Source organism: Gossypium hirsutum, chromosome D11, assembly GCF_007990345.1.
Source record: "Gossypium hirsutum isolate 1008001.06 chromosome D11, Gossypium_hirsutum_v2.1, whole genome shotgun sequence".
Lineage (NCBI taxonomy): Eukaryota > Viridiplantae > Streptophyta > Magnoliopsida > Malvales > Malvaceae > Gossypium > Gossypium hirsutum.
The window spans coordinates 71,209,535-71,281,623 of NC_053447.1; the positions used below are offsets into that span (position 1 = coordinate 71,209,535).

General features: G+C 31.1%; 6 protein-coding genes and 1 long non-coding RNA gene across 9 annotated transcripts in view; 2 read left to right on the forward strand and 5 right to left on the reverse strand.

Annotated features, from left to right (window-relative positions):
* Nucleotides 1-1,711: 1,711 nt before the first annotated feature.
* LOC107934563 (uncharacterized protein At3g28850) lies at nt 1,712-2,929 on the reverse strand. Its single transcript, XM_016867024.2, has one exon. The coding sequence runs from the start codon at nt 2,633-2,635 to the stop codon at nt 1,943-1,945; it is 693 nt and encodes a 230-aa protein (XP_016722513.2). The 5' UTR covers nt 2,636-2,929; the 3' UTR covers nt 1,712-1,942.
* Nucleotides 2,930-9,257: 6,328 nt separating this feature from the next.
* Nucleotides 9,258-10,061, reverse strand: LOC107934584 (RING-H2 finger protein ATL70). Its single transcript, XM_016867045.2, has one exon. The coding sequence runs from the start codon at nt 9,992-9,994 to the stop codon at nt 9,482-9,484; it is 513 nt and encodes a 170-aa protein (XP_016722534.1). The 5' UTR covers nt 9,995-10,061; the 3' UTR covers nt 9,258-9,481.
* A 23,568-nt stretch (nt 10,062-33,629) lies between these two features.
* Nucleotides 33,630-35,467, forward strand: LOC121223533 (uncharacterized). The gene is made up of 3 exons (XR_005920847.1): nt 33,630-33,864; nt 34,645-35,046; nt 35,260-35,467. It is a non-coding gene; the product is annotated as an uncharacterized lncRNA (long non-coding RNA).
* A 2,027-nt stretch (nt 35,468-37,494) lies between these two features.
* On the reverse strand, nt 37,495-38,669 carry LOC107934589 (MADS-box transcription factor PHERES 1). The gene has a single exon (XM_016867057.2). The coding sequence runs from the start codon at nt 38,595-38,597 to the stop codon at nt 37,626-37,628; it is 972 nt and encodes a 323-aa protein (XP_016722546.1). The 5' UTR covers nt 38,598-38,669; the 3' UTR covers nt 37,495-37,625.
* A 13,555-nt stretch (nt 38,670-52,224) lies between these two features.
* Nucleotides 52,225-59,243, forward strand: LOC107934555 (nuclear transcription factor Y subunit A-10). 2 transcript variants are annotated; one of them, XM_016867011.2, is made up of 6 exons: nt 52,225-52,378; nt 52,906-53,189; nt 54,310-54,422; nt 56,040-56,114; nt 57,206-57,346; nt 58,475-59,243. In XM_016867011.2, exons 2-6 carry the CDS (start codon nt 52,934-52,936, stop codon nt 58,838-58,840), a joined length of 951 nt encoding a protein of 316 aa, XP_016722500.1. In that variant the 5' UTR covers nt 52,225-52,378; nt 52,906-52,933; the 3' UTR covers nt 58,841-59,243. The 2 variants fall into 2 exon arrangements, with proteins under 2 accessions (XP_016722500.1, XP_016722502.1); XM_016867013.2 differs by having other exon boundaries at nt 56,046-56,114.
* A 680-nt stretch (nt 59,244-59,923) lies between these two features.
* LOC107934599 (trafficking protein particle complex subunit 8) lies at nt 59,924-71,010 on the reverse strand. Its single transcript, XM_016867071.2, has 28 exons — nt 70,632-71,010; nt 70,378-70,472; nt 69,909-70,005; nt 69,618-69,722; nt 69,295-69,457; nt 68,431-68,551; nt 68,218-68,280; nt 68,066-68,146; nt 67,845-67,939; nt 67,602-67,752; nt 67,282-67,368; nt 66,365-66,484; nt 66,154-66,282; nt 65,977-66,074; nt 65,757-65,880; nt 65,459-65,566; nt 65,233-65,371; nt 64,479-64,580; nt 64,329-64,389; nt 64,123-64,189; nt 63,673-63,852; nt 63,460-63,570; nt 62,843-63,007; nt 62,587-62,745; nt 62,198-62,431; nt 61,495-61,665; nt 61,098-61,207; nt 59,924-60,636 (listed from the first exon to the last, which is right to left on the reverse strand). Exons 1-28 carry the CDS (start codon nt 70,792-70,794, stop codon nt 60,078-60,080), a joined length of 3,858 nt encoding a protein of 1,285 aa, XP_016722560.1. The 5' UTR covers nt 70,795-71,010; the 3' UTR covers nt 59,924-60,077.
* Nucleotides 71,011-72,035: 1,025 nt separating this feature from the next.
* Nucleotides 72,036-72,089, reverse strand: part of LOC107934604 (digalactosyldiacylglycerol synthase 1, chloroplastic) — a 5,929-nt gene continuing 5,875 nt past the window's right edge. For both annotated transcript variants that reach the window (XM_016867080.2, XM_016867079.2), the window contains exon 8: nt 72,036-72,089. This exon is cut by the window's right edge and continues 193 nt beyond it. The gene's annotated coding sequence lies outside the window, so the exon portion shown is untranslated.

A 72,089-nucleotide genomic window follows, 5' to 3' on the forward strand; every position in this document is an offset into this window, starting at 1 on the left:
TTTTGTAAGAGGTTATGAACTTGTTTTCAGAGTAAAATTTGCATGTCTTCATAACCTTGAGACTTTGTATTTGGAATTTGGATTAATTTGAATTATAATTTTTTTACAAACTTTTATGGTCTTAAGATATTGTGAAACTACTTTAAATCTAGTTGTTATCTATTTATTGAGTTTTAACTCGATTAGCATGTGCATTATTGTCAATACAAATGCATGGGTTCGAGTTTATGGGTTGAGAGGGACTGGATAGTTCTAAGCATTGTGTAAAAAAAAAAAGATCAAAACCTGTAACCTATAATGAAATTATTCAAAAAAATTTAGTTGCTATCTTGACAACTTAAACACTTTTAATTTTAAATTCGGATTAATTCAAATCCAAACCAAAAATCATAAAAAAAGTCCATCAAACTTAAGTCATAAAATACCCAATTTCATAAATTAAAATTCAATCAATCATTCAAGTAATTACTCTTAAAATACCATCCAATAAGTCTGAAATTCAAATAAAATTGTTGGAGAAAATTATTTTTAAGATGACACCATTTTCCTTGCATTTTTTTTTATTTTTTTAAATTCCTCTCAATGACTTTATCTAAGTCTTAAAGAAAGAGCCCATGTGCTTGCCTCCTTTTTCACTACAAATAATGATATCAATGTCATCTCTAGACCATGACATAACAGTCACTTTGTCAACCTCCAACTTTTAACATAACCTGTTCCATGCTTCTCCAAATTGGTATATTTCACATTACCAACCATTCATAAAATGTTTGATGTTTTCTGATATTTAGGTATTAAATTAATTAGGCTTCATTTGATAAATGATATATTTTTTTATCTAAAAAATTCTCTTAACACAATGGTTAAAACTAGACATAGTCTCTCCTCAATTTATGAATAAGAGGATATTACGTTTCAACATTTTTGAACTTACGTCCTTCTACATTGACAAAAATACCCATATCAATCGAGTTAAAACTCAATTGACTTTAAATTCGAATCTTAAATTAGATAAATTAAATAAACTAATTAAATTAAACTTTGGGTTTATGTTATTTTATTTTGGCTTTTTGTTTTTGAGAGTGAAGAAGTGAATGGAATTGAATCGTAACCATCTATTTTATTGTTTGACTCTTCTAGAAAGTGAAAAGAAAGTTGGGTCTTAACCCTATTGATTGATATCAACTTTTTTTTAAGCTTTACATCCTAAATTTGAGGAGAAACTTTAATTAATTTTTTGCTTTATTTGTTGATAATCATTAAAAGAAATTCAAAGCTGCAAAAAAAGGTAAAAGTAAAAAAGAGAGAGTAAAAAGCCACAAACAAACTTAAAATCTAATTAAAGTGAGAACAAGAATCAAACATATTAACTTGACTATAACACACACAAAAAAGGAAGAGATTTCCATGAAAAAGAATTATTAAAAACCCCAAAATTTTGAATTGAATTAATTATTTTATTAAACAATTTAGTTTAGTATTTATAATGATTAATTTATATAAATATATCATAACACCAAAAAAAAAAAGATTTTCATAAAATAAAAAGAGAATTAACCAAACCCAAAATCCAAAAAAAAAAAAACACATACACAATGTTCAACAAAGTTATGTTTTAAGTATTTCCAATCACAATTATACAAGTTTCAAAGTCATAGGACATGAATTTAAATATGAAAATATTCATGATGGATATATAAATATTGGGATATAACTTTAAAGGATCATTTAAATACATGAAAAATTTTAAAAAATACAGACCCGAATTTAGATATAAACATATATCTAACACTTATGTCTAAATTCGAATAACATAAATTGGAAAAAGAAATTCTTACTGATGCACAAAACACTAAATTAGATAATAAAAAACAGAGTTCATCACTTTGTTCATCCACAAAACACTAAATTAGGACCCTTCTAAATGGGACTTAGATTTCTTTCAGCAGCAAAATGGGCATTTGACCAATCCATTTTCATTACAATCATTGCATTTCTTAATGCAAAACTCATTATCTTCCTTATGATGATGATGATCATCATCTTTTTCTTCATAAACCTTGCGGCTGCCATTGCAACTAGTGCAAATCAAGAACCTCAAATTGGCACAAGAATTGCACGCATTATTGACGATGCCACCGTTCGATGGTACCTCTTCCAATAGCTTCTTTAGCTCGCCTCGTTCGTGTAGTCCGATGATTTCGTCGGCTCCACCGATGCACCGGCCTTTAACGAACACTTTTGGAGGTATAACTCGACCACCCAAGATTTCCCATAGCTCTTCCCTGTACCCCATATCCATTGAAACATCTCGCTCTTGGATTGTTATTTTGAAACTATTTAAAAGAAACCTTACATTGCTACAATCTTCAAATGTTTTACGAATACCTCTTAAGCTTGTTGTGTAGAAAATGACTGAATTTTCACCTCCTGGTGGACATTTCTCTTCGAAATCCGATAAAGATGGATGTTCTTCCGGGTCGAGGATGTCGGTTTCGGGTTCTTTGTGTTTTCGATCTTTAACGTACGGTGATTCCGGGACATTAAGGTGAAAGACTAAGCCTTTGATCTTTGTATTTGTAGGGTTGAATTTGAGTTTTTTTAGAAACCTTCTTCCTTGTTGCATGGCTTTCATTGCTTTGAAGGAGAGAAATGATAAGAGAGGTGATTGGGAAGAGAGAAAGTGAGGGAAAGTGAGATGGAAAATTTTAGGGTGTGATGAGATAAAGTGGTGAAGGAACTGGGAAAAAGGGGAAATGTGTTGGGATTGCTTTTGAAAGTTGTGTTGATTGAATCACTGAAACCAGTGGGGCATGGTTTCACCATTGGAATCCACTGACCCATGACCAACATTTTTGGTGCCTCATCATGGCATTCATGCATCATTCAGTCCCTAACCTGGCAATATGCATATTTTGTACTTTGTATTTCACCCATTGATAGTGTACAAGTCTATACATTGTCAGTAATATTTAAAGGAAAACATAAAGCAACGTTGAGTACTTGAAACTTTTTTCAATGACAACTTCTCAACTTTGTCATTGAGCTTTTTCTTTATCTATATTAATCTTAAAATTTGATAATTTTTTTAATTTTAATTCATGTGATGATGTAACACTCTAATAGAATGTCACAACCGCTTAAAAATTTATAATATTTTATAAAATTTATTTATAAAAACTATAACTTTCTCAAGTTAGAGTATCGCACTATCACATGAACTAAAACTAAGAAAAATAGTCAAGTTCAGAGATTAATAAGGTTGTTTGAATCGGATTGGACCAACAACTGACCAAAGTATAGTCCGGAGGGTGACTTTCAATTGGTTAGATCAAGAATTAGTATGGACTGGTTGAAACAGTTAAGAAATGGTTGATCAATAATTCTTAATATTTTTTAATCAAATTGCTTGGATTGGTTAGACAAACGAAATGGTGGTCTGACCAGTGTCTTTTTAAAAATATTGGGGATTAATATGGATAAATTCAAGAACAAAATTTTAAAAAGTTGTTAAGTCTAGAGCATAAAAGTTACCTTTAACCCTATTTAAAAACACTATCAATAAATTATATTTATTAGATTTTTTTTAATAGGTGGCATCTCACAGTTCACAGTATATAAACTTATACTAAACCAAATGATAATCATATGATCAAATTATTGTTTTAGCCCCTCTAATAAAATCAAAATTGAGATTTAATTTTTATATTTTAATTTGATTAATTTGATTCATCTAATTTTATAATATCATTAATTAATTTAAATATTTAATACTATTGATTATTTGTGTTGAAATGCTGATGTAATATTTTTTTAAATGTTCATGCCAAAGGATGTTCTTATGAAAAATCCATTTCACATTATAATCATTTATAATATTAATTATTTTGGATTAATTAGTGGTACTATAAAAATACAAGAATCAAATCCTAAATTTTAACATAATCCAAATACCAAAATTGTAATTTTACCTAATGAAATCTAAAGGTTATAAATAACAAAAATTGATGTTTTAATAATTTTATGGTACGAAAATGACAAACTTAAGGACAACAGTGTCCCTACTCCTATTAATATAATAACCATACCCTTGAAATATGGGATGCATGCTATTCTATTAAGCTTAATTAAAAATAAAAAGTTAGAGGTGTACATGGGTCAAGTAAGAATGTTGTTAGAGAGTTTTTTAATTTATTTTTTCTAAAATCCTATTAAAACCGATTTATAAGCCAAGACTATTATAACAAAAATAATTGTCATTGATACTTTAACTCTCGAATAAGTTTAGATGGAATCAATATCTGTATTACAAATTATTATTGAATCGATTGTTTAATTGATTAAATTGAAATCTCGGTTCAATAATCAATTTTTTTTAATAATATTGATAGATGTTGCTCGAGCTAAGGCATAGCTAGTGGGACAGGCATTGCATTGGCATTGGCTCCTTAGCGTTAGTCCTTTTCAGTTATAAAGTATTTAATTTGAGTCCCTTTTAAACAAATTTTTTATCATCAACTCCCAAACTTTTAATGTTTTACTTTTATTCTCCAATACCGAATTCCTTCATTGATAACAAGATGCTAAAATATTGAATTAGTGCCAATAAATCATTGATTGAAGATAGAATCGTGTCCTAGAAAGGAGTTGAACTTTGTTCCTCTTTTTTGCATGATAGTGAAACTTGATGGTCCAATATTTATTGACATATCACATGGTGGTATGGAAGCCAATGAATGAAGATGATTGGTTTGAAAAATTGAGCCTTGGCCAACTAATAAAAGAGGTGATTATGTTGTAAATGGTCATATGATATATAGCAAGCGTGCAATGGTTGCATGCTAGGTGTCACCCTCTATCACCATTCACATTTAATTTAATTTTATATTAGAGATGACAAAATTCGATCCGTGATATGAATTTTACATCAATTATTGATTATTCTACCCTACTTTGATTCTCTTTTTAAAATATTATATGTATATAAGTAGGAGAATTATCTTAGTTTGGGGAGATCTTTTAGATTATATAAGCGGATTTAGGTGTAAATGCCCCTTATAGAGTATAATAAAAAAAGTAAATTTATAAATAAATGCGAAATTTGTCACTCTCAACTGGTCGTGGAGTTTAAAAACACTCTACAAGTTGTGGATCAAATAATTACTCTTAAATGTATATGCTAAAACCATATAAAAAATTATTTAGTATACTGACTGTGAAAATTTTAACTCCTTAGCTCTCGAAGTGGGGAGTTAAAAATTTTCATCATTTCCGTATGAAATAGTTACCCAAATCATATATATATATATAAGGTACACTCTCAGTAGAATTTTTAGACTCCACAAGTAGGGCCAGGGGTTAACAAGTGTCCTATAGGGATTAAAAATAATATTTAAAAAAAAGAGACACTTGTCAATTTTTCAATAATGTTTTTGAAATATAAAAAGTATACTGCCAGTATACTAAATACTAACCCATATATATATAGTGTTAATATTTTATACATTAATATTGAATTATTTTTACTCTACAAGTATGCCTAAGTATTGTCACATGTCCTATTTTTCAATACTTAATTTTTTTATTTTTTATTACACCTAAAATGAGACATGTATTGTGTTCTGAATTTTGCTTATGGACAATGTATGAAATAATTTTTCGAATATTATATGGAATAATATTTAATATACTACCTGTAGGGGCGTAGTTAGGGGGTTGGTAGAGGCCCAAGCTCCCTTAAAATAGAAAAATTTCTATTTAGGCTCTTTAAAAATTTTAAAATTTTAAATTAGTAAAAATAAAATTGCACTTTGGTCTCCCTAAAAATAATAAAAATTGAATTTATTCTTTTAAAAATTATAAAGATATAAGCTATTAAAATGGTAAAATTGCATTTTTATTATCGTAAAAATTACAATTTAATTTCGCCCCCCTAAAAAAAGGTTCTAGCTTCGCCCTGACTATCGGTGAAGTTTTTAGACTCCATAAGTAAGGTGAAGGGATTGGCGAGTTTCCTATAAAGTTATAGTGAAATATTAAAAATATATTTAAAAAAAAACACATGGCAATATTTCAAAAATCCTCGTGGAATAAAAAAATACACTACCAATATACCAAATATTAACCCTTATTATATTTATACTAGAGAATTATATTTACTAAAATTATATTTACAAATAAAATACAATATATACATCTACAATTTTAAATTGAAAGTAGTTAGTATAAAATAGGGTGGAGCTTGTGTAGAGATGTTTTGTATATTACCAATATCAATGAAGATTTTTAGCATTCATATAAGAGTAAGGACCTTTTTATCTTAGCCCTTATTGTTGGGTGAAAATATCGTTCAAGTCCCTCTATTATAGAGATTGATTTAAATTAATTTTTTTACTGTTAAATGATTAATTTAGTCCTTATACCAATAAAAAAAATAAAATTAAATTTTAATAGAGCTAATAATTACTGTTTAAAAAATGAAATGAAATTATTACTTTTCATTTGCAAATCAACTCCAAATAAAATATTACATTTGCAGAACCATAAAGATTTTAAAAATATTAATTTTATTAAATAATAAATGTTAAATCTATTAAATTTTGGTCTTATTAGATTCTTTTTTATTAATACAATGACCAAAATTGATCCATTTAATATGCGAATTAATTTGAACTAATCCCTATAACAGAAGAACGTGCCAAGTACTTTCACCCTTATCGTTGGTAGTAATTAAGATTTAAATAAGATAAAATTTTGCTATTGGTCTTTTTACTTTACTTGATTAGTCATTGTCCTTTAATTTAGTTAATTTTAGTCTTACTTTTCAATTGATTAATTTCAATCCTTGTATTTTTTAAAATTTAAAATTTTAGTCCTCACCCAAACAGTAGTAGTTAAATTTGTTTGGTTGAATTCTATTATTGGTCTTGTACTATGCGTAATGTTGTAGATTTAGTTGATATTCTCCAATTGAATCATTCTTTTTCTTTCTATGGGCCACTTAGATCATTCTTAATCCCTATATTTTTTGAATTTTTAAATTTTGGCATTGACACAAATTATAGTTGTTAAATCAATTAGTTGTTTTTGTGTGTGTGTGTGAGTAATATATAGAGATAATAAGTTGTCATGGCATTACACACCGACATGGTATTACATATGTGCTAATTAACATGTTTGCTACACCAAAATTTTAAAATAGCATAATTTAACAACTAGAGGTGACGCCAGGGAGCTAGTAAGGGCCTTGGCCACCTAAAAATGAAAATTTTCAATTTAGCCCCTTTAGAAATAATAAAATTACAAGTTAATCCATGGCAAAATAACACATTGGTTCCCCCAAAGTTTTAAAAAGATTTTGTTTAGTCCCTTAAAAATGATGGAATTATAAATTAATACATGATGAAATTACATTTTGATCTCTTAAAAATTTGATAATTCAGTTCCAGTCCGCTAAATTTTTTTTTTGGCATCGCCCCTGTTAGTAACTGCCATTTAGTTAGAATTGAAATTTTAAAATTCAAAAAAGTATAAGGACTAAAACTGACTAAATTAAAGTACAAAAATTAAATCCACAACTTACACATAGTACATAGACTAATAACATAATTTAACCTTTAAACAACCATCATAACGTGCAACTACAATTATTACTTTACAAATATAATTCTTTTCCATCATCGATATTTATCGAAATTGATCAATAGAATGAAGCATGCACAAAGGTGAAAAATTGACAAATAAATAGCTCAAAACAAATAAAAAATTAAGGTAGTATTTCCTTATTGTGGAGTGAAATTCTTTCACTACATCACACCTAAAACAATCCCAGTTGACCTCATTGCTCATCAATCAAACAAATAAAAGCAAGCTTGAGACTTCACAACAAAAAGTCATTCAAAGAAAAAGAAATTAAAGCAAATGCATATGAAGATGATAGAGGACCAGTTTGCAATTGGCACCAATATTTATGAGGCTGGTCTCTTTTTTATTAAAAAAAAAAGACTTCGAGGGCAGAATTTTTTATATCAAAATACCCGTTTTACAATTTTATATAGTTTAATTAAATTTTTAATTTTTATAAATATTTTATAATAGGTATTTTGTTTAATTTTATGAAATTTAATATAATATTCAGTCTGATCATGTTGGAATCGGGGAGTTTTCGAATGTTAAATTTTATATAATATCAAGATTATGGTGTACAGAGTTGAGATAAGAGACGTAAAAGTTAAATCGAGGTTGATATGAGAAAAAAAATCCATCTCAGTTCATTACCATCCTTATCCTCAATAAGCTATATTACCTAGATTTAATTGGAGTGTCGAATATAATTATATGTTTGATATATATATTCAACTTTTTTCTTTTTCGTGTATTTGAATATATCTTAATTCCATGTTACCCACAAATTTTATTTTAGAGTTATTTGTGAAAATGATTGAGAAGGAGAGAAACTAGAAGTTTCATAAATGTTCTTCAATTGTATTCTTATTGGGCAGCAAGAAAATCAAGTTGGATCTAACTGATATCAAATACTACAACCCAACTCATATGCCCATTTGTATGTACCATTAAAAAGGGTTGTCCCCAAGCCTTTTTTTGTTTTTTTGTTTTTTCTCTTTTAATACCCTTTGATACTCTAAAGTCACGTTAAGTTTCAATTAAATTTGGAGTCGAACCAGGTTAGACCCCTAAATAGGAAATAAAACTCCCTTAATACTATTTTCTCCATCCATAATATTCGAACTCGAAACTTTATTTAAAGGCATAACCTTCTTACTACTCAACCCAACAAAGGTTAGCAATATTTTCTTTATTTTCGATTTTCTTGCAATTTGTTCATATATATATATGGTTTCTGAAAAGTCTAAACTTATGGAGAAACTAGAAAGTTTCTAAATGGTTTCAGTTTCTACTAATTGAATAGTTTCATTGCTATGAAACTCATAAACTTGATTAACAATTCAATTTGAAGTAATCTAAGTAACACAATGACTTTTCAATTGGGCTGGTTGGGTTGATTTGAATTTGGTCTGGATTGAGTCAATTTAGATCTTAAAATTTTGGGCTATTTTGATTAATTAATTTTAGGTTCGAATCATTTCAAGCTATATCAAATTCGGATTCGAATCATTCAAATTTTAGGATCAAGTTTTCATTTTGAACCATTATAGGATTGAACCGCTTCAAGTTCATGTCAATCCAAGCTTAAATTAGATATATTCTAATTTTGGACATTTTATGATCAAATAAAGTTGGATGGAATTTAAATTCAAATTTGTTGAATTCGAGTCAAAATGGATAGATTTATTTTTCATAAAAACGTTTGCTCTGTTTGTGTGACAATCCAAAATTCAGATGTGTAGGAGAACGGGAAATAACTTTTTTACCATCCTCATGTTAACAGCAATTTTACACTTCATGAATGGCAAAGAGAATTGAGGGAAAAAAAAGGTACAAAAAAACACTATTCTTCATGTCAATCACCGGGCCTGCTCGGCAATGGAGCAACGTGATCATCGGCAGGTGGCATCGACAACGGTGTTGGGATTGGAGACGTCCGACAAACGGGACACGTGGATTGCAACCGCAACCAATGGTCGACACACTCAAGATGAAATAAATGTCCACAATTAGGCAACATCCTAAGACTATCACTACCCTTATAATCATTCAAGCATATAGAACAACACGTATCCGTAGAACCTTTCTTCAATAGCTTAGCCTCGGAGTACGTCAATTTCGGGTAGCTTTTAATTGTTTCCTCATCAAGACCACCACCGTCATCAACAAAGAAGCTCTCGGGATCGATCATGTCGCTATTTGATGGCGGGGCTTGCGGTGATTGGAAAGCCTTGCTACAAACGTAGGAAGCCAATGCGGTCACGACGATAATCAAGAGGATTATGGCGGAAACTCCGATTGCATACCCAAATCTGCTCACCTCTTTGGAGTCGACGAATCCCGAGTCGGAATCTAATGAAGCGCTCATTTTTCATGGAATAGTGAAAGGAGAAGAAGGGAGGGGATTAATGGGGGATCAAAAGAGTGGTTTGGTCAGCCATGGAAGTGGTTTCATGTTGTAAGGAAGCTAAAAGAAAACATTGAGAATAGAAGGGTAAAATCGACAATTCATTAGAATTAATTTATGTTTTGGATTATGGTTTATTAATTTGTCTGAAAGTTTTTGTAAGTCAAAGGTTCTGATTCTAATTTTAAAATACATACATCACTTCATACATTTTTATATTTTACCGTTTATATTCAAGATTCGTGACTGTTCTTTTCACGCAATCTGTCTTACCAATACACCCAATACTGATTGATTAATTTTTAATTTTTTAATGATATATAATTGTATGATCCATTGATAGTATATAATTTTATGTATTATCAATATATTAAATGTAAACCCTCAATTTTATATGTTATTATTGAAAAAAATATATTATTTTTTTAATGCTAAGATTGTTTAATAGAAGACTTTGGATAAGGAAACTAAAATTTAATCGAAAAAGTGGTTAGCAGTTAGTTTTCAACTACCGTTCATTATTCTATTAATTCATTTAATTATGGAAATGATATAGTTGATTTTGATTTATTCAATTGATGACATGGCATCTAATTATTTGTTCTTGAATTTATGAATTTTGATTATCATAAACACAAATAATATGAGATAAGTTGCAAAGCTAAAATTGATAGGTTGATCAAAATTATGTTTTCAAGTGATTCAAAACTTTCAATCTTGGGTGCAGGAAATTCGACAATTCTTCTTCAGATAATTTCTTTACCAAAGTCGAATATGATTCTAAGTTAGTATAAAAGTAAACTTACATTTTTACTCTCTCAAATTTATTCTTTAATTTTGGTCCTTCAAGAAAATTTTATGGATTTTGATACTCATGATAACTTTTTAGTTTGGAGAAACAATTTTTTTCAATTCGTAATGATCTAGCTAGGGTCTCGATTAATTAACCATAGTTAAGAGCAAGTGAGATATGTCTCCAATATCACTTGAATTGGTGGATTCTCTTTAGATCGCTCATTCTTTTTGTTCAACAATAAGAAGACATGATCTAATTTATTGATGTGTATTAATTTATATAGACAAAACATCATATTCAAACTTGGTGGATCATTGTATTATAAGTTGTCGAGCAATTAATCCCATTGTTATATAAGTGAACAATTTAATATTGAAGAAAAGAGTTGAAATTGATAAATTAACATAACTTTTAAAATTAAAAAAATACTAACTTGTCATAAGGGGAAAACCTATTTTTTTTTAAGGGTGTCGAAATTGTATTATAAATTTTTTGTGAGGTTAAAGTGTAATTTTATTTTGTATTCACTTATGATTTCATCACTTTGAAAGGACTATATAGAAATCTTTTTATTTGGAGGGGGGGAGTACAATTTTACCACATAATAACTTTTAATTCTATCATTTACTAGGAGACTAAAAAACAAATTTTTCATTTGAGGAGGCCAAAGCTCTTGCCCGCCCCTCGAAATTCGCCGTTGCCTCCCATCCTTATATTGTTCCCAAAGGCACCAAATATAGTGCTGCTTCCGATAGTACTTCCACAAGGCAACCCATTTTCAATTGCACCACTACCAAAAGGCTTAAAACCCAATAGTTGCTGCCCCATATCGGTGGTGGCTCCTCTTAAATATCCATATAAAGGCACCCCCACGTCAGATTTGCCACCAAGTGTATGTCCTGGCAACAACCCTAGGTTGTCTTGAGCCACAATATCACCAATAGTATGTTCTGTTAACAATATTGGTAAATCATTGATCCAACATCAGTGGCTTGTGTTTGCCGCCAATTGTTTGAGTTGTCAGGTCTCCGTGAGGGAGTCAATGAAAGAACTCGATATGTTTCTGTATCTCTTCCATCTTCTCCTCCACCAACCATATTAGCCCATTAAGTTCACCATTGTTGAACTTATCAAACCCTTTCCCTTGCTCAAATTGATGCATCAAATGGTCCATTTCAACTTCATTGTTCCTCTTTTGTAGCTTCCTTAACTACTTTATCTGTCGTAATTTGATAGGTCAAATTAGGCTCTCTAATACACTTAAGTAGCTTACGCTTAAAAAGTTTACATGTCTTTTGTTAATTTTTAGTTCTAAGCATTAATAAACATTTTAAATTAATTTTTACACCATTTTGAGACCCAAATTGGCCAATCGTGCCAAGGGGAACCTAACAATGTAATTGAGTGGTTTAAGAAGTCGATGATGGCCCAAAATTGAAGAAATCACCTTTAGGAAGGGGGTATTGTGACACTGAGGCCATTGAAGTTGTGATACCCTTGACAGTGCTAAAATGAAAAGAATTTAGGCCAACTATAGTGATATATATTGTGATACCAAATAATAGGTATTGCAATGCCCTACTTGATGGGTGAAAAAACTACAAAGGCAATTTTATGTCCAGCAAGCTTAAGTCTATTTTTCACTTAAGGGCAAAATGATCAATGTTTAGCTAAATGCTAGTAGGCTATAAATACAACTTTATAAGCCTTTCATTTCAAATTTTGTTGGTTGGTAGTTTCCTTTATTTTTCCATAGTTTTAGGGTTAGATTTCTTTTCTTTTTCTTTCATTTTTAGATCAAATTTTCTCTGTTCATTTTAGATTAGATTTTATTTTTATTGCTTTATTTCTTCTTTATTGTTAAAGACTCTTGTAAATGAAGATGGATCAAATATTAGGGTGTCATTGGTTCCACATCTAAATAAACGTTTTGTACCTTTCTCTTTTTATTGTACATAACAATTGTTTGATAAAATGTCTATTTGGGTGGTAACCTTTATCATGTGCTAAATTGTTTGATGGTTGGTTGATTGGTTATTTGTTAGTTTAAGTTAATGTTTATGCTTGATTAATTGGTTGTTTGATTATATTGAAATGCTTAATACACTAAAATTGACGTGTCTAGTGAAAAAACTAGATAAATAAGACTGAGAGGAGAGTTTATGATTTGATAGTTCAATATAATTGTGCCAAATAATGAGACCGAAAGGAGATCTATATGCCTAGGTGAGACCGAGAGGAGATTTCTAGCTAAGAATGACAATCAATATAATTTATATAGGTTTATTACTTTAGTTAGCAATTAACAAATCAATCGACCATCCTTTGGGTTCGATAGTTTAAACAATTTTTTTTACACAATCGATAGTTTAAATTTAGTTTTTAAATAATTTTTTTTGGAATTTACACTAATAATTTCTGATTCGATGTGATTAGTAATTGTTTAATTTTTAATTAACTTGATAAACACATTTATCGACAATCCTTTGGCTTCGATCCTTGAAATGCTCTAGTGTTCCATTGAGAGTAAAAATATTACAACTGACACTGTCCGCTTCTAGTTAAAACCGTACATTTAAACTATTTTATAAATTTGTTTGTTTTTCTATGCACGAGTGCATGTGGTCATTGCTCTTTGGATTTAGTGATCCTTTCTTTGAGGTAGGTTTCCTAGTTTACCATCTTCTTCAACTGATCTAACTTGTGCGTCTTCCTGTACTCATCGAGTTTTTGTTGCACCTCGTTGTGTGACGACCATAAAATTAGCTCACTTTCATCAGGATAATAGATTACATGATAAGTATTACCACCATAAAGAATGGTCAACTCACTCATCTTTTTCATTAAACCTAACCTCCTTTTCTTGAGACAAGTTCTTTTAGCACTATCATTTGGTATCCTTGTAAGCATGACCTTTTTTCTTCTCATTGTTTTAGGATTCAACAAAAACCCAAATTTCAATGGAGGATATATGGAAGAAGATATTGTAGGGTTTGCTTTTAAATGGAGTGCGGATGAGTTGTTTAAATAGCGAAGGGAATGAAGGTTTTGGAGGGAATTTTTGGGTTAATTTTTGAGAATGATGCATGCACTTCACATATTAAGAAAGTCCACTTGTCAAGATTTTTTGAAATAAATGTGGGGATATTGTTGGCGAGATTTTACAAGGGGCGACATGTAAGAGAATCCATGTCTTTCAAAATTTTATTTAGGTCTCCAAACTTTTTAGCAAATTCTAATTACTTTTTTAATTTTTTTAAAAGTTTAGTTAAACCCTCTAAAATTGTACCCATTAATTTTTTTAAAATTTTTAAAATTTTGATTCCCCAATTTTTTTTATTTTTGGACCTCTAAGAAAATATTATGGTTTCACCCTTGTGACAAGAGATATTAGATCTTAAGTAGTTTACATGTATTTTATTTTATTTTTCTATTTTTAGTTCTAAACATTAATAAATATTTTTTTATTTTTTACACTATTTTGAGACACAAATTAACCAATCGTGCCATGGTGAACCTAAAAATGTGATTGAGTTGTGTACAGAGTTGAGGCTGACCTGAAACCAAAAAAATCACCTATAAGAAGGGGGTACTGCGGTATTGAGGCCATGGAAGTTGTGATACCCCTAACAATGCCGAACTAAAGAGAATCGATGCCATGTACAGTAATATCGCGATACTGATACCCCTAAGACTATCAGTCTCAAGACTGTTGTCGATATTGCGATATTGCTTTGTGACGGGTGAAAAAAATACAGGGGAAATTTTATGTCAAACAAGCTTAAGTTTATTTTTCACTTAAGGGCAAACTAATTAATGTTAGGTTAAATAATAGTAGGCTATAATTTAAATTTATAAGGACCTGAAACCAAAAAAATCACCTATAAGAAGGGGGTACTGCGGTATTTAGGCCATGGAAGTTGTGATACCCCTAACAATGCCGAACTAAAGAGAATCGATGCCATGTACAGTAATATCGCGATACTGATACCCCTAAGACTATCAGTCTCAAGACTGTTGTCGATATTGCGATATTGCTTTGTGACGGGTGAAAAAAATACAGGGGAAATTTTATGTCAAACAAGCTTAAGTTTATTTTTCACTTAAGGGCAAACTAATTAATGTTAGGTTAAATAATAGTAGGCTATAATTTAAATTTATAAGCCTCTCATTCAGATTTTGTTGGTTGGTAGTTTCCTTTAGTTTTCCATAGTTTTAGGGTTAGATTTCTTTTCTTTTCATTTTTAGGTTAGATTTTTTTCTTTTATTTTTATATTATATTATATTATATTATATTATATTATATTATATTATATTATATTATATTATATTATATTATATTATATCATATTTTGTTTTTTTTTGTTTCTTTTTTTTTGTTAAAGACTTTTGGAAATGAAGATGGATCAAACCTTTGGGTGTCATTGGTTCCACATCTAAATGAGCATTTCGTACCCTTCTCTTTATATTGTGCATATCAATTGTTCGATGAAAAGCCCATTTGGGTGCTAAGTTTTATCACGTGCTAAATTCTTTGATGGTTGGTTGATTCGTTAGTTGTTGGTATAAGTTAATGTTTATGCTTGATTAATTGGTTGTTTGAGTATATTGAAATGCTTAATAAACTAGAATTGATGCCTCTAGTGAAAAATCTAGATAAATGAGACCAAGAGAAGAGTTTATCATTAGATAGTTTGATATAATTGTGTCAAATAGTGAGACTGAAAGGAGATCCATATGCCTAGGTGATACCAAAAGGAGAGCTTATGAGGTATCTTTTAGTTTAAGATGAGACCAATAGGAGATTTCTAATTAAGAGTGACAATCACTATAATTGATATAAGTTTACAACCCTAGCTAGCAATTAACAAATCAACGAACCATCATTTATCATTTACATTGTCCAAAGCAATAGGGAAGAAAATTAGATTAGTTAGTTTAATCGATAGTTTAAATTTAGTTTTTAAATAAGTTTTTTTTGGAATTTGCACTAATAATTTTCGATTGGGTTCAATTAGTAATTGCATAATTTTTAATTAGCTTGATAAACACATTTGCAGACAATCTTTTAGGTTCAATTCTTGGAATGCTCTAGTGTTCCATTGAGAGTAAAAACATTACAACTGACACTGTCCGCTTCAAGTAATAACTGCACATTAAAACTATTATATGATTCTTTTTTGTTTTTCTCTGCATGCATGCATGTGGTCACTGCACTTTGGCTTTAATGATCCTTTCTTTGAGGTAGGTTTCCTTGTTTACCATCTAATTCAAATGGTCTAACTTGGGTGTCTTCCTATACTCATCGAGTTTTTGTTGCACCTCGTCGTGTGAAGATCATATCATCGGCTCACTTTCATCATGTCTATAGATTACATGATAAACATGACCACCATAATGAATGATCAACTCACTCGTTTTTTCATTATCCCTAACCTCCTTTTCTTGAGACTGGCTCTTCTAGCATTATCATTCGATATCCCTGCAAGCATGACCTTTTTTTTTCTCATTGTTTTAGGATTAACCAAAAACCTTAATTTCAATAGAGGACATATAGAAGAAGATATTGTACAATTTGCTTTTGAATGGAGTGGCTGATGAGTTCTTTAAATAGCGAAGGGAATGAAGGTTTTGGAGGGAATTTTTGGGTTAATTTTTTAGAAAGATGCGTGGACATTACATATTAAGAAAGTCCAGTTGTCAAGATTTTTTTGTAATAAATGTGGGGATATGGTAGGTGAGATTTAACACGGGGCAACACGTTAGAGAATCTATGTTTTTTAAAATTTTATTTTGGCCTCCCAAATTTTTTGCAAATTCTAATTAATTTTTGTTTAAACATTAAAAGTTTAGTTGAAGCCTCTAAAATTATACTCATTAATTTTCTTAAAATTTTTAAAAATCTAATTCTGTAAAATATAATTTTTACTTTTTGGTCCTCCAAGAAAATTTTATGGTTTCATCTATGTATGTGACAAGCCATATTAGATCTTGATACTCATGGTAACTTTTTGGTTTGGAGAAAAATTCTTACTTAATCCATTATGATCTAGCTAGAGTCTGGATTAGTTAACCATAGTTAAGATCAAGTGAGATATGTCTCTAATATCACTTGAACTGGCGGATTCTCTTTGGATCACTCATACATTTTTTTTGTTCAATAATAAGAAGATATGATCGAATTTATTGATGTGTATCAATTTATATAGACAATATATCAAATACAAACTTGGTGGATCATTGTATTAAAAGTTGTTGAGAAATTAATCCAAAATCTTTTTATTTTGGGTGCCAAAGTACAATTTTACCATATGGTAGCTTTTAGTTCTATCATTTATTAGGAGACTAAAAATCAAAATTTCCATTTGAGGGGGCCAAAGCCCTTGCCTACCCCGCTAAATTTGCCCTTGCCTCCCACCCATATAACGTTCCCAAAGGCACCAAATATATTGCTGCTTCCGATACTACTCACATGAGGCAACCCCATTTTAATTGCACCACCGCCAAAAGGATTAAAACCCAACAGTTCAACTTTTTTTTTGAACTCATATTATCCGATGAACTTCACCATTTTTGAAATCATCAACTCCTTTCCCTTACTCCATTTGTAGCATCAAATGGACCATTTCAACTTCTTTGTTCCTCCTTAGTTGCTTCTATAGTTGCTTGATCTACCATAATTTGGTATGTCAAATTAGGCTCTCGAATACACTTGAGGTGCTTATTCTTAAGCAGTTTACATGTCTTTTATTTTTTTAGTTCTAAACATTAATAAAAGTTTTGTTTTAGTCTTTACACCATTTTGAGACACAAATTAGTCAATCGTGCCATGCGGAACCGAACAATGTGATTGAGTTGTATAGAGAGTCGAGGATGGCCCGAAACCGAAGAAATCACCTTTAGAAAGGGGCCATCTATAGAAAAATCACGATACCGAGACCCACAAGACTCCCAATCTCAAGGCTATTGTGGGTATCACACTAACGTTGTCAGACGGGTGAAGAAATAGCAAGGAAAATTTTATATCCAACAAGCTTAAGTCTATTTTTCACTTTAGGTCAAAATAATAAATGTTAGGTTAAATGTTAGTAGGCTATAAATACAAATTTATAAGCCTTTCATTTTAGATTTTGTTGGCTGGTAGTTTCTTTTAGTTTTCCATAGTTTTAGGATTAGATGTCCTTTCTTTTCATTTTTAGATTAGATTTTCTCTTTTCTTATTAGACTAATTTTTTTTTCTCTTTTTTTGTTAAAGAATCTTGTAAATGAAGATGGATCAAACTGTTGGGTGTCATTGGTTCCACATCTAAATGAGCAATTCATACCCTTCTCTTTATATTGTGCATATCAATTGTTCGATGAAATGCCTATTTGGGTGCTAAGTTTTATCAATGATAAATTCTTTGATGGTTGGTTGATTTATTATTTATTATTTTAAGTTAATGTTTGTGCTTGATTAATTGGTTGTTTGATTATATTGAAATGCTTAATAAACTAGAATTGACGCCTATAGTGAAAAATCTAGATAAATGAGACCGAGAGGAGAGTTTATCATTTGATAGTTCGATAAAATTGTGCAAAATAGTGAGACCGAGAGGAGATCTATAGGCCTACGTGATACCGAGAGGAGAGCTTAGGAGGTATCTTTTAGTTTAAGATGAGACCAATAGGAGATTTCTAGCTAAGAGTCACAATCACTATAATTTATATGAGTTTATTACCTTAGCTAGCAATTAACGAATCAAACAACCATCATTTTATGATTTACACTGTCCAAAGCAATAGGGAAGAAAATTAGATTAGTTAGTTTAATCGATACTTCAAATTTAGTTTTTCATATATTTTCTTTTAGAATTTGTACTAATAATTTCTGAGTCGGTTCGATTAGTAATTGCTTAATTTTTAATTAACTTGATAAACACATTTATAGACAGTCCTTTGGGTTCGATCCTTGGAATGCTCTAGTGTTCCATTGAGAGTACAAATATTACAATTGACACTGTCTGCTTACCGCACATTTAAACTATTTTATATTTTTTTTTGTTTTTTTCTGCACACGTGCATGTGGTCACTACTCTTTCGCTTTGTTGATCCTTTCTTTGAGGTAGGTTTCCTAGTTTACCGTCTTCTTCGAACAATCTCACTTGGGCGTCTTGCTGTACTCATCGAGTATTTGTTGCACCTCGTCGTGTGATGACCATATCATCGGCTCACTTTCATCAGGTCTATAGATTACCTGATAAACATGACCACCATAATGAATGATCAACTCACTCGTTTTTTCATTATCCCTAACCTCCTTTTCTTGAGACTGGCTCTTCTAGCATTATCATTCGATATCCCTGCAAGCGTGACCTTTTTTCTTCTCATTGTTTTAGGATTCAGCAAAAACCCTAGTTTCAATGGAGGATATATGGAAGAAGATATTGTACGGTTTGCTTTTCAATGGAGTGGTCGATGTGTTGTTTAAATAGCGAAGGGAACGAAGGTTTTGGAGGGAATTTTTGGGTTAATTTTTTAGAAAGATGCATGCACTTTACATATTAAGAAAGTCCAGTTGTCAAGATTTTTTTGAAATAAATGTGGGGATACGGTAGGTGAGATTATACAAAGCGCAACACGTCAGAGAATCCATGTCTTTTAAAATTTTATTTTGGCCTCCCAAAATTTTTGCAAATTCTAATTAATTTTTATTAAAAAATTAAAAGTTTAGCTGAAGCCTCTAAAATTATACTCATTAATTTTCTTAAAATTTTTAATAAAATTTAATTTTTACTTTTTGGTCCTCCAAGAAAATTTTATGGTTTCATCCATGTATGTGACAAGCCATATTAGATCTTGATACTCATGGTAACTTTTTGGTTTGGAGAAAAATTCTTACTCAATCCATAATAATCTAGCTAGAGTCTGGATTAGTTAATCATAGTTAAGATCAAGTGAGATATTTCTCCAATATCACTTGAAGTGGCGGATTGTCTTTGGACCACTCATACATCTTTTAAGTTCAAAAATAAGAAGACATGATCGAATTTATTGATATGTATCAATTTATATAGACAATATATCAAATACAAACTTGGTGGATCATTGTATTATAAATTGTTGAGAAATTAATCCAAAATCTTTTTATTTTGGGTGCCAAAGTATAATTTTACCAAATGGTAGCTTTTAATTCTATCATTTATTAGGAGACTAAAAATCAAATTTTCCATTTGAGGGGGCCAAAGCCCTTGCCTACCCCGCTAAATTTGCCCTTGCTTCCCAACCATATATCGTTCCCAACGGCACCAAATATATTGCTGCTTCCGATACTACTCACATGAGGCAACCCCATTTTAATTGCACCACCGCCAAAAGGATTAAAACCCAACAGTTCAACTTTTTTGTTGAACTTATATTATCCCATGAACTTCACCATTTTCGAACTGATCAACTCCTTTCCCTTGCTCCGTTTGTAGCATCAAATGGACCATTTCAACTTCTTTGTTCCTCCTTAGTTGCTTCTATAGCTGCTTGATCTACCGTAATTCGGTATGTGAAATTAGGCTCTCTAATACACTTGAGGTGCTTATTCTTAAGCAGTTTACATGTCTTTTATTTTTTTTAGTTCTAAACATTAATAAAAGTTTTGTTTTAGTTTTTCCACCATTTTGAGACACAAATTAGTCAATCGTGCCATGCGGAACCGAACAATGTGATTGAGTTGTAAAGAGAGTCGAGGATGGCCCGAAATTGAAGAAATCACCTCTAGGAAGGGGATACCGTGACAATGAGGCCATGGAAGTCATGATGCCCCGGACAATGCTGAAATGAAGAGAATTGAAGCCATATATAGTAAAATTACGATACCGAGACCCTCAAGACTCCCAATCTCAAGGCTATTGTAGGTATCGCGCTACAGTTTTCTGATGGGTGAAAAAATAGCATGGAAAATTTTAAATCCAACAAGCTTAAGTCTATTTTTCACTTTAGGGAAAAATGATTAATGTTAGGTTAAATGTTAGTAGGCTATAAATAAAAATTTATAAGCCTTTCATTTTAGATTTTGGTGGCTTGTTTCTTTTTTTTGTTAAAGATTCTTGTAAATGAAGATGGACCAAACTGTTGGGTGTCATTAGTTCCACATCTAAATGAGCCATTCATACCCTTCTCTTTATATTGTGCATATCAATTGTTCGATGAAATGCCTATTTGGGTGCTAAGTTTTATCAATGCTAAATTCTTTGATGGTTGGTTGATTTATTATTTATTATTTTAAGTTAATGTTTGTGCTTGATTAATTGGTTGTTTGATTATATTGAAATGCTTAATAAACTAGAATTGACGCCTATAGTGAAAAATCTAGATAAATGAGACCGAGAGGAGAGTTTATCATTTGATAGTTCGATAAAATTGTGCAAAATAGTGAGACCGAGAGGAGATCTATAGGCCTACGTGATACCGAGAGGAGAGCTTAGGAGGTATCTTTTAGTTTAAGATGAGACCAATAGGAGATTTCTAGCTAAGAGTCACAATCACTATAATTTATATGAGTTTATTACCTTAGCTAGCAATTCACGAATCAAACAACCATCATTTTATCATTTCCACTGTACAAAGCAATAGGGAAGAAAATTAGATTACTTAGTTTAATCGATACTTCAAATTTAATTTTATATATATTTTCTTTTAGAATTTGTACTAATAATTTCTGAGTCGGTTCGATTAGTAATTGCTTAATTTTTAATTAACTTGATAAACACATTTATGGACAGTCCTCTGGGTTCGATCCTTGGAATGCTCTAGTGTTCCATTGAGAGTACAAATATTACAATTGACACTGTCTGCTTACCGCACATTTAAACTATTTTATAATTTTTTTTTGTTTTTTTCTGCACACGTGCATGTGGTCACTACTCTTTCGCTTTGTTGATCCTTTCTTTGAGGTAGGTTTCCTAGTTTACCGTCTTCTTCGAACAATCTCACTTGGGCGTCTTGCTGTACTCATCGAGTATTTGTTGCACCTCGTCGTGTGACAACCATATCATCGGCTCACTTTCATCAGGTCTATAGATTACCTGATAAACATGACCACCATAATGAATGATCAACTCACTCGTTTTTTCATTATCCCTAACCTCCTTTTCTTGAGACTGGCTCTTCTAGCGTTATCATTCGATATCCCTGCAAGCGTGACCTTTTTTCTTCTCATTATTTTAGGATTCAGCAAAAACCCTAGTTTCAATAGAGGATATATGGAAGAAGATATTGTACGGTTTGCTTTTCAATGGAGTGGTCGATGTGTTGTTTAAATAGCGAAGGGAACGAAGGTTTTGGAGGGAATTTTGGGTTAATTTTTTAGAAAGATGCATGCACTTTACATATTAAGAAAGTCCAGTTGTCAAGATTTTTTTGAAATAAATGTGGGGATACGGTAGGTGAGATTATACAAAGCGCAACACGTCAGAGAATCCATGTCTTTTAAAATTTTATTTTGGCCTCCCAAAATTTTTGCAAATTCTAATTAATTTTTATTAAAAAATTAAAAGTTTAGCTGAAGCCTCTAAAATTATACTCATTAATTTTCTTAAAATATTTAATAAAATTTAATTTTTACTTTTTGGTCCTCCAAGAAAATTTTATGGTTTCATCCATGTATGTGACAAGCCATATTAGATCTTGATACTCATGGTAACTTTTTGGTTTGGAGAAAAATTCTTACTCAATCCATAATAATCTAGCTAGAGTCTGGATTAGTTAATCATAGTTAAGATCAAGTGAGATATTTCTCCAATATCACTTGAAGTGGCGGATTGTCTTTGGACCACTCATACATCTTTTAAGTACAAAAATAAGAAGACATGATCGAATTTATTGATATGTATCAATTTATATAGACAATATATCAAATACAAACTTGGTGGATCATTGTATTATAAATTGTTGAGAAATTAATCCAAAATCTTTTTATTTTGGTGCCAAAGTACAATTTTACCAAATGGTAGCTTTTAATTCTATCATTTATTAGGAGACTAAAAATCAAATTTTCCATTTGAGGGGGCCAAAGCCCTTGCCTACCCCACTAAATTTGCCCTTGCTTCCCAACCATATATCGTTCCCAACGGCACCAAATATATTGCTGCTTCCGATACTACTCACATGAGGCAACCCAATTTTAATTGCACCACCGCCAAAAGGATTAAAACCCAACAGTTCAACTTTTTTGTTGAACTTATATTATCCCATGAACTTCACCATTTTCGAACTTATCAACTCCTTTCCCTTGCTCCGTTTGTAGCATCAAATGGACCATTTCAACTTCTTTGTTCCTCCTTAGTTGCTTCTATAGCTGCTTGATCTACCGTAATTCGGTATGTGAAATTAGGCTCTCTAATACACTTGAGGTGCTTATTCTTAAGCAGTTTACATGTCTTTTATTTTTTTAGTTCTAAACATTAATAAAAGTTTTGTTTTAGTTTTTCCACCATTTTGAGACACAAATTAGTCAATCGTGCCATGCGGAACCGAACAATGTGATTGAGTTGTAGAGAGAGTCGATGATGGCCCGAAATTGAAGAAATCACCTCTAGGAAGGGGATACCGTGACAATGAGGCCATGGAAGTCATGATGCCCCGGACAATGCTGAAATGAAGAGAATTGAAGCCATATATAGTAAAATTACGATACCGAGACCCTCAAGACTCCCAATCTCAAGGCTATTGTAGGTATCGCGCTACCGTTTTCTGATGGGTGAAAAAATAGCATGGAAAATTTTAAATCCAACAAGCTTAAGTCTATTTTTCACTTTAGGGAAAAATGATCAATGTTAGGTTAAATGTTAGTAGGCTATAAATAAAAATTTATAAGCCTTTCATTTTAGATTTTGGTGGCTTGTTTCTTTTTTTTGTTAAAGAATCTTGTAAATGAAGATGGATCAAACAGTTGGGTGTCATTGGTTCCACATCTAAATGAGCAATTCATACCCTTCTCTTTATATTGTGCATATCAATTGTTCGATGAAATGCCTATTTGGGTGCTAAGTTTTATCAATGCTAATTCTTTGATGGTTGGTTGATTTATTATTTATTATTTTAAGTTAATGTTTGTGCTTGATTAATTGGTTGTTTGATTATATTGAAATGCTTAATAAACTAGAATTGACGCCTATAGTGAAAAATCTAGATAAATGAGACCGAGAGGAGAGTTTATCATTTGATAGTTCGATAAAATTGTGCAAAATAGTGAGACCGAGAGGAGATCTATAGGCCTACGTGATACCGAGAGGAGAGCTTAGGAGGTATCTTTTAGTTTAAGATGAGACCAATAGGAGATTTCTAGCTAAGAGTCACAATCACTATAATTTATATGAGTTTATTACCTTAGCTAGCAATTAACGAATCAAACAACCATCATTTTATGATTTACACTGTCCAAAGCAATAGGGAAGAAAATTAGATTAGTTAGTTTAATCGATACTTCAAATTTAGTTTTTCATATATTTTCTTTTAGAATTTGTACTAATAATTTCTGAGTCGGTTCGATTAGTAATTGCTTAATTTTTAATTAACTTGATAAACACATTTATAGACAGTCCTTTGGGTTCGATCCTTGGAATGCTCTAGTGTTCCATTGAGAGTACAAATATTACAATTGACACTGTCTGCTTATCGCACATTTAAACTATTTTATATTTTTTTTTGTTTTTTTCTGCACACGTGCATGTGGTCACTACTCTTTCGCTTTGTTGATCCTTTCTTTGAGGTAGGTTTCCTAGTTTACCGTCTTCTTCGAACAATCTCACTTGAGCGTCTTGCTGTACTCATCGAGTATTTGTTGCACCTCGTCGTGTGTTGACCATATCATCGGCTCACTTTCATCAGGTCTATAGATTACCTGATAAACATGACCACCATAATGAATGATCAACTCACTCGTTTTTTCATTATCCCTAACCTCCTTTTCTTGAGACTGGCTCTTCTAGCGTTATCATTCGATATCCCTGCAAGCGTGACCTTTTTTCTTCTCATTGTTTTAGGATTCAGCAAAAACCCTAGTTTCAATAGAGGATATATGGAAGAAGATATTGTACGGTTTGCTTTTCAATGGAGTGGTCGATGTGTTGTTTAAATAGCGATGGGAATGAAGGTTTTGGAGGGAATTTTTGGGTTAATTTTTTAGAAAGATGCATGCACTTTACATATTAAGAAAGTCCAGCTGTCAAGATTTTTTTGAAATAAATGTGGGGATACGGCAGGTGAGATTATACAAAGCGCAACACGTCAGAGAATCCATGTCTTTTAAAATTTTATTTTGGCCTCCCAAAATTTTGCAAATTCTAATTAATTTTTATTAAAAATTAAAAGTTTAGCTGAAGCCTCTAAAATTATACTCATTAATTTTCTTAAAATTTTTAATAAAATTTAATTTTTACTTTTTGGTCCTCCAAAAAAATTTTATGGTTTCATCCATGTATTTGACAAGCCATATTAGATCTTGATACTCATGGTAACTTTTTGGTTTGGAGAAAAATTCTTACTCAATCCATAATAATCTAGCTAGAGTCTGGATTAGTTAATCATAGTTAAGATCAAGTGAGATATTTCTCCAATATCACTTGAAGTGGCGGATTGTCTTTGGACCACTCATACATCTTTTAAGTTCAAAAATAAGAAGACATGATCGAATTTATTGATATGTATCAATTTATATAGACAATATATCAAATACAAACTTGGTGGATCATTGTATTATAAATTGTTGAGAAATTAATCCAAAATCTTTTTATTTGGGTGCCAAAGTACAATTTTACCAAATGGTAGCTTTTAATTCTATCATTTATTAGGAGACTAAAAATCAAATTTTCCATTTGAGGGGGCCAAAGCCCTTGCCTACCCCGCTAAATTTGCCCTTGCTTCCCAACCATATATCGTTCCCAACGGCACCAAATATATTGCTGCTTCCGATACTACTCACATGAGGCAACCCCATTTTAATTGCACCACCGCCAAAAGGATTAAAACCCAACAGTTCAACTTTTTTGTTGAACTTATATTATCCCATGAACTTCACCATTTTCGAACTTATCAACTCCTTTCCCTTGCTCCGTTTGTAGCATCAAATGGACCATTTCAACTTCTTTGTTCCTCCTTAGTTGCTTCTATAGCTGCTTGATCTACCGTAATTCGGTATGTGAAATTAGGCTCTCTAATACACTTGAGGTGCTTATTCTTAAGCAGTTTACATGTCTTTTATTTTTTTTAGTTCTAAACATTAATAAAAGTTTTGTTTTAGTTTTTCCACCATTTTGAGACACAAATTAGTCAATCGTGCCATGCGGAACCGAACAATGTGATTGAGTTGTAGAGAGAGTCGATGATGGCCCGAAATTGAAGAAATCACCTCTAGGAAGGGGATACCGTGACAATGAGGCCATGGAAGTCATGATGCCCCGGACAATGCTGAAATGAAGAGAATTGAAGCCATTTATAGTAAAATTACGATACCGAGACCCTCAAGACTCCCAATCTCAAGGCTATTGTAGGTATCGCGCTACCGTTTTCTGATGGGTGAAAAAATAGCATGGAAAATTTTAAATCCAACAATCTTAAGTCTATTTTTCACTTTAGGGAAAAATGATCAATGTTAGGTTAAATGTTAGTAGGCTATAAATAAAAATTTATAAGCCTTTCATTTTAGATTTTGGTGGCTTGTTTCTTTTTTTGTTAAAGAATCTTGTAAATGAAGATGGATCAAACTGTTGGGTGTCATTGGTTCCACATCTAAATGAGCAATTCATACCCTTCTCTTTATATTGTGCATATCAATTGTTCGATGAAATGCCTATTTGGGTGCTGAGTTTTATCAATGCTAAATTCTTTGATGGTTGGTTGATTTATTATTTATTATTTTAAGTTAATGTTTGTGCTTGATTAATTGGTTGTTTGATTATATTGAAATGCTTAATAAACTAGAATTGACGCCTATAGTGAAAAATCTAGATAAATGAGACCGAGAGGAGAGTTTATCATTTGATAGTTCGATAAAATTGTGCAAAATAGTGAGACCGAGAGGAGATCTATAGGCCTACGTGATACCGAGAGGAGAGCTTAGGAGGTATCTTTTAGTTTAAGATGAGACCAATAGGAGATTTCTAGCTAAGAGTCACAATCACTATAATTTATATGAGTTTATTACCTTAGCTAGCAATTAACGAATCAAACAACCATCATTTTATGATTTACACTGTCCAAAGCAATAGGGAAGAAAATTAGATTAGTTAGTTTAATCGATACTTCAAATTTAGTTTTTCATATATTTTCTTTTAGAATTTGTACTAATAATTTCTGAGTCGGTTCGATTAGTAATTGCTTAATTTTTAATTAACTTGATAAACACATTTATAGACAGTCCTTTGGGTTCGATCCTTGGAATGCTCTAGTGTTCCATTGAGAGTACAAATATTACAATTGACACTGTCTGCTTACCGCACATTTAAACTATTTTATATTTTTTTTGTTTTTTTTCTGCACACGTGCATGTGGTCACTACTCTTTCGCTTTGTTGATCCTTTCTTTGAGGTAGGTTTCCTAGTTTACCGTCTTCTTCGAACAATCTCACTTGAGCGTCTTGCTGTACTCATCGAGTATTTGTTGCACCTCGTCGTGTGATGACCATATCATCGGCTCACTTTCATCAGGTCTATAGATTACCTGATAAACATGACCACCATAATGAATGATCAACTCACTCGTTTTTTCATTATCCCTAACCTCCTTTTCTTGAGACTGGCTCTTCTAGCGTTATCATTCGATATCCCTGCAAGCGTGACCTTTTTTCTTCTCATTGTTTTAGGATTCAGCAAAAACCCTAGTTTCAATAGAGGATATATGGAAGAAGATATTGTACGGTTTGCTTTTCAATGGAGTGGTCGATGTGTTGTTTAAATAGCGAAGGGAATGAAGGTTTTGGAGGGAATTTTTGGGTTAATTTTTTAGAAAGATGCATGCACTTTACATATTAAGAAAGTCCAGTTGTCAAGATTTTTTTGAAATAAATGTGGGGATACGGTAGGTGAGATTATACAAAGCGCAACACGTCAGAGAATCCATGTCTTTTAAAATTTTATTTTGGCCTCCCAAAATTTTTGCAAATTCTAATTAATTTTTATTAAAAAATTAAAAGTTAAGCTGAAGCCTCTAAAATTATACTCATTAATTTTCTTAAAATTTTTAATAAAATTTAATTTTTACTTTTTGGTCCTCCAAAAAAATTTTATGGTTTCATCCATGTATTTGACAAGCCATATTAGATCTTGATACTCATGGTAACTTTTTGGTTTGGAGAAAAATTCTTACTCAATCCATAATAATCTAGCTAGAGTCTGGATTAGTTAATCATAGTTAAGATCAAGTGAGATATTTCTCCAATATCACTTGAAGTGGCGGATTGTCTTTGGACCACTCATACATCTTTTAAGTTCAAAAATAAGAAGACATGATCGAATTTATTGATATGTATCAATTTATATAGACAATATATCAAATACAAACTTGGTGGATCATTGTATTATAAATTGTTGAGAAATTAATCCAAAATCTTTTTATTTTGGGTGCCAAAGTACAATTTTACCAAATGGTAGCTTTTAATTCTATCATTTATTAGGAGACTAAAAATCAAATTTTCCATTTGAGGGGGCCAAAGCCCTTGCCTACCCCACTAAATTTTCCCTTGCTTCCCAACCATATATCGTCCCAACGGCACCAAATATATTGCTGCTTTCGATACTACTCACATGAGGCAACCCCATTTTAATTGCACCACGGCCAAAAGGCTTAAAACCCAACAGTTCAACTTTTCTGTTGAACTTATATTATCCCATGAACTTCACCATTTTCGAACTGATCAACTCCTTTCCCTTGCTCCGTTTGTAGCATCAAATGGACCATTTCAACTTCTTTGTTCCTCCTTAGTTGCTTCTATAGCTACTTGATCTACCGTAATTTGGTACGTCAAATTAGGCTCTCTAATACACTTGAGTTGCTTATTCTTAAGCAGTTTACATGTCTTTTATTTTTTTTAGTTCTAAACATTAATAAAAGTTTTGTTTTAGTTTTTACACAATTTTGAGACACAAATTAGTCAATCGTGCCATGCGGAACCGAATAATGTGATTGAGTTGTATAGAGAGTGGAGGATGGCCCGAAATTGAAGAAATAACCTCTAGGAAGGGGATACCGTGACAATGAGGCCATGAAAGTCATGATGCCCCGGACAATGTTGAAATGAAGAGAATTGAAACCATCTATAGTAAAATTACGATACCGAGACCTTCAAGACTCCTAATCTCAAGGCTATTGTGGGTATCGCGCTACCGTTTTCAGATGGGTGAAAAAATAGCAAGGAAAATTTTATATCCAACAAGCTTAAGTCTATTTTTCACTTTAGGGCAAAATGATCAATGTTAGGTTAAATGTTAGTAGGCTATAAATAAAAATTTATAAGCCTTTCATTTTAGATTTTGGTGGCTTGTTTCTTTTTTTTTTTGTTAAAGAATCTTGTAAATGAAGATGGATCAAACCTTTGGGTGTCATTGGTTCCACATCTAAATGAGAAATTCATACCCTTCTCTTTATATTGTGCATATCAATTGTTCGATGAAATGCCTATCTGGGTGCTAAGTATTATCAATGCTAAATTCTTTGATGGTTGGTTTGATTTATTATTTATTATTTTAAGTTAATGTTTGTGCTTGATTAATTGGTTGTTTGATTATATTGAAATGTTTAATAAACTAGAATTGACGCCTTTAGTGAAAAATCTAGATAAATGAGACCGAGAGGAGAGTTTATCATTAGATAGTTCGATAAAATTGTGCCAAATAATGAGACCGAAAGGAGATCTATATGCCTACGTGATACCGAGAGGAGAGCTTAGGAGGAATCTTTTAGTTTAAGATGAGACCAATAGGAGATTTCTAGCTAAGGGTCACAATCACTATAATTGATATAAGTTTATTACCTTAGCTAGCAATTCATGAATCAAACAACCATCATTTTATCATTTACATTGTCCAAAGCAATAGGGAAGAAAATTAGATTAGTTAGTTTAATCGATACTTCAAATTTAGTTTTTTATATATTTTCTTTTAGAATTTGTACTAATAATTTCTGAGTCGGTTCGATTAGTAATTGCTTAATTTTTAATTAACTTGATAAACACATTTATAGACAGTCCTTTGGGTTCGATCCTTGGAATGCTCTAGTGTTCCATTGAGAGTACAAATATTACAATTGACACTGTCTGCTTACCGCACATTAAAACTACTTTATAATTTTTTTTTTGTTTTTCTCTGCACACGTGCATGTGGTCACTACTCTTTCGCTTTGGTGATCCTTTCTTTGAGGTAGGTTTCCTAGTTTACCGTCTTCTTCGAACAATCTAACTTGGGCGTCTTCCTGTACTCGTCGAGTATTAGTTGCACCTTGTCGTGTGACGACCATATCATCGGCTCACTTTCATCAGGTCTATAGATTACCTTATAAACATGACCACCATAATGAATGATCAACTCACTCGTTTTTTCATTATCCCTAACCTCCTTTTCTTGAGACTGGCTCTTCTAGCATTATCATTCGATATCCCTGCAAGCGTGACCCTTTTTCTTCTCATTGTTTTACGATTCAGCAAAAACCCTAGTTTCAATAGAGGATATATGGAAGAGGATATTGTACAGTTTGCTTTTGAATGGAGTGGTCGATGTGTTGTTTAAATAGCAAAGGGAATGAAGGTTTTGGAGGGAGTTTTTAGGTTAATTTTTTAGAAAGATGCATGCACTTTACATATTAAGAAAGTACGGTTGTCAAGATTTTTTTGAAATAAATGTGGGGATACGGTAGGTGAGATTATACAAAGGGCAGCACGTAAGAGAATCCATGTCTTTTAAAATTTTATTTTGGCCTCCCAAAATTTTTGCAAATTCTAATTAATTTTTGTTTAACAATTAAAAGTTTAGTTGAAGCCTCTAAAATTATACTCATTAATTTTCTTAAAATTTTTAAAAATTTGATTCTGTAAAATTTAATTTTTACTTTTTGGTCCTCCAAGAAAATTTTATGGTTTCATCCATGTATGTGACAAGCCATATTAGATCTTGATACTCATGGTAACTTTTTGGTTTGGAGAAAAATTCTTACTCAATCCATAATAATCTAGCTAGAGTTTGGATTAGTTAAACATAGTTAAGATCAAGTGAGATATTTCTCCAATATCACTTGAAGTGGCGGATTGTCTTTGGATCACTCATACATTTTTTAAGTTCAACAATAAGAAGACATGATCGAATTTATTGATATGTATTAATTTATATAGACAATATATCAAATACAAACTTGGTGGATCATTGTATTATAAATTGTTGAGAAATTAATCCAAAATCTTTTCATTTTACATAGGGTAACTCGTAAGAGAATCCATGTAGTTTGAAATTTTATTTTGGCCTCCCAAAATTTTTGCAAATTCTAATTAACTTAAAAAAAATTAAAATTTTAGTTAAAGCCTCTAGAATTATACTCATTAATTTTCTTAAAATTTTTAAAATTTTGATTCTGCAAATTTTAATTTTTACTTTTTGGTCCTCCAAGAAAATTTTATGGTTTCATCCATGTATGTGACAAGCAATATTAGAACTTGATATTCATGGTAACTTTTTGGTCTGGAAAAAAATTCTTACTCAATCCACAATGATCTAGCTAGAGTCTTGATGAGTTAACCATAGTTAAGATCCAGTGAGATATGTCTCCAATATCACTTGAAGTGGTGGATTCTCTTTGGATCTCTCATTCAATTTTTTTTTTGTCAACAATAAGAAGCCATGATCTAATTTATTGATGTGTATGAATTTATATAGATAATACATCAAATACAAACTTGGTGGATCATTGTATTATAAGTTGTTGAGCAATTAACCCCATTCTTATATAAGTGAACAATTTAATTTTGAAGAAAAGAGTTGAAATTGATAAACTACAATACCCTTTAACATTGAAAAATACTAACCTGTCATTAGGGGAAATCCAATTTTTTAAGGGGATTGAAATTGTATTATAATTTTTTATGAGGTTAAAGTGTAATTTTATTTTGTATTCACTTATGATTTCATCGCTTTGAAAGGACTATATAGAAATCTTTTCATTTTGGGGGGCTAAAGTACAATTTCACTACAAATTTTCCATTTGTAACTTTTAATTCTATCATTTATTAAGGGACTACAAAACAAATTGTCCATTTGAGGGGGCCAAAGCACTTGCCTATGCCTCTAAATTCGCCCCTGCCTCCCATCTCTATATTGTTCCCAAAGGCACCAAATATATTGTTGCTTCCGATAGTACTCACATGAGGCAACTCCATTTCAATTGTGCCACCCCCGAAAGGCGTAAAACCCAACAATTGTTTTCCTATATTGGTGGTGGTGCCTCTTAGATCTCCATATAATGGCTCCCTCGCGTCAGATTTGCCACGAAGTTTACATCCTGGTAGCAACCCTAAGTTGTCTTGAGCCACAATATCACCACAAGTATGTTCATTATTGTTAACCATATTGGTAAACCATTGATCCAACATCAATGGCTTGTATCTGCTGCCAACTGTTTGAGTCGCCAGGTCTCCTTGAGGGAGTAAATGAAATAAATCGATACGTTTTTGTCTGTCTTGCATCTTCTCCTCCACGAACCATATTATCCCATGAAGTTCACCATTGTCTAACTCATCAACTCCTTTCCCTTGCTCAATTTGAAGCATCAAATGGCCCATTTCTAATTTTTTGTTCCTCTTCTATAACTTCCTTAGCTGCTTGATCTACTGTAATTCAGTACATCAAATTAGGCTTTCTATACACTTTAGGAGCTTATTCTTAAGCAGTTTACGTGTCTTTTTTTTTGTTGAGTTTTAGTTCTAAGCATTAATAAACATTTTTGTTTAGTTTTTATAGCATCTTGATATCCAAATTAGTATAAAAATAAATTCGCATTTTGACTCCCCAATTTTTTTTATTTTTAGTCCTCCAAGAAAATTTTGTGGTTTCACCCTTGTATGTGACAAGTCATATTAGATCTTGATGCTCATGGTAACTTTTTGGTTTGGAGAAACAATCTTTCTCAATCTGTAATGTTCTAGCTAGAGCCTTGATTAATTAATCATAGTTAAGATCAAGTAAGATATGTCTCCAATATCACTTGAAGTGGTGGATTCTCAGTGGATCACTCATTCTTTTCTTTTTTTTTTTGTTCAACAATAAGAAGGCATGATCTAATTTATTGATGTGTATGAATTTATATTGACAATACATCAGATACAAACTTGGTGGATCATTGTATTATAAGTTGTTGAGTAATTAATCCTATTGTTATATAAGTGAACAATTTAATTTTGATGAAAAGAGATGAAATTGATAAACTACGGTTGTAATACCCAAAAATATATAGGATTAATTGAAATAAATAATTAAAAGAATGGCCTAGACTCGATGGTTAAATAGTTAGTGTACTTCTTAAATGTCCTAAGTTTTATCCACTTTTCCCTCATTTCTTTTTTTTTATTTTCAGCAACCTTCTGCAGTGAAAACCGTATTAGACTATATATAATTTATAGTAAAATCTTAACAAGAAATGGGTAGTAGTCCAATGGTTAAGCATATACTTTTGATCCTTTGCATGCCTAAGATTAAGTTATGCCACTCCCTCTCAATTCCCTATTATTTTTAGCAACAGGGGTAAATTGCCAACCAACCCCTCAAGGTTTGAAAATCCTATGTATTTAGCCTTTTCCTAATCACAATTGAACTATAGTTTTCTTTTCCAAAATAAACTAAATTTTTTTCTCTTCTCTCCTATTTCTTCTCCCTTTTCTTTTTCATCTTTTTCTTTGCAAAATAATCTTTCCCCGTTGCTAAAATTTATTTTTGCTTCTGAATCAAAATCAATTCCCGATTTCTACTCATTTCTCAATTGGATTCGTACTCGTTATTAGAAACATCTTTTGATCGTTGCCAAGAATCGATAAGTACATCTCAATCTCGATGTTTGATCTTGAATATTTATAGAATTCGTATCTAACGATAATTTTATGAATGATTAAATGATCTTTCTTGATATATCATCAAATCTTTCAACAATCTAGGTTCATCTTGAAATCCATCATTAATTCTTGCATAAATGTCGCTTGAAGGACTCGATTTATGTACCTTGGATCAAATCTAAACGCAAGGAACATCATTCGGGTTCTCGGTGAAAGGTGTGTGTGTGTTTTTACAAGCAAATCAAGGCAAACCATGCCTTGGATTAGGGCCACATGGCCAGCCACATGGTTGTGCAGACCACACAACCCCTCACATGGCTATGTCCCCCTGAATCCATAGAATATTTCGATTCTCACACGGTTTAGAGCCCTCCACACGACCTGCCACACGACCGTGTCTCCTCTGTAACTTAATTTTGCATGTTCCACATGGCCACAGTCTGTTACACGGCTTGGCCACATGGCCATGTGCCCCCTATTTATAGTTTTGCGTAGAATTTTTGTAAACTATTCAATTTAGTCTCTACATGATCCTTGAACTATTTTTAGTATTTTATCTCTTTCAATGACGTCCCTAATATTATGAATAATGAGGAATCCATGACTTGATTGATTAGAAGATTATTACTATATGTGCATGATATGTGACTAGTACATGTCTGCTATGACTGGATTACTAATAAATTGTTACTGTTACTTGTATCACCAAATTATTGATTACATGAAAAACATGTTTACTGTACTGATAAATTGAATACATGACAGGCATGTCTATTACTATTGGTGATCTAATTACAAGGTGAACATGTCTACTGTTTTTGTACTGAATTGTTACCCGCATGTCATACTGCATTGCATAGGGTGGGACGCTTTGAAAGGAGGAATTACAGACAGTTTATCTACAAACACTGGTGGTATATCCACAAAATTTATTGGCAGCCTTGATCTACAAACCCGTTGCGTATTCACAAACACTGGCAGCGTATTAACTTGCAACATTGGTGGCTCGTCTACAATATTTATTGATAGCTTTCATCTGCAAACCTGTTGTGAATTCACAACTACTGGCAGCATATTAACCTACAACACTTGTGGTTCATCCACAAACTCGAGTGTCCGGGATATAAGAGTTCTAGGAAAACTCTTACTATGGAATGTAGTAGTGGGGTAGGAACTTTTCTTTATTGTTAAACTGAAATTGCATTACAATGGCACTCATAAGCATGCTTGAATGAATTGTCAATTACTACCATACTATATGATTATTTTGAACTGAATGTTGTTATTATATACTTGGTTTATTAATTTGCACTGATTTTCTTGTGATGGAACTCACACTGAGTGTCATGGCTCACTCCCCTTTAATTTCCATCCTTATAGGTAACCCACCAGGTTAGGACACGGACATGGCATCCGGAAGGTCTCGACTCAGTTTTTACTTATAAAATTATTTTAGGCTCATTATTTGATTTATTTATATTATTTAAATATTGTATTATTTTATTTTGAACTATGGCATGAGACTTAGGGTTTTAGTTTTGTTTTTATATTGCATGACATGTAATTTCAATTTTAGGATGTCTAAATATGATTATTAAGTAGTTATGCATGAACCCTGATATTTATCAAAAACATACGTCACTTTCCTACTTCTAAACTATAATTAAAAATTTGAGTAATAAACAAATCAGTAAATACCTAGGTTTTCTTCTAAAATAATCAAATGCTTTAGCATGAATGTTTTCAAAACTCCAACAGTTTACCAGGCCATTTCGATGGCTAATGTAATTTTTCAAATTTAGGTCTAATGTCTAGGTCGGGTTGGACAGGTTACAATGATAACATTGAAAAATACTAACTTGTCATCAGGGGGAAATCCAATTTTTTATGGGGTCGGATTTGAGTTATAATTTTTTTGTGAGGTTAAAGTGTAATTTTATCTTGTATTCACTTATGATTTCATCACTTTTGAAAGGACTATATAGAATTTTTTTATTTTGGAGGGTCAAAGTACAATTTTACCACATTATAACTTTTAATTCTATCATTTATTAGGGGATTAAAAAAACAAATTTTCCATTTCAAGGGCCAAAGCCCTTGCTTGCGCCCTCTAAATTCGCCGTGCTTGTAATATTTTAAAATGACATAAATTTTTAAAAAAAATTAAAATTTAACAATTTTTTAAATATAATAAGAATTGCTCACTCTTTGTTTGAAGTCATTTTAAAATATGGTAAGCCGACATTTTGTAACATTTAAACTTACTGCGGCTTACAATTTTACCTATTTGCTTTTCAACATTAAATGTAAAAAGGATTAAATTGTTGACTTTTATATTGTAAGAACTAATTTACTCCTAAACTTATAATAAAGGGACCCATCAAGAAATTTAACCCAGAAATTGAACACTATTTGATTTTTATAACATATATATAAAGGCAACTGACGAATAACCTTCTTTATTCATTATATTCTCGAATTTTTCATTTAAATATTTTTATTTTTTTATAAGTTTTATCATTCTTATAAATAAGATTTTTAATTTCACTAAAATATTTGGTTAAATAAATTTATTTTATAAAAATTATCATATTTAAAAAATAATTCTATTCAATTAAAATACTTTTATTAAATGCATTTATATACATATAAATTAATTAATTTTTATATTGAATTAATTTATATCTAATTTATTATGTTTAAATTAACCAAAAAATTAAAAAATGATATTACTTTGGTTTTAAATAAATATTAATTATTTATAAAAATGGGAAACTTTATATTTCATATATATATAAGTTTATAAATAATATATTTATATAATCTAATCTAATATATTATAATTATATTTTGAACTGTTATAGTCAATTTATTCACTATTATGAAAAGAAAAAAATTGAAGAGTGAAGAGATTAATTTATTATATATCAATTTTTTTTATAGTTTGAACAAATATTTTAATAATGATTTGGAAATTTTTTATTAACACTATATTTGAATAATAAAAATAATTGATATATGTTATTTATTTCTTATTTTGAATAATATTTCTTTGTATTAATTATATGAAGAGAGGGATCTACTTATACGGGTGCAAAATTCGAGTAGTATCACATACTTCCATAACATTTTCTACAATTAATATTTTACCAATCCAATTGTCATATTTTATATTCTATTTAGATAGATGAAACATGTTAATTTTGAGTAAATAAAAAAGGTTTAACTAAAAATATTTCAAGCGTTAACTATATTAATAAAGACAATATTTCATATCGATATGATAGAGATATCATATCAGTTTTGAAATTTATATGCATGGAAAATACATCTATATTGATAAATTTAACAATCAATTTGTTAAATTATCAAAAGTAAAAAAGATTACGGAAGTGTGTAAAACTACTTGAGTTTTACACCAGCGTAAGTGAATTCCTCCCTATTATACGAAGTAAAACTATATTATACATTGGATGTGGTAAACAATACTTCAATTATGATTTGAAAGTTCTATTATTCTAATATTTGAATTTTTAAATAATTATGTTTGATAATTCAATTATAGTAATTATAGTAATTAAAAACATGTTATTTAAAAAATAATTAAAAAACATATTATTTAAAAACTAATTTAAAAAAATTAAACGCATACGCAACAAACGTCACTTTAGAAACTGGTGTTTACGAATAGGACAACTTATTGTGGATATACTTGAAGAAAAGTTTAAAAGCAAAGAAATTGACTATCATGCAGAAAAGTTGTTGGGCCACGATTGTCCATCAAATTGCAGGTCGATACCATTGCTAGTGCCGCCACAGTTTTCTCCGCCGTCACCTCCAAGTGGCCAAGCCACCCCTTGCTCACTCACATTGTAACTACTCCCTATGCATTCGAAAGGGTGTCCTCCCATCCCTATATCGTTCCCAAAGGCACCAAATATATTGTTGCTTCCGATAGTACTCCCATGAGGCAACCCCATTTCAGTTGCACCATCACCGTAAGGCCTAAAACCTAGCAGTTGCTGCCCCATGTCGGTGGTGGTTCCTCTTAAATCTCCATATAAAGGCACCCCCACGTCAGAGTTGCCACCAAGTTTATGTCCTGGCAGCAGCCCTAGGTGGTCTTGAGCCACAATATCACCAAATGTATGTTCATTGTTGTTAACCATATTGGTAAACCGTTGATTCATCATCAATGGCTTGTGTCCACCACCAACTGTTTGAGCCGTCAGGTCTCCATGAGGAAGTTGATGAAAGAACTCGATACGTTTCTGTATCTCATCCATCTTCTCCTCCACCAACCTTATTAGCCCATGAAGTTCACCATTGTTGAACTCACCAATCCCTTTCCCTTGCTCAATTTGATGCATCAAATGGCCCATTTCAACTTCATTGTTCTTCCTTTGTAGCTTCCCTAGCTGCTCTTTGGCTTTGGTGATCCTTTCTTTGAGGTAGGTTTCCTGGTTTACCATCTTCTTCAACCGATCTAACTCGGACGTCTTCCAGTACTCTTCGAGTTGTAATTGCACCTCGGCGTGTGACGGCCACACCATCGGCTCACTTTCATTAGGGCTATAGATTATAAGACAAGCTCTAATACCACAAAGAGTGGTCAACTCATTCATCTTTTTCATTAACCCTAACCTCCTTTTCTCGAGACTAACTTTTCTAGCACTATCATTTGATATCCATGCAAGTGTAACCTTTTTTCTTGTCATTGTTTTAGGATTCGGCGAAAATCCTAATTTCAATGAAGAAGGATATATGAGAAGATAATTTTATGGTTTAATTTTGAATAGAGAGGCCGATGCGTTGTTTAAATAGCAAAGGAATGAAGGTTTTTGAGGGAATTTTTAGGTTAATTTTTTAGGAAGATGCATGCATTTTACATATTAAGAAAGTGCGCTTTTCAAGATTTTTTTGAAATAAATGAGAGGATTATTGTCGGTGAGATTTTACAACGGGTGAAACCTAAGAGAATCCGTGCCTTTCAAAATTTTATTTAGCCCTCCAAAATTTTTTTGCAAATTCTAATTATTTTTTTAAAAAAATTGAAAATTTTAATTAAACACTCTAAAATTATACTCATTAATTTTCTTAAAATCTTTAAAATTTTAATTAGATCCTTAAAAATTTTTAAAAATTTAATTAGACCCCTAAAAACTTAATGCCAAGTTTCACCACTATCATGGTAAAAAAAAATTACTATGCTTGAAAGGCTTAGATAAACATGTAAATCATGTTTAATAGATTAAAAAATTAAGTCCCAAAATATGTTTAGCATATTACTTAAAAATTAAGTAAAATATAACATTAAATTGCTTGATAAATGTAAATTTTAAAATATAAAAAAAATGATTATTATTGAACATCTAATTCAATTATGAAAGTATGAAAAAGTTTTTAAGTTGATACAATGCTTAGAACTACGCATAACTCATAACTCATCCCAACCCTTAAATAGGAGGATAAACGCATTTCAGCATGCTCGAATCTATGTCATTCTACACTGACAACAATGACAATGCCAACATAGTTAAGATGCAATTGACTAAAATATAAAAAAAATATTTTACATCTTTATTCTTATTTTTAAAGAAAATCAAGACTTAAACGTAAAGTATATTAAGGATAATATAATATTAAAAGAAATAAAATAAAGTAGAATAAATTGATTACTTATTATATTGCATTTTTTTATAAAAAAAATTATCAAGTAGTTTTTGTTATGAATTATGATGAAATATATTTAAAATTTAAATATTTTTATTCAAATATTTAATATTAAAATTTTTAAAAAAAAGTATTCATATATATCCAATTACCGCTAAAAACGGAAACTACTCAAATCGCGAATACTTACCAAACGAATCAACCATATATATTCTTATCCATAAGAGGAGTCATGCCTTCCAAAAATTTTATTTAGCACTCCCAAATTCTTTGAAAATTTTAATTAAACCCTCTAAATTTTTTGAAATTCTCATTTATTTTTTCAAAAATTTGAAATTTTAATTAGACTTTGAAATTTTTAATTATATCCCTCAAAATTTAATGCTATGTTCTGCCAGTGGAATGGTAAAATATTACTATGTTTGAAAGGCTTAGATAAACATGTCAATCTTTTTGATAAATTGAAAAAAAATGAAAGATTAAGTCATAAAATCTATTTGATATATTACTTAAAATTAATTATAATATATAATTAAATTATTTGATAAATATAAATATTAAATTATAGAAATATATGCTTATGAATCTAAAGTGTAGATTATAGGTTAGATGTTCATCTTCGTTAGAAATAATTTAGATTTGAATCATCGGTGTATCAACGTGTATATATATAATTATTTGGATGTTCATCTTCTCTATTTTTATAAATAACAAACTTATTATAAGATTTGAGCCAATGACTTTAATCGCTTTATTAAATTCTCCTCTTCAGATAAAAAATATTAAGTGAAAAAGTGAATTTAAACCCCAAAAAGAACTTTTTAAAAAATTGGATCCAATCCCATTCATAACCTAAACCCAAATTAATCTCTTTTTAGTTTCATTATATATTGTTTTATTTTTATGTATATCATAGAACTTATATCATATTATTGTACTTGAGTATGGTGACTCTTGCTGTCTCACTCAACCCATGTCACTTATGCTTGCTTGAAGATAGAGCTTGGCCTGTTGGGAAGAAACCGAACAACCGAAACAAAGCGAAAGCACAACCGGTGTTCTTTCTCTCCTTATAACTCCTGTCAAAAAATTATGGCAAGCACAATAGCACAAGATATGTTCTCTAGCAACCTTAATCAACCACAAATCAACTAATGCAACCACAACAAAAATAAATAGAGACACCGATATTTTTACTTGAAAACCCCTCTAAATTAAGGGTAAAAACCACGGGACTTTAGAGTCCGATAAAGAGCTCTACTATCATCAAATGTTCGACTACAAGATCACAATATCAAGCCTACAACAAGCATTCAACTCCGACAAGGCTAACAATATGTAATCTTTAGCAAAAGAGAGAAAAATGAGAGAATATCACCAAAAACGTAGCTGCTGAAAAATGGGTATTTCCGACGCTACAAGTCTCGGATGAAAAATCCGACCGTACAAAGTCAAGAACACCTTATCACCTAGCTGCTGTCCAAAAATCAGCTCAATCGAACCACGGATGGACCTTCGATCGAGGAGTTAATCACTGCTGCACCAAGCTTGAAAAACTGATTTTTTTCTTCTCTCTTTCTCTCTGTTTTAATTTGAGATTTTTTTTTTGTTTTTGTTTTGCTCTACAAAAATTTCTGCCCAACACCTGTTAAAAGCCCCCCCAAAATGGCTTTTGACAAAACCAAAAAAAAAGACAATAAAATGTGGCAGAAATTATGGGTTTCCCACATAGTGGGACCCACACCTAACAAATCTCCCCCTCCAACTATGTGGGGAATGCCTCCATACCGGAGGTCAAACAACATGCTTCAAACTTTCCTCTTGGTAAGGCCTTCGTCAACATATCAGCACCATTATCATTAGTGTGTATCTTCTCAAGCTCTAACAGCTTAGCTTCAAGAACATCTCGTATCCAATGGTACCTCACATCAATATGCTTAGATCTAGCATGAAAAGTTGAGTTCTTACCAAGATGAATAGCACTCTGGCTATCACAGTACAGGACATACTTCTCCTGAGTAAAACCAAGCTCATGCACAAACTTCTTCATCCAAAGCATCTCCTTACACGCTTCGGTTGCTGCAATAAACTCTGATTCGGTGGTGGACAATGCAACACACTTTTGCAGTCTCGATTGCCATGCCACAGCTCCCCCTGCATAAGTGATTAAGTAACCTGAAGTAGATCTCCTCGAGTCAATGTCTCCGGCCATGTCTGAATCTGTATACCCAACAAGAACAGGTTTCTCATTGCCGAAACAAAGTTTCATGTTGGAAGTGCCACGAAGATATCTCATAATCCACTTCACTGCATTCCAATGCTCTCTGCCTGGATTAGAAAAAAACCGACTAACTGTACCAACGGCATAAGCCAAGTCTGGTCTCGTGCAAACCATTGCGTACATCAAACTACCCACGGCTGAAGAGTAAGGAATTTTTTGCATCTCTTCCTTCTCCTTTTCTGTGGAAGGACTATGCTTAACACTCAATCTAAAGTGCATAGCAAAGGGAGTATTCACCGCTTTAGCTTTGTCCATACTAAACCTTTGAAGTACTTTCTCAATGTACCTCTCTTGTGATAACCATAATTTCTTGGCCTTTCTATCACGTGTCAGTCTTATGCCAAGAATTTGCTTTGCTGGCCCCAAATCCTTCATTGCAAAGGATTTACTCAACTCTTGTTTCAACTTCTCAATTCTAGAAGCATTCTGACCAACAATAAGCATATCATCAACATAGAGCAAAAGAATAATAAAATCATCACCAGAGAATCTCTTAACAAACACACAATGATCAGAAGTAGTCTTCTTGTAGCCTTGCTCCCCCATAACAGACTCAAATTTCTTGTACCATTGCCTTGGAGCTTGCTTCAAACCATACAAGCTCTTCTTCAATCTGCACACATAGTCCTCTTTCCCTTGTGCAACAAAACCCTCTGGCTGCTCCATGTAAAGCTCTTCTTCCAAGTCACCATGAAGAAAAGCAGTTTTCACATCCATTTGTCCAACCTCTAGGTCATAACAAGCTGCCAAACTCAGTATAGTTCTGATAGAGGACATCTTCACAACCGGAGAAAATATTTCTTCAAAATCAACCCCCTTTTTCTGAGTATAACCCTTGACGACCAATCTAGCTTTGTATCGTGGAGATGAAGACTTCTCTTCTTGCTTCAACCTGTAAACCCACCGATTATTCAAAGCTCTTTTGCCCTTAGGCAGTTTCACTAATTCAAAAGTATGGTTCTCATGCAAGGATTGAAGTTCGTCTTTCATCGCTTCAACCCACTGATCTTTGCATTCACTCTCCATAGCCTCTTCATAACATTCAGGTTCTCCCCCGTCAGTCAAAAGAACATATTCATCAGGAGAATACCTGACAGAAGATCATCGATCTCTGGAAGACCTTCGAAGTGGAACTGCTGGTGGAGCTATAGGTGCTTGTTGTTGATCATTCACAACATCATCCATGGGAGTATCAAAGTCACCTATAGTCTGATGGTCACCACTAACATCACCATGCACATCATCCTGGATAGGATCTGGTGAAGAGTCTAGGGGAACCGGATTCACATCGATCAAGTCACCACTACCTTGTGAATCCACTTTCTCCGTCTTATCAATGTCATCAATGGTCTGATCCTCAATGAAGACAACATCTCTGCTTCTCACGAGTTTCTTCTAAACTGGATCATAGAGTCTATAACCAAACTCACCATCTAGACCATAACCAATAAAAATGCATTGTCGAGCCTTGGCATCCAACTTGGATATTTCATCCTTTGGAACATGAACAAATACTTTACAACCGAACACACGTAGGTGATCATATGACACGTCTTTACCAAACCAAACTCTATCTGGCACATCACCTTTCAAAGGAACACTAGGAGACAGATTTATCACATGTGTCACTGTATTCAAAGCTTCAGCCCAAAACGATCTTGGTAACTTTGCATCTGACAACAAACATCTGACTCTCTCAATCAATGTTCGGTTCATTCTTTCAGCTAACCCATTTAACTGTGGAGTCTGTGGTGGTGTTCTCTGATGTCTGATTCCCTGTCGCAGACAATACTCATGAAACGACCCTGTGTACTCGCCACCATTATCAGTACGAATGCAGTTCAACTTCTTCCCAGTTTCCCTTTCAACTGATGCTTGAAACTGTTTAAACACCTCAAAGACTTGATTTTTAGACTTCAAAGTGTAAACCCATAGCTTTCTTGAACAATCATCAATGAAAGTCACAAAGTAAAGTGCACCACCATGTGATCTTACTTTTATCGGACCACAAACATCTGAATGGACTAACTCTAGCATGGCCTTCGTGAAACGACATGTCATATAAAATTCGCTCATGAAATCCCTAAAATATATATAGAAAAAAAAGACATCAGCTAGTAGGGGTGTAAACGAGACAATATTGCTTGCAAGCTACTTAAGTTCGATTTGAAAAAAATTAAACTCGATTCGATAATTATCGAGCCGAGCTTGAGCTATCGATCAAACTAAATTTAAGCTTAGTAATACTTAACTCGAATGGCTTGCGAACCTTATTTATCTCTTCATATTTTATATTATTAAATTATGTTATTGCACTTAATATATATTATTAACCTTAAGCTTAATTATTAAGCTTAAGTATGAGTACAATAATTGGTAAATGAGGTTAATTGGGTTCGAACTTGAGTAGTTTGAGCTCGTATAAAAAAAAGTTCGTTCGAGCTCAAATCAAGTATCAAGCTTTAGATTTTAAGTTAAGCTTGAGCTTGACAGTATTAAGACTCAACTTGATTACACCCCTACTCGCCAACATCCGTCAATGGCTTGACGTCACTTTGCCTAATCAACTAATGTTGACTAGACCAATACTCCTAACTGACAATCTATCACTTTACCATCTATACCTATAAAGTGGACTATTCATTGATCGAGATTCATACCCAACTAATATCTTTCTATAAATACCTTCCTCACCACAAAGGAAAAGAAGAACTTAACCAGTACTTATTATACAATCATCTTACAAAAATATTCTCCTAACCTTTTTTTATATATCCTAAACTTTTAACTTCAATGACTCTCCCCACCATATACTACCACCCTAATTTACCCAAATATTTTGTAATATTATGAAGAACATTAATTATGTCGTTTTATGTAAAGTGTGAAAGATGATAAGTTTCGGCATCTAGTGTTGTTTATTTAATTAGTTTAACATTCGATGGCGAAGTGATATATATCAATAGAGATGTGCTTTCGAGTACTTGTGGACAATAATTTAGAGAGACAATTGTCATATCTGCTTTGTTCTTTGACATGAAATATCTGCATAATAGAAAAAGCAACATATACAACAATGAGAAAACTACAATATATTAAATTTAAAATCTAGTGTTTCCATCAAAAATATAAAATGTAGTTGTTTGATACGATTTGTCACTATGCATTATAAACTATATAAATATTTGATAATGAGATATTATTTCGATTCAAAATTCATTTTGTGTGTCGATTTTTAATTTAAATTTATTTTAATTTAAGTTTCGTTACATATTAATCATGTTAATTCTAATTGTAATTATCTAAATATATTATTTATAATTGTGATTATACTTATAATCTCTTCACACACATATATTTTTTAATAAAGTAAACTACATATAATTTATAATTTATCACATCAAATGTAAATTTATGTTGCTATAATATTTAATTAGGGGAAAAAAACAAAGTTTTTGCACCAGCTAATCCACTTATGTTTCTTAGTGACATCGCTTTTGCTTCCACCCTAAGCTGCTTTTCAAATAACTATCAAATTAATTTCTTCAAAAAATTAATAATAAAAAAAGTGCAATAAAATCCTCTACGAGTCCGTACATCTAATAATTGAAGGTCTTTAATTATTCAATTTAAGGTTGATTAAATAATATGTTTGTTCTTCACTATATGCAATAATTGAGCTCATGAAACTAAAAAAATAATTATTATATATATTATAGTTAAATTTAACTAATTATTATTAAATAATAATTCAAATCGGGTTCAACTAATCCAATTTCTCATTAAATTATGATTCTTGGACAAAAATTTTAAAATAATCGAATCGGGTCATCAAATCGTCGGCCTAATTAGTTCGATAAAGGAAATTGATCAAACTCAATTTTTTAGCGTAAATGAACTATTTTAAGAGTTAAATGATTTGGTATCTATCTCCAGACTTAACATCATCTGGCTTCTATTTTTATTTTTTGAATTTACATCAGCTAGCTCTTAGAAGGTGCTTTTTTTTTCTTTTTAATTTCTTTAGTAAAGTAAGATTTTTTAGAAAAAGAGCCTATTATGTCCAAATGAGCCGAATGGTGGCGTTTTCAAAGAAAAAAAAATTGCAAAAAAGACGAATTCTTATGAGGTGGAATGCAATATCTAACAGTGCATGGGAGAAACATTATTACTTTGTTTTACGTGAAATTTGTCAAGGATTTTCACTTGGATGGATCTTACGTGTTATGACGAGGACCACCTAATTATTTTGTTAAAATTAGAATATTTATAGTCGATAATACTGATTAATTCTCTTATTAAGTATTTTTTTGGAGAGGTAATCATCTGACCATAAAATATATTTTATTTTCATAGGTGAAGATCGAACCCTTAACCTCATGATTAAGGGATGAGATGAGCAATTACCACATCATGCCTTATGATTAATGTGACACCACTTGAATTTGACATTTCACACGTGGCAATCGTCATAACTCAAGATGGCTTTATTAAAAAATTATTATTGACTGAACTTGTGGTGTAACGATAAAATTAAGGGCTAAGTTAGAAAATTTTTCAAGTGTTAGAATTAAGTTGTATATTTTTATGAAAATTAAAATGTAATTTTATTATTTAATAGTTTATATCTTCATAATTTTTTAAATGACTAAATTAAAATTTTACCATTTTGGATGTTAAAGTACAATTTTATTATATACTAACTTAAAATTTTATAAATGTTAAGTGGCCAAAAGTTAAATTTCCTTTTTTTCTTGGGGGGGGGGGTTGAAGCCCCTGGAGCTGCCCTTGATAAAATATTTTTGTTAAAATGAAATCTTGATAGACATTAAACTAAAATTGTGAATTCTTAAACACTACTCGTTTTTTAACTCGGTAATGGTTAATATGGTTCCAAATTTATTTTTGTTCACATTAATCTCAAAACCTAAAAAAAAAATTATTTCGGTCTCTGAATTTAGATTTAGTTAAAGTGTGATGACTTGGCACTTTAAGATTGTACTACATCATCACCTGAAAATTTAAGAAATTTTATATAATTGAAAATTTCCAAATTTTTAAAAAAAAAATTTAAGTGATAACATGACACTATGAGATTGTACCACATCATATTTTAACAAAATCCAAATTTATGGGATTAAATAAGAATTAAAATGTTTAAGCACTAATATATATATATATATATATCAAATTGATTGAACCAATTATCCTTAATCCAAAACTCAAAAGTCTAATAGATTCAATTTCTAGTACAATTTTTTCAACATTGCTTAAAGAAAAGAAAGGAATCCCAAGTCCCAACTAATACTAGCTATATTTACTAATCCTAGGAATCACAAGTCCTCAACTAATAATCTATTTCTAACATTTTTTATTGGCATAATGATAAAGTTCGTTCTTAATATTTACATTTTATTTTCAATTTGACCCTTACATATTTTTTTAGTTAAATTTAACTATCCGCCTTTCAAAAAGAGTCAATTAAAAATATTAATTAAAACATTATTTTCTAATAATTTTGGTATGACAACCTGCGTGACAACCTATGTGTATTTCATACTAATATGACACAATTTATCTTATATGTCACCTAAACAAATAATTTAAAAATTATAAAATATTCAATAAAAATTATAAATAGTCCATAAAATTTTAAAAAAAATTAACATAAAGTACATGTAAATTTCATACATGTTGCTATTTACTATTAATGCTTCACTGATAGATTTTATGCTTTTTTTTTTTAATAAGATGAGGGGAAATGGTGAAATTATAAAGGTGGGCAGGCGGGGATTCACCTCCCAAAAAAATGAATAATTATAATTTTACCTCTTATAAATAGTAAAATTACATTTTGATCCTAAAAATGAAAACATATGTATAGATCCTTTTAAAAAATGATGAAATCATAAATTAATATATGAAAAAATTATATTTTAATCCCTCAAAAATTTATAATTCAATTTTAACCCTTCGAAGAATATTTCTAGATTCACCCTTGATATCAACCAAGAATTTAATTCAATGAAGTCCCTTATCGCTACACCACAAACCTTAATTGATTTATGCAATTTCTTTGAACAATCTCATTATAAGTTCTGTTAATATCTGCTTTTTTTTTCTACACAATGCCTAGAACTACTCATAATTCCTCCCCAATCCATAAATAGGATGATAATGCACTTCGTGCACTCGAACCCACGTCCTCTTACATTAGCAATAATGCTCATACCAATCGAGTTAATACTCAATCGGCTGATTTATGCATCTTTAGTTGTAGAGATATTATAGTTTTGTTTGCGTTAATTATTTTCATAATTACTAATTAATGAAAAAAGTACCTTTTTGTTTTGTTGATTTTCTTTCTTCTTAGTGTCAAAGATAAGTGAAAAGGGTCAAGTTAGTTCAACAAAACAGGTTGAAAGAAAATTAAATTTGAAGAAAAGAAAGTTAAACCACATGTTTTTTATGGTCATTTCAGTTTTTGCACCCCATAAGTTTTGCTAAATTAAAATTCGAGGTTTAATTCAATTAATTCATATAATTACTTTTAAGAATGGGGTATTAAAGTGATTTAAAATTTAAAATATGTCGAACCCAAATTTTTGCAAATCTTTCTTTTTTTTAATTGTTTAATGTGCTGAACTAATTTACTTGAAAGGTCATTTTCAATCTTACTTATGCCTTGTTATCATTATCAAAATTGTACAAAAATCAGATAAACAAAAATGGAAAAAAAATTCTTGAAAAAAGCCAATTAGATCAACAACTTTAAAAAGCTTGACCAATTTTGTAAGCAAAGGTGAATTTTTCAATAGTTTCCACTTTGTGGATGAAAATAAAACAACAATTTGAAAAATAATATATGAAGAGTTAAATGGGTGGTTATTATTTGAAAAATAAAACAACAATTTGTACAATTATTTGTCCGAATTCATTATAAATGAGTGTAAAATTATAATAAAAAAACTAAATAGTAAATTTTAACTCTTTTACAATTTGAATATGTTTTGATTCTTTTTAATAATATAGTCCCTAAATTGATTCATTAATAATAGAGGGATTACTTTAATCTTGTCCTTATAATACAGGGACCTCCTAAGGAATTTAACCCTTAAAATATGTACAACCCACCATTAGTTTTAATTATCAAACAGTGGCTCAAATAAGACAATGGACGTTTGTTGCAACCTTTACATCATGGGTCTAATCCAAGGCTTTACCTACTAAAATGTCACATTTGTAGAAGTGAAACTAAATAATTTAAAGAAGAAAACATTTAACGTGATGTTGACGACAATTTTGATGTCGTATTTAAGGATTATTTTCCATATCTTTTGTCCACATTCATACACACTACACTCTATGTTTAATTTAGGTTTTCTTTGGGAAGAAAATTTTTATTTTGGTTTAAATAAACAAACAAACAAAAATTAATTGGGTTAATGATTGGATTACATTTTAAAAAAATAAAAACGTAAAAATTAAGTCTCAAATTTTATTAAAATATTAACGGAATTCGATTTAAGAAAAACTATTTGATTAAAATACGCATACTACCAATTTATGAATTTAAATTCCATCAATCTTATTAAAAATATTAAATTTAAATTCCATAAAAATTATCAGCTTAAATAATAATGTGATTTTTAAATTAACATAATTATTCGAATAACATATAATTTTTTATTAATCGAATATAATTAACTAGGTTTTCGCATAATCTTAATTATGCCAAAGGGATGAAGGAAAAGTATATTTTGAAGTATATGCTTTACAATATACTTCAATCTCCAAAATATTTGTTGCTTACCTTGAAATGTGGCATATATTCACCACTCACTGACATATTACTTAGGAAAATATTAATTAGTGTTTAATAGTTTTGGTTAATATATATAATTGGGTTCGATCGGGAATAAAACATATTCTGTGATCAGTTATTTATTTTTTCAGAAAACACCTATGGTGAGGGAATTAATCATTGCTACCGATTATAAGCACCCTAATTTCAAAATTTCAATCAATCATATTCTAACAATAATAAATTTACCCGCCTTCTGAATGCTTAATGCTATTTTTGTAATAAAAAAAAAACTTCATATTATTACTTTAACTACAACAACTAGTGATGTAATTGATTTGGATTTATTAATAATATTATAAAAAAATAGGAGAAAAATTATATCAAATAAAATAAGAGAGATTAAATCTTAAATGTTAAGATAATAAAAGGATTAAATCCATAATTAGGACAAATAACTTTCAAGGATTACACTATGGTAAAATCAAGGTTAAAATAAATGTACTCTTCTTAAATTTAGAATTTAGTCATTATACTTTTATATCTAAGAATTTAGTCTCCCTATTTTTCAGATTTCAAAATTCAGGTGTAACTATTAACACTGTTAATATTATTTTGTTAAATTAAGTTCATTATTACGTCACTTTTTTAGTTACGTTACTACCAAGTGACTTTTTTTTTATTTTCAAAATGTTACACCAAAAAATTTAACAGTGTTCCCAATTAGACCTAAATTTTGAAAAATCTAAAAAATAGAGAGACAAAATTCCTGAAATTAGAAGTACAAAAATTAAAATTTTAAATTTAGAAAAAAGATACAGGGACCCGTGGCGTATTTTAACCTAAAATCAAACAGTTGCACTTTGTACTATAAAAGTAGGTGTGTGGGTTAAAATATTTGATATTTCCCAAAAGTTTGGCCATTTTTACTTAATTGAAGAACCCAAGACTCTTTTGTTTGGAGGTAGAAAAATTGGTGGTCCACAACCCTCACCCTTACCTTTAAGTATTCAATAAAATAATAATAACAACTAAGAAAAAGGTATGAACTAATGGAGTTCTGACAATCTCATTTGTTTTTCTTCACTACCTTTAATATTTTATTTGGCTTATTATTTAGTATATTATGGACGAAATTATAATATGATAACACGTGTCTCATTTGTTTATTTTTGTAGATTTTTTAATATATTTTAAGAAAATATGTTATTATTTTAATGGGATTTTTTTGGCAGTGTACCTGCAAATAAATCTTTTATATTATTATATTATGGGTGGAAGAATTTTTTTTTTGTAAAATTTATATTTAAAAAAGTTAAATTATAGGTGGAATAGTAATATATATATGTATAAATCTTTATTAATATCATGTTTGATTCTCAAATATTTATATATGTTTGGTTATTAATGTAATAATACGAAAGAAATTTTAGTTAATACATATGTGCTAAAATAATTAAATATAAATAAAGATTAAATAATACTAATTTAAAAATTAAAATTATAAAAAAAATAAAGCCTCTTCGAAATAAATAAAAGAAATCATTTTCTTTATAAAAAATAAGTCATGTGAAACGTATAAAATTATTGATTGAAATTAATTTATTGTTAGTTTATGTACCAAAACATATGTGAAAAAGAATAATATTCTTACTAAAGTTGGTATTAGTTTTCTTAAAAAATTGTTTTTAAATAATATTCTTACTCGTGACACACAACTCAACAAAAGATTTTATTATAAGAGAAATGATTGTATGAAATTCCACGTCATTCTTATTCATTTCTAGTAAGAGAATGGTAAATCAGATTTTTTCCTCTTAATTTTTAATATTTTTAGATGAATTTGAATTTTTTTCAGGAAGAAAAAGCTAAAAATGTTAAAACTATAATATATAGATAAATATTAATTAATTATACTTATTAAAACAATAATAATAAATATTTAGTTAAAATATGTCATAAGTTAATCTACTCTTCAAAATTTTAAAATTTAGCGTCTATGTTTTTATTTCCAAAAATTCAGTCTTTCACTTTCCAAATTTTAAAATTCAGGTCTAATTATTAATACTGTTATTTTTTTATTAAAATTTTTTGTGTGAGATTTTGAAATTTTAAAAAAAAATGTTCACTTGATAGTCATGTAACTAAAAAAATAACATTGTAATAAACTTGAATTTAACATGTTAACCGTTGAACCTGGAATTTAGAATTTGAAAAGTCTAGATTCTAAAAAATAAAAATTCAAAGAGTACAAAAATTTATGACATACTTTAATTAGGATTTTATTATAATATAAAGATAGATTTTTATTTTTTCTGATAAAATACAAAAACAGGCAAAGCTCAAATAACAAACATAATTAACGCAACTCAACCTCAAGCCCAAGCCACACTTGAGTGATGAACACATTGACCATCAAGCCTTCCATAAACAAAGTTTTATTAAAAATAAAAGCTTTACATTATTTAATGTTTTTATTTTCAATTATTATTGTATTGTTCATGGTACAAAGAAACTTCGCATGAAAATAAAAGATGATTGGTAAATGGTGAGTATTCTTTTTTCATATAATAAATTACACGCACTTGTAAGTTGTAAGCTTTATTATCAATGGCCGTCACTCGTCTTTTTCTCTAATGCTTTTTTTTGCTTAAAATTATACCGACATGACTCCTAACTATAGGGATTTCTCTGCCTTTCTTTACTAAATCTCTTCATCTTTCTCTTTATGTTGCTCTTATGTTAGTCCTTCTCCTCTTTCTTCTTCTACTATTTACTTATTTTGTTTAGTCTGTGATGATCTCTTTGTGTCTGCTTTATTGATCTCTTTAAAGATTTTTGGGTTTATTTTTCTTTTAACTTGATTCATCTTTGTTGTTTAGATATGGGGTTTTTGAGTTTCTTTTTTCTTTTTTTGTATTTTCAATGATTTGAGGATCGGCAAAGATCTTGTATTTATTTTTGCTAATGTTAAAATTCGAGTTTCAGATTCGTTTACGAAGATATAAACCAACTGAATTAAATTCTAGATTTTTTTTTACTTTTAGATTTTATTTGTCTTCGTTAGATTTTGCCTTTTGAAGTTAAAATTCGAGCTTTAAATTTGCTAAATGCTAATGATTTTTAACTGTGATTTTATGAATCAACTGAAAATAGATTCTGGGTTTATTTTAAAATTTAATAAATAACTTAGTTTCTAGATTTTTTTTATATGGTTTTTTTAGTAAAATTCTGTGATAATTGTTTGATTTGTTGTTTAATTTTGTAGGAAAAAGAGTTTGAATAATTGAAACATAATGCAAACTCTGCATCTTAAAGAATATGGTGGGATTGGGAATCATCCAATGGGACAACTGGCCTCAGTTCCACCATCATCATTGCCAACACTGCCATGGTGTAGTGTTTTAGGATCTCATCAATCTCTACATGGAGGGGAGGCTTTTGGTGCTCAATTGAAGCCCTTTTTAATGGAACATCCCTCTAATGGTGACCAAGTTCTTTCATCCAAACAACTGAATAAAGGGAATACTGCTCAATTCACTATTTTCCCAGGTAAATCTCATCCTAATTTCTAGTTTTTCTTTGTTTTAGAAAATGGATTATTACGAATTTATATTTTATGTATTGGAAACAAAGATTTATGCAGAATAAGATTATATGAATTTATAGATTTTCAATTTGATTAGAGATTGTTATCCAACTTTGAACATTCCAAGTTAAAATTCAATGAGAAATAACAACGTTATGTGGTCATATACATGTATATATATATAACATTTATGTTTGATAAGTATTCAGATTTGGTTACTTGAGTATGGTCAAAAGTTGTTACTATTAACAAAGTCAATGTCTTGTTATGGAAGTAAATCGAAACAATAATTTTTTATTTCTTTTCTGATGTAAATTTCAGTCAATACTAATTGTTCCGGTCTATTTCGGTCTGTAATGGTACATATCAACTCTTACCGATTGGTACAAGACTTAAATATCCTAAACTAAAATTTTCATACTTTTATCTTAACTTTTCTTCCTTTTTATAATTAAATTTACAAATATGATATGATCATTTAATTAAGTTGCTGACGTAATTAATAATTTTAAAATTAATTTTTACATAAATATATTTATATGTGTTATTGAGATATATTTATATATAATATATATGAAAAATATTTAAAAATATTGATTAATCCAAAACAATATATTAAAAATATCGATATTAATATATACGAAACAAAAATGATACATCTAGCGATACTGTAATTACTACCTTACTTGGTACTATAGTATTGGTAAACAGATCATATTTGTTGTGATATTTATTTTATTTTTAAATCTAATTATAAAATATAAAAATGATTAAGAATAAATATTAAGCATTTTAAAATCTTGTACCAATCAATATGGGCTGATATACAAACGTACAAGTTGATATTAACTAAAATAAACCGAAACACATCAAAACAACCGCAACAAATCGTAATTTGATTGAAATAAAACTTTAAATACTTGATACTAGTTTAATACGTACCTACCAATACAACACCGACAATCGAACAATCTTTTTTTTTTAAAAAATTATCAACTAAACCCGTGCCGAACAGATATCCATATCCAGATAACAAACATCTATACATGAATCACTAATCAGCAAAGTGGTGATCATATTCAGGTGATTGCAAAAATTCAGGGGATGAGCATAATAAACCTCAGGCAGTCACCTCTCTGCAATCAGATCCTTCAGAAAATGGTGCTCGCTTTGAACTGGGATTTGGTCAGCACATGGTACTTCTCATAAACTTTTTCAATAAATATGTGCATTCGTGCTATGTTTAGGTTGTTTTCTTGAGAATGATATACGTAAACTTTAAAAAATTTTAATTACAATTTTTAAATTATTGGTGTTATATCGATAAAGTCTTTCCGTTATTAAAATCGTTAATTTAACTGTTAAATGAGATGTCGGATTTTATGTGACATAATTTAAAATAAAAATTTTAAAGAAAAATAAATATTGTAAAAATAAATATTATAAGAATATTATCTTGAAGTTTTTGAAATTAGTACAGAATCTATATTCACACTCTTTCTTCTTGTTTTTAGTTTTACTTTATTTTTAGTTTTTAATGTTGCAACATTTTTTTTTAAATTTTCATTTTACATAAGATTTTGTGTCATTTAATGGTTATATTAATGGTTTCAATAACTGAATGACATGATTGATTAAATCTTTCATAGTTTGAGGATGTAATTTGAACTTTTTGAAATTTGGGGACCAATTTAGAATGATGGTCATAATTTGAGGAACATGCATGGTGCAATTAGCTCTTTTTTCATGGCCTTTTTTACACAATGTTTAGTTTTGCCCACCATAATCCCCAAACTTTTAAATCGGAAGAGAAACACGTTTAAGCACGCTTGAACCCATGTCATTTATATTATTGTAATAATAATGGTTCCAACAACTTTATATATATAGTCAACACTTTGTACAACAACTTTGTTTGTCTACTAAGATTTTAGATACTACAGAGGGATGACTACACTTGTTGTAACATTTGAGATTCAGATCATATCTGACTTTTTTTTAAATTAAATTAAAATCTATAACATATTATTATTATTAATTGGGAGGGATCTACTTACACTGATATAAAATTTAAGTGGTTTTATACCTTTCCATAACTTCTTATAGAATTAATATTTTAACAATCCAATCGTTGAATTTACCAATATATTTGTACTTTTCATGCATGTAAAATTTTGAATCGGTTTGATATCTCTATCATATTAATCTAAAATATTATTGATGTTATATATATTTAACGGTTGATTTTTTTAAATAAAATGAATAGTTAGAAAATTTTAATTTATACCAAACTTGATGTGCATTATTTACATAGATAGAGCATGAAATATGACAGTTGGATTATTAAGATATTAAATGTATAAAAACCGCGGAAGGGTGTCAAATCACTTAAGTTTTACACCGATGTATGTGAATCTCTCCTCTTGTAAATTAGTAAGATTTGTATAATATATATATATTAAATGTACAAATATACTTATGATTATTAAAGATTAATTTCATTCATTAAAATATGATTAACAGATTTTTTATGTAAAATTTAAATGTTTCATTAAAAAAATATCTTAATTAAAATTTATAATTTTCATTTTAGTTGAGAAAAGAATTAATTTCACTAAGATGTGAGACAAAAGAGGATGTTGCAGAAAACTAGTTTAGTAAAGAGTATGCTTCATAATTTACGATTGTCGCTATTATAAATAAAATAACAGTGGTAAAATAAAATATAAAAATTTAATTCTATAATAAATTTGACTGTTAGAACTGAATATTATTATATAAAAGACTGAGTTTATTTATTTGGTTGTGAAAAGTTGCAGGCATCTGCAAAATATCCTTACATGGATCAATTATATGGAGTTTTCTCAACTTATGGAGCTCAAATTTCGGTTCGTCTTTCATTATCTTTGGCTACCAGATTCTTCAGATTATATTGTTAGCATATATGATTTAATTATATATATATATACACACAAGAACATATGATCCTCAAAAAATGTACTCAGTTTGAATACATGCATCTGATATTCATTTGAACATGGAGGACCTTAATTGAGTACTTTTTTAAATAAATTAGATAATACAATAATTTTCTAACCTTATTGAGTAGATTTTAGACCTCCGATAGAAATAAATTATATCTTCACGTTCTAACTTTAATTGTTTGGAGGATCTATTTGGAATATGTGTAAGTTAGAGGGGTAAAAGTATTATGGATGTCTCTTATCAACATTTTGTATCATTTACTCAAAAAATGGGTAATTTTTCCATGTACTGTAAATTTTTCATTCATTTCTATTATTAAAAACTGGTGTGGCTAATAAAATAACCAGATAGTTACACAGGTTGTGCCACATGCATCTTATGCTTACTTATAAAGACCATTTTTTATTAGTAAAATTGGATGAAATTTTAGCAAAAGGATCAGTTTACTCTTTGATCAATGTATAGGGACTGATTTTTTTTAATTAGAAGAAACAAAATATAATTACCTCCGTAATACTTAAGTTCTATTAGAATATTTAGTTATGTATAGGAGACTATAATCTTTCAAATATATGGTCATATTTATAAATTTGAGAATACACTTATCATTGGAAGGTCCTTGCACTATATGCATTTTTGGCCTATTAATCATCTCTTATAGTTTGATTATTTTTAGTACATCTATTTTTCAAAATAAATATTCTTAATCTTGAGAATAATTTTTCTATGAATTTCGTCGAACAATTTGAAATAATTTTTTTAATAAGTGATGGTGTGATATATCCATTTCAATAGTCTTTTGTCGTTGGATAAGTATTATACATAGATTTTATATAAAATTTGACGTATCCAAAATATAATTTTTATTTGGCACTCATCCAATTTATGTGTACCACAATGACATAATCTATTTGATAATTCATATTTTTTATGATAGTATTTAAGCTATTTTATCATATTCTAATAGTATTTAAAGTGTTTTTATTTAAAATAGGGTCGTGTAATGCTGCCATTGAACATGGCATCCGAAGAGGGACCAATATATGTAAATGCTAAGCAATACAAGGGAATCATGAGGCGTCGGCAATCTCGTGCAAAGGCTGTGCTTCAGAATAAATTGTCTAAAGCTCGAAAGGTACGTATGATTTACATGAATGTGATTTCGAAAAAAACAATTTGTTTACATGAAAATGATTACTTCTTTTATATGAACATGTTGAATTAATCAAATTAATTCATCCATTTGTAGAATTCATAAATTTATGAAGTGAGATGACATGATATTTAGATATTGTGTTGAGTTTAGGGGATTAAATTAAAAACTTTTATCAAGTTTTAAGATTAATGTGGATTAAAATAAAAAATAGGGTTCAAAATGGAAAAAGTTAATGAGTTCAATCTTTTACTTTTTTTTTAAAGAAAATGCGTTTGAGAATTTGGGTATTTCCATTTCTTTTACTAGATGTTTATGTCAGCTATGTTACTTATTTTTTGTGCAAGTATCGGATATGAGTATGTATTTAAAATGGGTATATTCATTTTTCTCATGTACTTGAAGGATTAGGAATATACCCTCAACACGTATAAAATATGTGTCAAACACAAATACTTTAAAAAAATAAAAAAGAAAAGTCGAAGCTATTACATCGAGCTCCTAAACAATGGGTCATTAGTCATAGTTAGACTTTTTATAACTGAATTCTCGGTAAAAGTATCATGGAGGCAATTGTACTAGGAATAAGATTGTATTTTGCCCTCTTAACTCAAAAACTGGACAAATTAGTCGTTGTATATTAGATTAAAGAGTAAATTAATCATTTCTATTAAAATTTCATCCTGACACCAGCCATGCCAGTTTTGAACAATAGAAATGGATAGAGTTTTTAACAAAATGACCAATTTGCTTTTTTATCTAATGTACAAGGACTGGTTTGCCCAGTTTTTAGTAGTAGGGGCAAAATACAATCTAACTCCTAGTACAAGGGTCTCCATGATACTTTTACCCTGAATTCTCACTTTTCTTCTTCAATACCCCCATAGCATACACATCATCCATGGTTCAATATCCCATTCCACATGCCAAATTTATGATATTCTTCATTCAGTTAGATGAAAAACTCCACAAAGTCTTAATTTGAAAGCCCTAAACTACTCTTGGTCATAATTTAAGTCAAGAACAAAATCACATGATTTTCCACTAGAAAATTTCCAATGTCTTAATGTATAACAAATATATTAAGGTTTATACTTTTGAATTTCACAGCCATATATGCACTACTCTCGCCACCTACACGCAATGCGCCGACCAAGGGGTTGTGGTGGCCGGTTCCTGAATACCCGAGGCTCAGGCTCCGACAAAGACGACACTGCAACAAAGAAAGCCACTCAAGGACTGATGTCGAACCGTTCCTGTTCATCCGATAGTGGAACCTTGAACTCATCCAAGGGACCAACACATTCAGGGTCCTCAGAGGTCACTAGTATTTACTCAAGGAGAGACCTTGATCACCACTTCCTAATCGATCATCTTGGATTATCGGTCCACTCTATCTCATCGATGATCAATAATCAACGTGGAGGCACGATTACAGTTGCAACGGCAGACAACTGTTGCAACCTAAAAGTTTGATATCAATGGAGGGGAAAATTGTGGGATTTGGTGCTACCTTTTTGCACCAAAAAAACACCGCTTTTCCCCTTTAGCAATCAATGGAAGTAACTTGGTTTTGCAATTAACTGTTACAGGGTCTTTTGCAATACAGGTTTTGGTTGCTAGGCAAATCATTCTTGGCTCAACTTAAGTAAGCTCTTCTTTACCAATGGTTGAAGATGCTGAAACTTCAAAATATATATATGGATCAGACTATAAAATGGGGTGTTTCCATTTGATCCAATGATAAGCTTTGAAAGTTTGGTTATGGTGTTTGTAATCTTAAATTTGCAGAATTTGTGGTGGATGATTATGGTGTGGTGCTGTTGTGAAAATAATGTACTGTAAACTTTAATATAATGTGTGTTTCATGTTTGGATTATTATTTTCTTTTATGAATTATTATTTTCTATATAAACTATTAATTTTTTTTAATTTCATATAGTCTTGTATTTCATTTATTTATTTCTTATTTCTTAAAATAATATTAATTAATGATATCCGACAATTTTTTAAATCCGTTTATAATTTTCCATTAAAAATATTAAAATTATGTTTATGTTTGTTTGTTTAAAAGTATGTGTTTGAGTTCTTTAAAATTAAATAAATTTGATCATGAATATTAAATAAGCATGTTTTCATTTATAAGTACATAATTGAATATGTTTTCAAACAATTAAAAATAAGTTCAAAAAAAGTAAATAAACCATAAATAAACATAATATTCTTTTATATTTAAATATAAAAAAAATAAATGTTAATAATCGTATTATAAATAAAATACACAAACAATAATAATAACATTAATCATTTAAAACAATCTAATAATAAATGTGCTTTAAATCATTTATTTAAAAAGCTTACTTATGAACATCAAAATCTTGTTTATTATTAATTTATTAAACTTTATAAACAAATGTAAACGAACGAAAACCAAATATCTTAAAAAATTCTCAGTTCATTCACATGAATCAATAACAAAATTAAACAATTTTCTTTTAAAAAATATTTAATTTTACCCTTATTGTTGTTTTGCAAATTAAAAAGAAAAAAAAGAATGTATTCATCTCCTACCTTCTCAAATTCCTATTATACCAAGAATTATACATTTTAAGGCACCATAAATGTGAGGAAAAAAAGTTACAAAAATTACTACAACCAAATATCTCGTCAGTAATGGTGCATATAAAATGAAACTGGTAAAAAAATCATTAAACTAATCTTTAAAATTAGATTCGAGCACGGATAGGTAATACGGATATCCTTGGCAAACTCCGGATGACTTGTTTGCTTCTCCTTGGTTTTCTCCATCGTTAACGGGCGTAAGGTTCCAATTTAAGATGTAGTTTGATAAGTCGTATATCCCGGGAGTGAAAACACAAATCTGAAGAGGGATTTCAGCAGTTGACCGAGGTTGAAGTACGAGTTTAGTGGAGCTTGTGCCTGACCAAATGAATTGGGGGACACTTTCGAGGGATAATGATTTGGGAACACGGGTTGTGAGGGCTTCAGTTGTGATGATCTTTGTATCGTTCACGATGGGAATTTCTGACCACCCTGATTGGTGTTCTGGAGGCTGAGATGTGGTGGCATCGTTGATCAGTTGGTTGTTACTACTGGGGGAATCAAAGGTGTTGATATGGACAGATGCAATGGCATCGGATGAGTTGGTTATAGTCATCTTCAAGTTTACTTCACATGGAGGAGCCGAGAAGTTATGTTGAATGGTTCGAGGTCCGTCTACTAACCATGATATCGGACTCATGCTAGAAGGACTACCAAAAGACCGAGAAGGAAAAAAGGACATTGAAACAAAGAGAATCATCAGAATTAAGTGGCATCTAACAATTCATTAAAAGTTGGAGTTAATACAATTTTTGGCTCTTAAACTTTGCAACTAGGACCACTTTGGTACGTGTACTTTTTTTTGTCCACTTAGGTACTTAAACTTCATAACTAGGTCTATTTTAATCTCTAAACTTGGAAAAACATAAAAGTTAAGAGGACATGGCTTTTTGAAATTGTGCCATGTCATTATGTCCACTTTTTTTTTCTAGGTGATGATGTGGTACAATCTTAAGAGTACCACATCGTCAAACTTTTACAATTTTTTCAAGTTCAAGGATCAAACTGGACCTAATTGTCAAGTACAAGTACCAAAGTGCACCTAGTTGCCAAGTTTAGGGGACAAAAAATTATATTAACCTGAAAGTTATTGTGGTTGCCCGAGCCTTACCTGCAATCACAAGCATGATGGGAAAACACAAGTGGTGTATTAGAACTGGAATCACTATTACCCTTCAGCAGTTGAGTGATGAACACGAAATCAACTTTATATTCACACCCCTGGTACAAGAAAAATATAAAAGCCAAAAGCATGAGCTAGCTAGTGTAAAAGATTGAAAGAATCGAAAAATAACCAATCCGATCTATTTATCTAAAAACAGGAGACATCATTGTTAATACAAGCTTGAGAATGGAGAATGAAATGGTGATATAGATATGAGAAAATCTAACCCAAGTCAAATTTTAACTCTAATGGTAATGATGAAGTATAATAATCAACATAAGGATACGACATTCTGGTTGATTGTTATACAAACAAAGAACGTAAGGGCAAGAAAATTAACAACCTGAGATGACATTCCCCGGGATGATCTTTCACAGTCATGGAAATCGGCCAAAGGTGAACTCGATACATCAAAGAAGGCTTCACTGTTATCCTGAGGGCCCAACCTTACGTCACTTTGAATATGTGAAAGAGAAGGAATACTATCTTCAGAAGTTGATGACCTCCTGCGATCCTGAAGGGAAATTTTGAGTATAATTAAGTCAACAGGTGAATGCTGAAAGAAACAAACAAATATTACTCGGCAATAGAAGAACTCGAGATGACAAATAAATCTTTAACAAGAAAATATGTAGCCAATAACATATTTATACTAAAACGGGATAACGTTCATAGACAAATACAAGGTAGAATTGCAACTTATGCAAAATCTACAAGGTTAGAGATCAAGTTACTCCAGTATGGATTGCAATCGTTTTTACAGTTTGTAAGGTTTTTATCAATGGGCATCGAAGTTGGCTTAGGTTCAAAGGTACACCATCATGATTTAAAGTTATTATACTGTCCCATGGTACCAATAGGAAGGCATTTGATCAAACACCCTCAAGCCAAAGCCTGACAAAAGTCACCTAATGATGGCTTTGCACATGTAACAGCCAAGTAGTATAAAACTTCGATGAACAAATTAAAAGGAGAACAATTAGTAGATAAATATTTTAGACAAGATGAATAATCCAAAGTGTAAGTTCTTGTCTAGTTGTACCAACCTTAAGCATGAAGAAACACGAAAGTGACTGGCCAGCAAATAAAGACTGAGAAGGTAAGATGCTATCAACAGGTTGAAGCAATGAGATTTCCCATTGCTGCCCAACAGACGACAACTGATGAACCTGGAAACATTCGGAACTCGTCTTGTTGACAACATCCATGCGCAAGAGGAACTCTTGCGATCTTGATGGGCGAGTACTAAGTTGAAACGATACATCCAATGAAGGTAAAACCTAGCAGAAATGAAGAGAATAAATTAGAATAGCCAAGTAGTAAACTGATATTAAAAGAGGCAAAAAACACGTATGACCACTTAAATGACCATTTGAAATATATATAGGTTCTTTAATAAACAGATAAGAACAGCCTTCTCTGTTCAAGAACTTACCTGCAAATTATAATGCATGCGTAGAGTGCGATATTTCATGATGCTTGATACACCTTCCATTTCGTAATATATTGTAATGTACAAAGGAATATTTCCAGGAACAGCAGCGTGAAACCAAAGAGGCCATGATAATGATGTTTCCTCCTGCACGGATATGTCCTGAAGCATTGACAAATGCAAAATATATGAATGAAAAACCATGAGGTACAACCGACTTGATATAATATTCAGTAAAACATACACAGTGAAACATTACCTCAGGAAAGTGATACAAATTCTGCAATGTTTTATTAACATTAGCATGCCTGCCGCTTTTCTCAACATTCATCTTCTTTTTTAAGCATGCAGGAAAGTCTGCATTCAACTCCTTTTGGTTCCCAGCATATAGAAATCTAGGATTGCTGATCTTCATCTTTAGGTTCTATCGAAAACATTGTAATAACCCATGTTATAGAACAAATAACCATTAAAATAATTCATTTTATAGAAGACACAAAACAAGTTTGAATTTACATATATGAAGGAAAACCACATTAATTAATCCCTTCGGAGCTCAGGCTTCACTTGAGGCTAGACCAAGCAATACAAACCATACAGGCATACCAATCTTTAGCTAGGCTAAGCTAAGCATTAGGGATTCTTACCAAGAAAAAGCACTTGATAGTTTAACATAATTTCACTGTTTTATGAAAGAACATAGTAGTAGGTAACCACAAAATATGGCTCGTGGTTTAACCATTGATCATGGTCAGACCAATGGTCCACCTTCATCAAATTGAAATTGTTTAGAATGAAATAAAGTTGGTTGAAACTAACTCAGTCAGAAGCAATATAGAAAGATTATAATACTAAAATGGGTAAAGAAAACTGTACCTTGACAGGAGATTTTGATTGGTTACTTAGTTCCAACACAAGAGGCCATAAGTCTCCCGCATAGGTTTTTTCTGGTAAAGAATGAATAAAACCCTGAAGTCTGGGTAGACTCTAGACATTCATAAAAAAACAGTGTAAGTTAGATGCAATTCCACAAGAGAGATGGAGCAAGGGACACTAAAATAAAAGCAGGTTTAGATGAAACACAAGCACCTTAATCACTAGAAACTTCAAGTCACTGCTAGGAGAATGCTGTTTCCTTCTTCCCCTGACAACTCTGTTCACAGGGTTAAACTCAAAATTACATAAACCCACCACTGCACTTGACAATTTCCATTTCACACCAACAATTTTCAGAATGCCTTCTATTCTTGGAGTAACAGTTAGTTGCACCTGAAAATAAGATACAGAAATGTTCAAAAAATTTTAGTAACTAATGAGAAAAGCGTTTTAATTACACTGCACCATGGATAAGAACATCAATTAGGTGATATAGCTGCTCTTCCTCATAATTTCACTTTCCTACACAATACAATAAATCTATAACAGTCCATAAAACCAATTAAACATTAAGAAATATTCACAAGTATAACTGATGTAAATGACAATCCATACCAACACTCCCATCTATAAAATATTCAAGTATTCTTGTAAAATACGCACCACAGTTGTTTCACCCCCTTCTAAGGAAAAGTCAACCTCAGATAAAATCAAACATGAGTTAATATCCCTGCAGTCATCATGCAAAACACCCATATCAGCAGTTGCATACAGCAATAAAATATTGGAACCTCCCAACAGGAGGAATACTGTAAATGCATGTATGCATATATACATACACCTGTATACAGGAATAGAAAAACACATACCCAGAGGAGGTTGATGTTCTGTCTTCATTATTTTGGACCTCATTGTTCGAACTATTAGCATCTGTGTGATGATTCAAAACCAATTTAATCAATATAGAGTTGAAACGAAGAAATGCCAAAAGAAAAAGGAAACAGACTTTGGCAGCTTGCCTTCTTCAGGATTTGCACAGAGCTCACACATCAAAGAAACACTTGAGACAGAAATAGGGATTTGTAGAGGGTTTTTAAATTCAATATCCACTTTTAATGCTTCTGCAAACAGATGAAGAAGAAGAAGAAGAATATATCAGAAAAAAGAAATCCATTAATGCAACAATAAATTACGCCTCTTACATATTCTCTTTGTTATCTAAGAAATGACCATCTTATATTACTATGAGTAAAAGTTTTAGATTTCAATTTAGTAGTTGAATCTAATATTCCTCCCTAGGAATGCAAAATCCTTGACACTATGTTAGGGAAGGAACAGTACAAGACAGCTGAATTGAACAATAAATACTTGAAAAATCTCATTCACTGTCAATGGAATCATTGCCAACATAAAGAATATAAGTGCATGTCGCATATATGAGTCAATTTCATGCATTCTACTCTAAAATCCCAATATCATGTCATACTCCATAGATTGAAAAGACAAAGTTGTAGAAATGGATACCCTAATACGAAGAATAGGTTGGTAAATAGAATTTGCATAAAGCAATAAGGAACTTGAACACAAAATTTTGCAGTAAAGGATCTTAGTCTGTGAGGCTGACCCCAATTTCTAACATCTGCAGTATACTTTGTTGCTAAATAGCAGAATTTGAACCAGCAGCCAACCAGAAACCTTCTAATATTGTCTTGACAGTATTCTAAGTTTAGAAAACAATTATTAACATTATATGTTGTACTATAATCTTCATACCTCCTGCCACACAAATATTTGATTCTTTATACTTTCTTGGCATAATCTTTGACTGTAATTCCAGCCAATTGGACCTGGCAGTAGACGATGGGATTATGTCCTCCTCCAGTGAACGCCATAAACTTTCTTTGACTCTAGCCTGAAAAAAAATGAAATATGTATGAGTCTATGACATCGTCCATTAACATTGAGCAAAAAATCACTATTCCAGACGAACAAAACTTACAGCTGCAGCAGATGCATTAGTTCTCTGATCTTCAAAAATGACCTTAAGGGAGGAAATGTTGATAACAGGCAACTGAAGTTTGAGCACCTCAAATGTCTTCCCAGTTTTCTGTATCATCCATGAAAAAAAAAAAGTAGTAATTAGACAATCCTGTTAAACTTGCACGCACCTAACAAACTAATTAGACAAACCCACTTTCCAAACATAGGGTAGATTTTCTATGATCTAAGAAGCTCCTGTAAATTTGGATTCCTGAGTCAACAAAGCATAACAGAAATCAAATTAACTTCAGATCCACCTGGACAATCTGAAGAAAATCTCTCAGAAAGAGCTCCTGCGTTGTCTTTGACTGATGAGTGCTGGCCAAGACCTCCAACATATGAGTGACAGCAACATCATACATGCCAAGTAAAGCATACCACCTACGTCAAGTGAGTTTTATTAGAAAAATACCACAATAAAACTCTGCAACCACTACATTCATAGAGGAGCCCAGCTGCACCATATATGTAGCTTACTGTCCAATGTGGAAATGAACGTGATCTTTGATGAGACTCCAAGTGGTTCCCTTATAAACAGGAATAGCACTTCTATATGTGCGAATTGCATGTTTAATCTGCAGAAGAAGAGATGGTAAAATTTTAGAAGAGGGAGGATTTGATATATTCTCACAATACTTGAGGGTTTTGGATAACCTGATCACATTTTTTGTAATGATCACCAGAGAGAACAAGATGAAACCCATATTTATGCAACATTGGTGGTTTTGATAACAAGTAGCAAAAAGATGCTTGCTCAAGCATCACAGCCGAATGTAAAGTATCCTAAGGGAAAAAATTAAAAAAGGTTGTGAGTGGCAGATAATATTCACTCACCCAAAGCAATTCCAAGGAAATAGAACATTACCTCACCACAAATGCGAAAATAAACAGTAGCAGCTTCTTTAAGCTGATCTCTTGTCTTGAGCATCTCTGCCCACCAGAGACCACATCTAGTAGTATTTCGTCGGCCAGCTGATCCAAGTTTCTGCATGAATTGAATAATAAAAGAAACAGAAAATCAATGGGAGGTATTAACACTCAATTGGAATTTGCTACATATTAAAGTTATCTTGATATCAACCATTCCTAATTGTCATGACTGTCACCAAACCTGATCCTAATTACTCACACAAAACAATATAAGACCTAGCTCATTCTAGCAAAACAAAAATTCCCCTATCATCCCCAATACCATAAATTCTTTACTCGTTATCAACTGGACCAGTATATAAGGAAACAACAATTAAGGACATTTTTCATACGCCAAGGGGTTTACTTCACTGGAGAACCCACTGAGTTTACCACTGGATTATGACAAAAACAACTTCCATCTGACCAAGCTATTACACGCCACAATCCCCATCCACAGCAAATCACATGCAGAAGACTTTGCCAAATTTGTCCTATGTCATTCGCATAATAACTTCTTCAATCCCAGCAGCCACAGAAATCTAATTCACAGTTCAAACCTAACTGTTAATCTAAAAGGAAGTACCCATGCTAACTATAGCAAAAGGATGTTAAAGATGTTGATAGTTTGAGGCAGAAATGGCATATCAAACAGGTACTTTAATGTACAGAAAAATAATGATGATATCTAGAATTAGTGCACTTAGATTTAGCAGTTTCGATTTTTCATACTTATCAAGTGAATGAATTCTCTTCTTCAGCTTGAAAACCAAAGGTTCCATGTTATAGATAGCCATATCTGATGGACTATATTCAGTTCTAAAGCCTAAAATAGTTGCAAGAAAAAAAACAGGAGCCAAGAACTATACATACTAAATAAGTATTAAATGCATTTTCCATGCAGTACTCTGCGTCTTTTCTTGATTGATCAAGCAAGAAGTATGTAAGCCCCATCATCTCCTGAAGAAATGAACAAGACATGGTAAGGTTGCAAAATAGGTACAATAAATCCAGAAACAAGCCCAAATATACAGCAAAAAACTTTCATGAGATCTATTACAATGAGAATAAACAGCAATCCGTGTTCTCCATGAAATGACAGCCAAGCCAGTAAAGAAACAGAAAAAGAATCAACTTAAAGAACAGAGAAAATGGTATTAAAAAAAATAAAAAAGAGAGAGAATTGAAGCAACCTGCACACCAGCATAGCGCTTCCAGGCTTTATCGAGCTTGTAATCGGTGGAAATTAGGCGATAATTCGATAGTGCAAGTTCATAGTCTCCTAACATGAATGCATAGTCACCTAAGATTCTAATCTGGGATTCAATTGAATTAAAGGTATACCTATAAACAGAGAAAATAAAACTAAATTAGGATAAACTCGAGAAGAAACTAGAAGCAGACTCGAATCTCAATGAATGAACAGCATCACTTACACAGGACCATTAGGGGTGTCTATTGTATCTTCTTTCCCCTTCCTCCACCACAAATTTTTAATTTGGTTCCTAAAACCTTTCCTTGTAGCAGAAACCTAATTTTAATATGAAAAATTATGAAAGGAATAAGAATATAATCTGAGAAATAATCTTTTTTTGAAAAAGCAATACATTGAAATTCTGATGCGAACACAAGGAAGAAAGTTTGTGAGTTAAAATACCTGTTGGTTCAACACACGTATCTTTTGTTCCATGTAAGGAATGATATGTTTAGATGATAATTCTTGCATAAAATCCTTTATCTGTTACCAAATTATACAAGCATAAGTAGAGTTACAAATGAAAGTACCCAAGAAGGTGTTAGAAAAGTTACCTCGTTTAAGTCATCAAGATTGAGGAAACCACCAAGATTTTCAGTAGGTAAAGCATCAGATTTCTGTCACAAAAGTACATGAATTAAAGCATTAGACTAACTTTATCATATACTTTCACTGGCACCCTGAACCAACATAAGATTCAGCTAACATTTTCCTATGAACAAGTAAATAACTGAAACATAATAATCCCTCAAAGTCAAGTAATTTACAAATGGAGCCCAAGGATTATCTTGATGATGGATTTTCCCATCTTGAGAAGAGTTAAAGCAAATTATTTGACAGTCATTTTGTCCAAATGCATTTCTCATGTCTGCCAAAAGTTTAGTAGCCCTGCAAACAAAAATGGAATTAAACACAATGGTCAGCTGGCTGCACTGAATATCTTATCATACATTCACTGCACTCACATGGCACCTGCTGAGTTAACATCAATATATAAAATTATTATTATTCAACCTATATCAGGTCTTTAGCTTCCTTTTTGTTGATTATGTTATCAACGCTATCCCTCGACCAAGCAGAACATATGAGAAAATCCTGAATGGCATGAATAGAAACTAAATTGACCTGAAATTGTTCCCCAGCCTCAACAAGTGTCAGTCTATTCCAATTTTTACATTAAGGTGATCCATTTCCTACATGCTTCTTCAGGATGTTATCTACTAAAATCATTTCATTTGTCTTATTCCATGTAATAGGTTTCTCATACATGATGGGAATCTCATTCCAGGTTTTTTGCTCTTCAAACCCAGGTCTTGCTTATTTTCCACATGGCTTCATCTCTGAACATGAACAACTGGTTGGTAAATCTAATGCATTCAACTAGGTTGAACTGAAATATTCTTTCAAGCCTTACATGCACCATTTACGTGTCCTAATAAGAAAAGTGAGGAAGAATAGAATATATATCTGGACATTTGCTCCACCAACTTAAAACAGAAAAATAAAAGGTTAAGCCAAAACAGGCATGCATGTTCTTATGAAATTATATATATCAGTATTCAAAAGCATCGTTGTCATGCTTATTGCACTTAATAATTTCAAACATAACCAGATAAGAAAGTCTGGCATACTTATTGAAAGGGCCATCTTGATTATCGTGCAAAAGTAAGTAATGCTTCATTATCTTTGGGTCCATTGCACCGTCATTGAGAAGAGAAGGCAATTTGTTGGTGTTAAAGAGGTCTACAAATCTGTTTACGGGTTCATCATCCTTCGACGACACAACCAAAAGGCCTAGAAATCATTTTGGACAAGAAACAATCAACAACTGAATGCGATATCTAGAATAAACATGTAACAGAAGCCGTGAGTGAAAGAAACAAGATTAGTGGATCTTAACAATACCAACATGAAAAAAAGCAAGAAATTTATCTGATAAATTTCCAAAGCTTACATGCCACAGGATGGTCAAAAGCTTCATGATCTGAAAAAGACAAGGTACGTACAAGCTCTTTGTTAAAAAACTGAAACCACGATGGTAACATTTCAGACTCAGGCCCTGCAAAACAAAAAAAAAATTACCATATATAAATCAAAGCAGCAAGGTGAAGTTTTAATAAAACCACAAAAAAAGGGCATGCAATGAAATCAGACAATCTCAATAGTATATTAAAAACAAAAAACTAACCACCAAGGAAACAAACCGCTAATATACTAAAAATATCAAAATCAAATGTAAACTTACTAGAGAGAAGATTGTTAACTTGAGATGGGTCTGAAGATTCGAGAAAATTTTTCTCTCCCACATGGGTAATAACCTTCTTTAGCCTCTCCTTTGCTACCTAGGAGATCAACATTTATATTCAACATAAGAAACCAACTATAAGATGCACATGCACTGTGGAGCTTGAATCAAATCAACTAAATCATCTTGCAATGTAATATAATCCCTCAAATAAACCATTGTTCCAAATTATTCCAATACTAAAATACTTAATCAAACTCAGGAATCAATGCTAGGTCTATTTAAACCGAAATAGTTCTCTCAGTAGCTGCCAACTCAATTACTAGCCTACTAGTGTTGTTAATTACGTTCCTAAATAACCAAAATTTCATTATCCACCAACTTGAATTCAACTGATTAAAACATTTATTTCATAACAATTCCACTACATAATTAAGCTACAAAACTAGTGATCACAATAGAAAATTACCTCGAGATTCGGTTGTCGAATATCTGAGGAGTAAAACAAGCGCAATTTGAACTTCCTCAGCCTGTAGGGTTGATCACTCGCCGTCCTTACAGGCACTACCACCAAAAATCTCAGATAAGTAAAACAAAAAGCAACAAAACAAGAAATCACCTAAAATGTTAAGACACACAGACACAAAAATACGGATAAATGTACATATTAAAATCCGTATGTATACACACACACACACACATATATATATTTGAATTACTCACCGTCAATGTTGGTGAAGTCGCAGAAAGGGGAAAGCAATTGAATTAAGGAAAGACCGTTCTTAAGGCAAGATTCTTCTACGTATGGAGTACAGAGTACCATAACAACAGGAGTGATCTCCTCCAATAGCATTTTGCCAAGTGGCGTGCTGGCCGGATCCGCCATCACTCTCGCCCTCTCCGACGATTGTCGTTTTGCAGAAAGCTAATGAGTCGATTGAGACTTTCAGAGGGCGAGTTAACTCGGAGGCTTTGGAGAAGGAATTGAGATTGGAGTATATATAGCTTCGTCTTCAGTGGCGATTGTTGGATCCGATCTTTGATTTGGTGTGAAATGAAGGTTTTGAAAATTTGTGTGACGGAGAGGTAGAAGACGAAATGAATCTCAAAGAAAATGGTTGAGAAAAATCAAATATTGGACTGCGAGAACAGTAGCTATGGCAAACCCAAACCCAAAATTTTTGTGTCCAATAAATTCAATTGGCCCAATCTCTTAGAGACAAGGTCTGCTGAAGGTAGATCTATCAATTGGGCAGGTGAGATTGGTTTCGAATTAAATCAATCTAGATTATGTTAATTTGAATTTTACAATTTCCAAGTATTTTAGGTTGTTTTGGGTGTTTTCTAATTTTTGTTTTGATGTTGGAGTTTTTAGGTCACGTTATTATAGATTTAAATTATTTTAAATTGTTATTTTGGGTTTAGATTTATTCAAGGGATTTTTATTTTTTTAAAAAATTTTTGTAAGAAATCGTTTGTTTGAAATTAATAACTTTTCTAATAAATATAATATCATTTTTATCGAGGATTTTGTGTACAAACTTTATTAACTTAGAGAGCAAGCAAGTGGTACCCAATTTGCTCTCATGCCTCGTTTAAAGTATGGTTCAAAGTTCACTTATAGCAAACTTTTCAATCTTTTGTATACTTATATGACGAGGCAATTTTTATCTATGAATTTCGTCTCTTAATGCACTTGTGTCTTTAATAAGATCAAAAGACAAATCCTCACTAAAAAGAATATTAATGTGTCAAGTTTTTGGACCAAAATTTAATCCTTGACAAAATTGCTTCAAATACAAATTAGTTTCAAGTTTAAGTCAACTAAAGTTTAAGCTAGACAGGTTCGAAGTTGTCAAGTTTTTTATGGTAAAATCAAATCAAATTCAACTTATTGCAAATTTGATCGGATCAAGTGCCATCAACTCAAACTAATATTTTAATAATATTTTTTAAAAATTTAATTATAAAATGTATTATTTTAATTTAAAAAAAAATTTAACTACATAACTCTGTTTAATTATACCATGAGCTCAATTATTAGTTTGATTGCACACATTTTTCACCAGTAAAATTAAAACCAAATTAAACCCAGAAAAGATAAACCCTAAAAGAAGTACAATAACATGGAAAATTGCCACCATTTTATTACACAGCTTGCGCTGACATGTAAAATCATAA

Bases quoted from the DNA above. Each gene is read 5' to 3' on its own strand.
- LOC107934599 (XM_016867071.2), bottom strand. From the start codon at position 70,794: ATGGCGGATCCGGCCAGCACGCCACTTGGCAAAATGCTATTGGAGGAG. The intron at 63,853-64,122 runs GTGCGTATTTTA...TCTTATTTTCAG, and splicing joins AAGGGGGTGAAACAACTGTG to GTGCAACTAACTGTTACTCC. The intron at 61,208-61,494 runs GTTGTTAATTTT...TTCTTGTACCAG, and splicing joins CCCGGGGAATGTCATCTCAG to GGGTGTGAATATAAAGTTGA.
- LOC107934563 (XM_016867024.2), bottom strand. From the start codon at position 2,635: ATGAAAGCCATGCAACAAGGAAGAAGGTTTCTAAAAAAACTCAAATTC.
- LOC107934584 (XM_016867045.2), bottom strand. From the start codon at position 9,994: ATGAGCGCTTCATTAGATTCCGACTCGGGATTCGTCGACTCCAAAGAG.
- LOC107934589 (XM_016867057.2), bottom strand. From the start codon at position 38,597: ATGACAAGAAAAAAGGTTACACTTGCATGGATATCAAATGATAGTGCT.
- LOC107934555 (XM_016867011.2), top strand. From the start codon at position 52,934: ATGCAAACTCTGCATCTTAAAGAATATGGTGGGATTGGGAATCATCCA. The intron at 56,115-57,205 runs GTTCGTCTTTCA...TATTTAAAATAG, and splicing joins CTTATGGAGCTCAAATTTCG to GGTCGTGTAATGCTGCCATT. The intron at 57,347-58,474 runs GTACGTATGATT...TGAATTTCACAG, and splicing joins AATTGTCTAAAGCTCGAAAG to CCATATATGCACTACTCTCG.